The 60,120-nt window shown below is 39.3% G+C and overlaps 4 protein-coding genes, 2 long non-coding RNA genes and 1 other non-coding gene across 10 annotated transcripts; 3 read left to right on the top strand and 4 right to left on the bottom strand.

The window, feature by feature from the left end:
* Nucleotides 1-208: 208 nt before the first annotated feature.
* Nucleotides 209-4,183, bottom strand: LOC106081675 (ER membrane protein complex subunit 10). Its single transcript, XM_013243822.2, has 4 exons — nucleotides 4,029-4,183; nucleotides 1,699-1,869; nucleotides 1,243-1,629; nucleotides 209-408 (listed from the first exon to the last, which is right to left on the bottom strand). Exons 1-4 carry the CDS (start codon nucleotides 4,086-4,088, stop codon nucleotides 334-336), a joined length of 693 nt encoding a protein of 230 aa, XP_013099276.2. The 5' UTR covers nucleotides 4,089-4,183; the 3' UTR covers nucleotides 209-333.
* Nucleotides 4,184-5,904: 1,721 nt separating this feature from the next.
* Nucleotides 5,905-7,184, top strand: LOC106081681 (uncharacterized). The gene is made up of 4 exons (XM_013243828.2): nucleotides 5,905-6,268; nucleotides 6,332-6,528; nucleotides 6,588-6,981; nucleotides 7,047-7,184. The coding sequence occupies exons 1-4, from the start codon at nucleotides 5,963-5,965 to the stop codon at nucleotides 7,077-7,079; spliced, it is 930 nt and encodes a 309-aa protein (XP_013099282.2). The 5' UTR covers nucleotides 5,905-5,962; the 3' UTR covers nucleotides 7,080-7,184.
* On the bottom strand, nucleotides 7,179-8,653 carry LOC131996313 (uncharacterized). The gene is made up of 2 exons (XR_009397765.1): nucleotides 8,396-8,653; nucleotides 7,179-8,050 (listed from the first exon to the last, which is right to left on the bottom strand). It is a non-coding gene; the product is annotated as an uncharacterized LOC131996313 (long non-coding RNA).
* A 918-nt stretch (nucleotides 8,654-9,571) lies between these two features.
* Nucleotides 9,572-10,246, bottom strand: LOC131996317 (uncharacterized). The gene is made up of 3 exons (XR_009397771.1): nucleotides 10,181-10,246; nucleotides 9,856-10,122; nucleotides 9,572-9,799 (listed from the first exon to the last, which is right to left on the bottom strand). It is a non-coding gene; the product is annotated as an uncharacterized LOC131996317 (long non-coding RNA).
* Nucleotides 10,247-10,276: 30 nt separating this feature from the next.
* LOC106081690 (adenosylhomocysteinase-like 1) lies at nucleotides 10,277-42,774 on the top strand. 3 transcript variants are annotated; one of them, XR_009397748.1, is made up of 3 exons: nucleotides 10,277-11,168; nucleotides 38,179-39,436; nucleotides 40,510-42,774. XR_009397748.1 is itself a non-coding variant. In XM_013243841.2 (3 exons), the coding sequence occupies exons 2-3, from the start codon at nucleotides 10,701-10,703 to the stop codon at nucleotides 39,220-39,222; spliced, it is 1,512 nt and encodes a 503-aa protein (XP_013099295.1). In that variant the 5' UTR covers nucleotides 10,277-10,511; nucleotides 10,594-10,700; the 3' UTR covers nucleotides 39,223-42,774. The 3 variants fall into 3 exon arrangements, 1 of the variants encoding a protein (XP_013099295.1); XR_009397749.1 differs by having other exon boundaries at nucleotides 38,179-39,444; XM_013243841.2 differs by having other exon boundaries at nucleotides 10,277-10,511; nucleotides 10,594-11,168; nucleotides 38,179-42,774.
* LOC131994521 (U6 spliceosomal RNA) lies at nucleotides 36,167-36,273 on the top strand. Its single transcript, XR_009396811.1, has one exon. It is a non-coding gene; the product is annotated as a U6 spliceosomal RNA (small nuclear RNA).
* Nucleotides 42,775-54,820: 12,046 nt separating the features above from the next.
* Nucleotides 54,821-56,290, bottom strand: LOC106081677 (uncharacterized). 2 transcript variants are annotated; one of them, XM_013243823.2, is made up of 2 exons: nucleotides 56,116-56,290; nucleotides 54,821-56,058 (listed from the first exon to the last, which is right to left on the bottom strand). In XM_013243823.2, the coding sequence occupies exon 2, from the start codon at nucleotides 56,033-56,035 to the stop codon at nucleotides 55,319-55,321; it is 717 nt and encodes a 238-aa protein (XP_013099277.1). In that variant the 5' UTR covers nucleotides 56,036-56,058; nucleotides 56,116-56,290; the 3' UTR covers nucleotides 54,821-55,318. The 2 variants fall into 2 exon arrangements, with proteins under 2 accessions (XP_013099277.1, XP_013099278.1); XM_013243824.2 differs by having other exon boundaries at nucleotides 54,821-56,047.
* Nucleotides 56,291-60,120: the final 3,830 nt, after the last annotated feature.

The following is a 60,120-nucleotide window of genomic DNA, read 5'->3' as shown; positions in this document are numbered from 1 at the left end:
ACACTGTGAGGCCACAGCCCTTGCCGATGAACGACTCCATCGCATCAATCCGGCACCTACAACCGGCTGTCATAAGATTGGTACAAATTATAGCTTTCGCTTGTTAGTGTTTTGCAAACAAATCCAGGCATTAAGTTATTGTTTGCATTTCATATGTTTTCCCGATAACTCTATTGTCGGCTATTGAAATGAATAGACGTTATTTGAATTTGACTACCTTTGGCAAAAGTAAAACAACATGTTTTGTTTGCTTATATTTGGAAAAGTTACAACAGAATTTAAATTAATTTATTTTTTATTTCTCTGCTAGCTTCAGTTTTGCAGGAATATACTCTACTTTTGTTGTTGATCTGGATTCGTTGCTCCCGACACAAAGAGCAAAATAACAACTGGAACAATGTAAATCCACTGAAAATAGAATGGTAAAGAGATTATTTGAAGTTCTTCAGAACATGGCTTAACAAAAATTTAAAAATTCTTCAGATTTCCTAAAGCAAATTTAATATCCTTCAATGCTCGCCCACGGAATAGAATGTAAAACAAAAAAAAAATAAAGTAAAGTTATTTATAAAAGTAAGCTATGCAAATGCAAGTTTGCCCATGAACATTCCATTAAGGAACAGGGGCAAACTTCTTGCATATCAATGAGTGCAGTCCGATTCAAGTTTAAGCTCAATGATAAGGAACTTCCTTTTTCTAGCCGAGTCCGAACGGCGTGCCGCAGTGCGATCTCTTTGGGGAGAAGTTTTTACATGGCAAAGAACCCCATAAATGACGAAAGCATTAGGAGGGGATAACCAGGATTCGGACACAGGCGTTCAGCTTCATAGGTGGACATGCTAACCTCTGCGCTACGATGGCCTCCAAAAAAGTAAATTATAGGGTGTAGAATTTGCCAACGACATTCTAGAAATTATTAGGCAGCTAATAAAGTAAAATACGATTTACGGTAAAATGTTTGAAACGAACCGAAATTTACATCTCACGAAAATGTGAAGAAATATTTTTCAAAAGCTCTGATAATTCAGCGTAGCCTAAAAAACAAGGCAATGTGCATCACGATGTATGGCATTCTCTTGTTGCTAACAACTAGAGGAGCATGGTTTTGGTGAAGCAGATTGATTGACGTTTTGCATTTTAAGTTGTTGCAGTAGTTTGCCTGATATCTCCATTGTTAATTAAATTTTACTCAAATAAAATTTCCTGCTACTGCTACTTAATAAAAAATTGAGGTGTACTTACATATTTACCAAAGAAACCACGGTTGTCTTTAACTTCTCCTCTGTCTCTTGCTTCCCGTTCTCTCTCAATCTTTTGTATAAATGATGCCGTATCAGGCACTGGTGCCAATTCAGTATGTTTAATCAATATATCAGTGCTGAATTCACTAATTGTGAATGTTGAAAAGTCATAGGATGAACAATCATATATTTCATCCCCAGATGCTGATAAGGTGGAGGTGATGCCATTAACATAACCGTTGCCATCAATTGCTATCCAAAGTTCGTCATTTAGTAGAACACTTAATAGGCCACATGCCTTATTAGCAGTGGTGAATGTACGTCTTAAGCCATTGGGATATTCAACGTTAGCCTTAAGTCTATAAAATCCATTATTGGCTGCAAGATCCTATGTGGGAAACAAATGATTAAAATTAAAATGTATACACATATGTATCATATACTTAACATGACGTACCTTTAAGTTTTTCAAGTCTTCTGATGACATTGGATTTTGGACAATATTAGATAATCCAGTGTTTAAACTAGGTATGGAAATATTTGCCCTGTATGTAAAGGTTTCTGGCTTATCAGCATTCAGGGAATGCAGTAATTCAACATTAATCCAGCCATCATATTCTATATAAGACTTTAGGAAAATATTAATAAAAATAAATAATTTACTATGTTGTATTTATCAATTCCAGTTATTGGCATTTCATCGATTTTTAGGATCAAATACATTTTGCATACTATCTACGAAAGTTAAGTTCCATTTTTATGTAACGATATATCATCTTTTGACACCAACGTAAAGATTAAAACATTTCGGCCAAAATAAAAAACAATCGTATAATCACATCTAGGATCTCAGCAACTTGGGTAAGGTGCGTCGAAAGTGATCTGATTGTGAGTTGAGTAAAATACGCTTGGCAGATGAAAAGTTGTCATGAGTCATTCGGTCACTGGTAACTAATTCTAGTCCAGTAGAAATTGAGGCGGATGAATCTGCCACAAGTCGGTTGCGCTAGAATTACTCTGGTCTATAGAGAAGGTTAACTTCATCGCATCAGCATTCACTCGGTAACTGTATAAGGCTTCCACTACCATATCCTCTTGAATGGTGTTACTATTTTCCCTGTACATTTTTTTTTTGATAAAGGTGGAGGTCGCATTTGTTAGCCAATAATCACAAAATTTCGCGCACATAATTTTTTTAGCATAAAGAAAAAATTGCTTTGAGCTTAGGTAAAAATTCGTTCAGATTTAGATTTAGCTCTCATATATACATACACCGGATTTATCCGAAAGCATCTGCTAAACTTCTCCAAAATCAATTCGGATTTGAATGTAGGTAGCTCCCATATAAAGATACCGCTTGACTGACGAACTTTGACGTTAAAAACGTGAATCTCGATTACAAATTGAGACCCAATCCCATGGCAGCCGGTTGTATGTACCGGATTGACCTGATGAATTCCTTCATCGGCAAGGGCTGCCGTCTCAGTGTACCACACACTGCTACTACAACAACAACAACAACAACAAATTGAGACCTATGGTTTCTACTTCAGTTTCTACGTCTGTCACAGTTTTAGCACTATCCATGTATCTAGTAGATTTGTTGTTAAAGTAGGTGGATGAACCAATAATCGTACAATCGTCTGCATTTGATAAACAGTGCCGGAGATATCTACCCGACTCGGAGAAATCCCCAGCACACTCTAAGCTTCGGTCTTCAAATCTTGTCTCAAAGAACAACATAAGTAATTCACGATCCAAGTATTCAATTTGGGTTGAAGGTCCATTTGGGCGTAGCATAACTGTTTGAGACTTTGGCAAAATGTAGGTTGATGCTGTGCAAAGCAGTCGTCGTGCCGACTGACCGGTCCCTCTTCTCGATGGAATCTGCTTTACTGGAACCCTTCCCTGGTTCGGTAGCGGTATTACTCACTGGGAACAATAAAAGTGTCCTCAACCACGTTAAGTACCTAGATCAGGCACTCGGCTGCTGGTACCTCCAAATTTTGCCTTGGACGTTTATGCGCTTTGGATGACGTTTGTGATAGTTGGTCGTTGAGTCAGAGACTACACATGCAACGAATGACTCTTCTCACAGTGTCACTCTCAGTTTACTCTATAAATTGACGATTGTTGTTGTTGTTGTATCTGCAGATATGCGGAGGGGCAGCAGTTTTTGGCCAGAAACGATCCTGTATCGAAACTGATACTTAAACCCCATTGAAGTGGTGTTAAATTGACGGTTTAGCAACCTGGGACATCTCTTCGGATCAGTTACTGCTTCGTTGACAAGGGATGACTATAAGCACCACACGGATTGGAACTATGAGCACCACGCTTGTTGAATCTGTGAGCTCTGATTTGTGTGATGTTCGACGCCATCAAGAGGACCTCAGCTGAAAGCTACCGGGCGCGTACATATGCTCCGGATAGTGGAGTAACTAAAACTGCAGTCTCGAGTGGAGAGTATCAGTGAGTGGTCGGTTGGCACCTGTTATTGTTTAATGACTGAGTACCTGTGATGCTTGATATGACAAGACATGTAATTGGCGTCTCTAAATATTCAATGGCCATAACGAGTTCATATCCTTTCATCTGGGTTTCGAGATGTTAAATAGTAATTAAATAATATCTAAAAAGTCTTATCTTGATTTGACCATCTATTAATACAATAAATGAAGCTATACAACTCAAAATATCGCTTTAGATTTAACTTGCACGCGTAGATTTGTCAAATAAAATATAATTTCGACGAAATGCCAATACGCTGCATGCACACTTTATTACCTGACCAATGCCAAATAAAGACAATAAAACGAAAATTGATGACCAACTTCTAATACCCATTCTAATATGCCAAAAATGTTAATAGTACAAAAATTGGATGACCGAAATAAAATCAGAAAATCTATAGAAACCTGCGTGGAGTTACCATCGATAACTCAGATGATGGCATTATGCAGGGTGACACAAACGTAAAAAATTCAGAAGTACGAAAATTATCAACCGTTTTTAGCAATGACGCCAAAATATTAAGCTTTGAGTTAACCAATTCCTCCATTCTGGAGGCCGTAAATTCACTTCGTTCGCAAAAGTGCGTATACCAAATAAATGAGGAGATCAGTACCTTCAATTTGGTGTATCGCACATATCACAAAACTGTTTTTCGTAGAGCAACCCCTCCAGAATTCTGTTTAGAACTGGGGGCAGGACATAAAGTGCAATCCATATCCAATCCAGTGCATCCATGGAGTCCATAAATGGACTTTGTTCAAAAAGACAAATGCACCAAATTAGAGTGGATATTATACCTGTAATTTGGTGTATAGCACATACCACAGATTTTCTTGGACCATTCCTTTTAGATTACTATTTCGAAACTGGAGAACAAGACAAACGTAGCTGATGGTATCATTGAAGATTACTATGCAGGGTGACATAATATTTAAATCAAATTTCTTCTTAAGGGTTGGTATTCTATTCTGCTTTCTGAATAGCCGCTGAAATTTTAAATTATTTCGCGAGCGGAATTTGACATCAATCAAATGTGTTTGGTCCTATTCCTAAACACGTTTCTTTATCGGCACTTATTGTTTTCTCTATTTTATATATTTTTTCTCAAATATATTAAGAAAAAGGAACCATTGAAACCAATGAAACAAACTTAAATGAAACCGCCAATAGTTTCAAGCAAGATATATTCATTAACAGGTAGTGGCAGTTGCCCAACAACAAAAAATTGAGTGCACTATCTGTCAAAATCAGTGATTAGTGCAACTTTGATTTTGTGTATGTTACTAGCTCGTGCCATTTTTCCATGTTTGTGTGTGTTATGGTTCGTAACTATAATACACACACACAATCAAAATTCGTTGACAAATAGTGGACTTCGCTAGAAAAAATTGTACTCAGCTGTTTACGGTACACTACCTGGTAATTATATGATGCATTGTATGTACCTAAACCCAAGGGGCGCATCGGATTGCTTAAGCACAGTCCGAGTTACATACCACGTTTTATGCGTGCTTAAGCAATCAAATGCGCCCACATGCGTTCTTTGGTTTGAGTTACATACGACGCGTCTTTTGCTTCCCACGAATTTCTAAAAATCAGCTTATTTTAGTCATTTCCAAAGTTAATTTCAATTGAAATTGTCAATAATGCGGTTTAATATTAAAATCATAAAAAAATCTCTAATATTCGCACTGTAAAACAATTTTTGAACAGTAATCATATTCAAATCATATGTTTTACGGCCTGAAATGCGTTCAAAGTTCTCCATTCTTCCAAGAAAGACAGGAAGAATGGAGAACCCGAATGGTGAAGAAACGCCCGTCCCCACACAAGCACGGATGTACCTACGCCGGAGCTTATGGGACCCCCATTCACCATTGGCAATGGTGAATTTTTCTTGCAACAACGAATTAAACTACATTTTTTATTAACTCCATGCAATATGAAATAAAGATTTTTACAAATATTTATTTTATTTTTTTTTACCAATACTATTACGATGACCACGCATCTTGATGTGCCATGTCCATATTAAATGGTTTCGTATCTTTGGGTGTGACGGACCCTTTAGATATGAAAACGATTTACGATAACAAAAACACCTGTTTGACATCATTCATGCGAAGATTCCACATCTCTTATCGATTCATTGTTTTTGTTTGTTTATTCAATTCTTAAGTTTTTCTTTTAATTTTCTCTCTGATTGAATGATGATAAAATCTTCTATTTTCATTTTTATATTACACTTTGTTATACACAACGAATGTAAAGTGCATAAAAAAGGTTCACTTCGGGAAAATGAAATAAATACTAACTGGAAAGGTTTGTGGTTTCCCAAACCACCTAATTACTATGATGATAGCATAGAAACAGCCAATGTGGCATCAGCTGCCAACACCAACAAAGACTCATGGCAAGGCCCTTGGTTCCCACATCCCCCCGGAAAATCTTCTGACGTATTTACAGAAAAAAGTGACGACTTTGCATATGCAAACAAATGTGATAATGGCAAGGTGACGAAAGATGAAATGCTGAAATAAATATATTTATTTACTCTAGATTGATTTTAATTACAGCAAAATATTGCGATTGATTTTGATCCCGAGGACAAACGACATTCGTACAATTTTTTGTGCTTTGGGAATCGTACTGAATATGAGCCAAATTTTAACACTTCAAGTTTGTTAATAGAGCATTTTGTGCCTGCTGCATACCAGCCACCTGTTAAATGTATCAGCGAACGAATCGATTACAATGAGACATTACCAACATTGTAAGTTGCCATTTGAAATCGGTTAAGGCATAGTCTTAAGCAAAGTCTTATTATTTCAGTGGTCCTTACCGCCCTTTGGCTCCCAAGTTCGGCGCCTATAAATATTTGCCACCACAAAGATGGCTTCGAAGCTTGGCAGATGGCGCAATTGTATTTTTATATCATCCATGTGCCTTTTCCGGACAAATTAAACAGCTCCAGAATACCCTACAAGGATGTTTGTATCGGCATATTATTTCACCGTCGCTCCTGTTAACGGCTGAACGCCCTTTGGCACTTTTGGCCTGGGGCAAATGTCTTCAAATGTCAGTAGTTGATGACAGCAGAGCTGTACAATTTATTAAGGATAACGCGAAACTTGGTATAAAAGGCAAGCAGCAGAAACTGAATCTGTCAGCACATCTTTATGACGCCGGGTTATTGACAGAATCTCATTTAGTTACCGATGAACAGGTACTTTGTTTTTTATATTAACTATGTTTAGCTGAATAATTCTTTTGTGCAACATTTTTGAATAGGATTCAGAAGTTTGCGGCTATAAAGAGATGTGATATTGGGAATAAAGCAATTGGTTGTGTGTAGCGTTGATATTATTGTTATACCTATAGAAAATATTTGTAATAATTTTTTAAAATAAAAAGTACTGAAAATTTGCATATGATAACATAATTTATTTCAAGCATGTTCCAGCCAATAATTTCTACATATCGGTGTTTTCAATTTAACTAATAATATTTGGATTGTGCAAGCCAATGTATAAGAGTGTTCGCATTGTAGGTGATTTTTTAGGAGCTATAGGAAAGTTTTTCAAAAAAAAAAAAAATCATGAAATCTTTATTTGAATCGATAGTACGGTCCATATAAATTAATGTTTTAAGATTATTTCATGCAAATGTTGGGTATGACTGTGCATCAAATGTCCGCTTAGTCCAATTTTGGCATACTCTTTTCAACATTTCGGCTGGTATCTCACGAATAAATGCTTCAATGTTATCTTTCAATGCGTCAATTGAAGCGGGCTTATCTGTATAGACGTGTCATGCCATGCAAGTCAAGCTCTTGCATTGGGTGCAAAAAAAGTTGGATATCATTTTACGGTAGCGCTTACCATTCACAGTTACGTTACGATTTGCATCATCTTTTAAGGAGTACGGTCCAATGATGCCACCAGCTCAAAAACCGCACCAAACTTTGACTTTTTCTGGATGTATTGGTAGCTCTTGCAATGCTTCTGGCTGATCTTCGCTCCAAAATCGACAATTCTGCTTATTTACGTGCCCATTGATTCAAAAATGATCTTCGTTTCTGAACACAATTTTTCGATAAAAAAAGTGGATCTTCGGTCAACTTTCCAAGAGCCCATTTCCCAAAAATTCTGCGTTGCGGTAGGTCGTTCGGCTTCAATTCTTGTACCCGCTGTACTTTGAAAGACTTCACACCTGTCGATAATTGATGGTCATCATTAACACTGGCCGATACAGCTGCAACATTTTCTTCAGTTCGCACCCTACGTTAAGTCTTGCTATAAACGGTGCCAAAAGTTAAAGAAAATATTTATTTGTATATTTTACTTTTTTTCAACACAATTGAACGTAATTCGGCAATTCTTATTAAACTATTTATAATTTTTTACTGTTAAAGTAGGCAAACAGACCTTTTAGGTCTGTAGGTCTCCATTAAAACAGCTGTTCGATGCAGCAAATCTCTGCTGGAAAAAAACCTCCAGTAGAAATCTGCAAGCTCTCAATTGCCAAACTCAAAACTTAGCTTGCTCTCACGCATTCTCTCGCTCTCTTCTACTAGCAAATAAAGTACGGGTTGCCAACAAATACTTGTTTTCTACTATTATTTTTATTAATCACCATACCTTTGAAAAAATACTTGAATATATGTCTGTTATTTCTTTTACACGTCAGTTAGAAAAATATCTCATTGTGAGAACAATTTAAAGTTAATTTAATAAATCGTACTGAATTGAAAATTTACTCTCAAAAATAGTTTTTATTGCCAACAGAACGCGAAAGACTTCCAATACCAAATTGCACAAATTTTTGGGTACAGGAACACACGTAATAGGTCTGTTCTATTTTTATGAAGCAGCTGATTTTCATAAAACAACTGTTTGACGCTGTAAATCCCTGTTGGAAAAAGCTCTCAATTACTCATGGTACAATTAAAAGGTAAGGTAGTAGTAGTAGTACAATCTTTATTTATTTATTACATTTCTCATTATATAATTTAACAGTGATTATAAAAATTAATTGAGTGAGTGTAAGAAGAAAATCAAAAAATAATAAAGATTAATCGGCTATGACTTGTGTCGTCAGCCGGATATTTATGAGTTATCCATTTTAAAATTTGTAGTATAATGAACTTATTCAGTTAAAAAAGGTCTAGGCAAACTCCGTTGTTATCAATTTACGGTAGTGTAGAGCCGCTTTTATATATCCGATAAGATTTTTCCAGTCTTGGGTGTCTGTTCCATCTAATATTCGTATGATGGCGTCCTCATTTAATGCAGATCTACCGAAAAAACCATTCCTTAAATGTCGATATATTGGGCAAATACCTAAAAAGTGATGAAGCGTTTCTCTTTCTTGTAGGTTACATATCGTACACTGGTCGTTGGCATTTGTATGTGTGGCAAAGTGGTTAGCGTTCAAAAATATTAGGTCACATCTGGCCTTAAATATCCATGCAATTTCTTCATTGGTATAGTTTCCACTGAGGTACATATGACTTCTCGTGTAGTCCAAATATTTATATAGTCTAGTGCTACTTTGCTGTGCTCTTTGAATAGCAATACTGTTGTTGCGTAAACTCATTTCTTCAATTAAATTTGCTGCCATTGCATTCCAGGAAATCAGACTAAAGTTTTCATCAATGTGGGGTATGTTATACTGGCTTAAAAGATTGTTTAAGTGATGTGCCCAAAATAGTTTTTTTTGTATTATTTTTTGGGTTAACTGGTAAGGCAGCCTTTCCCTTTTGTATTGAAATTTTGTAAAAGGTAAGGTCATTAGCACAACAACAAAACATACCCCCAACGAAACTACCTTGAGTAGCAAATGCCGTAAATTGAAATGTCAGAGGGGTTTTAGAAAAAACTTTCTATTACAACTTATATTCTACAAATATGTTCCATTTTTGTATTGTTATCATTATAACACTATTTTGTTGCTTATTTGTGGAATATCGGATCAAATAGAACACATTTAATATATTGGAAAATATTACAGCTGTGATATCAAGCCTTTGATATTTCGATTTACTGCAAAATTAAAACAAAAATAAAAAAATTTTACTCAGCTGTTCACATGACTTCACCTTATTAGTGCATCCCGTCAATTACCAAACTCTCAAAATTTTGCTCTTTCTCTACTGCTGGCAAATTAAGTACGCGAACGACTTACAGTTACAATTTGTGCAAATTGACACAAATTTTTAAGTACACGAACACACTTATTGTTTTTGTTCCTCTATATTTATTTGCCAAACTAGCGTAACAGAATCAGCTGATATGTGATTTTTTTCCAAAGCCAAATGAGCTGTCATATTATTTTTTTAAGACTTTGTTTACCTTGGGTGCAGAAACTAAACATTTTTTTTAGTTTGTCTATCGAAAACAATTACCCAAGTCGCAAGAAGATACCTGTGCCGCTACTCGTTGAAAGCTTTTTTACATTTACTACTGAACGCTTGACAGCTCAACTTCAACGTTAGTGAGCATCTGGTTGCGGCGCTTGTCTTGTTGTTTAGTATTCTCTGTGCTCAGATCCATAAACAGACGCGTGCATTCACTTGTGTCGATTAGTGCGGGGGATATTTTGTTGTCGGACGAACGGGGCACTTAATGACAATTACAGAGCCAAGCAAAAACAAACACACACGCACACACAACCGCAAATTCCAAAGCCAAGACGAAGGGAAAGCCATAACAATAAAGCAACGAATAAAACGAAACAACATTCAATAGACATCACGTGAGCATTACGTGAGCAAAGCAAATAATACGGAGAATTGAATCTTCCTTTTTTTCTGTTCGTATTTAATAAAATTTTAAAGTAGCAGCAGCAGCTACTGCCGAGAACAGCTGTTTTGGTGGTGTGGCAGACAAACGTCAATTAGCTCGGCTCGAGAACAGACAAGGAAGGTAACAACACATCAACACCATGAACAACTTGTCGGATACACCAGTTCCTGATCCTGGCTCCAATGCGGATAAAAAAGAATCGAAACAATCAAGTGCTTTAAAGAAAACCAGTCGATATCGTAGTCGTTCATTGTCGGCTTCATCCACCGACTCATTTTCATCTGCCTCTTATACGGGCAGCAGCTCGGATGATGGTGATGATGTACCACCACGAGAGAAGGTGCAAAAGAATTCCAAAGGTGGTTCTGATTTCTGTGTACGTAACATAAATCAGAATGCGTTTGGTCGAAGGGAAATCGAGATAGCCGAACAAGAAATGCCCGGCATAATGGCTCTCAGGAAAAGAGCAGCCGATGACAAACCACTTAAGGATGCAAAAATAGTGGGTTGTACCCACATAAATGCCCAAACAGCGGTCTTAATAGAAACACTTATCGACTTGGGTGCATCTGTGCGTTGGGCAGCGTGTAACATATATTCCACACAGGTATGTATAAAGTATGCCATTGCTTAATCAAAAACAAGTAGAGTGTGACTTCAAATCAGACCGCGAGGTCACATGAGAATAAACTAGTTGTATAGAGTTCAGAGAAGATATTCAAATAAGAATGTTAAAGTAGTCCATCATCGAAGTGTTTTAAACAGAACGAACATATGGAAAAGAGTTTTAGTTCTACAAGCATTTGGAAGGGATAAAAAACTCAAATGCCACTGTCAGGTTGTTAGAAAGCTATCGATATTAGTCTGACTTTGAGTAACGCATCAATTTTATAACTATTTAATTATTTCTTTGAATGCTGCTGACTGGTAAATTTCTTAAGTAAACATCTGTGAATGTGTTGATCTGTCCCTTCAAACAATACGTGTTTATAGCTCGATTAACACGCAAACATCAAAACATATTTGTTTTTGGGAACATGTATGTAGGTAAATATGTAAATTATTTTTATGATTTGGAAAGCATATATTCATTGATTTTTGCATGACGTCTGCTCAACTAAAGTTATATCAGAAACCATTTCATAGGGGAAAAGAGCCTACTCGTGTCAAGTTTACGCCAATTATAAGGGACACCCTTCTTATATATAATTCCGTCCGACGCTTGGTTGGCACTTCTTTAAGTGAATTTTACCCCAAAGTAGGTTATACTTTACACATTTGCTGCCCGATTCAAATTAAAGCTCAATGATAAGGGACCAGTTGTTGTAGTTGTAGCAGAATCTTGTGTTTTCAACCGTGATTCATTTACTAGGTTTTGCTAAATTTTTAGATCCAGGAACTCTGCGTCCAGAGGGATTTAGTACTAGATCATAGGGTTGGCTGGGCAGGTGACGTGTGTCGTATGGAATCCATTCGCACGCGGGACACACATTCAGCACGTTGTCATGAGTCCTAGCCCAGTAGGATTTAAGGCGGTTGCATCTGCCGAAAAGTAGTTGAGCCAGAACTACTCTTTTGTCAATGGAGGTGTGAACAATGTGGTTGAAGATTTGGCGGCGGGTAGGATCTTTGTCTCTTGGTGGAGGTGGTCCATGTGAGAACTGAGAAGATAGCCGGTCCGCCCGAAGGGTGCATTCTGACAGATCTGAATATTATTCCACTGCGTGTCACAGCTGACGAGATCACACTGGTGCTGCATAACTTACCACAGACCAGCCAATTGTTTTGAACGTGGTCAACAAGGTTTCTTTGTCAGCACCCCAAGTGATGCCGCCAAGTGATTTAAGGTCCTTGTTTGTACTTTTGACTTTATCGCAAATTGCTGTGGCATGTGTGGAAAATCTGTAAGAGCTATCAAATGTGACACCAAGCATTTTGGGACTATTGATGGTCGGAATTGTCACTGCGTCGTCCATCACTTTCAGCTCCCTACGCACTTCATGCGTGTATGTAGTGAACAATGTGGCTGAAGATTAGGTGGCAGATATCTTTGGGTTCCTTGCAGCGAAATAAGAGGCAAGTTCTTTGAGGTAGACGTTTAACCTACCGCAGATGTGATGGTCGGGAGGCCTGATGCCATGATCGTACAATCGTCCGCATATGATAAAGTTTCTATGCCCCCTTGGGGGCGGATGGAATGGAGGATAGGTGGAGGTTAAACAGTGCCGGAGATATCACCCCGTCTTGGGGAACTCTCTGTTTCACTCTACGGTGTTTCGATTTCTTATCTCTAAATTCCACAAATGATGCGTTTCAGGCCTGGCTGGAGGGACGGAACTTATTGGCGATGTCCTGACCATGTCGAATGCCTTCGATAGGTCAAATACCACGAGAATCGTCCTATCACATGGCCTGGGTTGATTGAAGCCACGGCAAATGTGTGCGGTGATGGCATGCAGATCAGTTGTTGTGCAATGCAGTCTTCGAAATCCATGCTGATGGTCGGCAAATGAAAATTCTGCTACGAGACTCGGGAGGTGTAGTTCCTTAAGCGTCTTGGTTACTGGTGAGCGAAGGGAGATCGGTCCATACGACTCTGCCTTATTCGGTCCTTTTCAGGCTTCGGTAGCGGGACCATTTTGCCCATCTTCCAGACATTGGGTACTATAAGAGAGTTCAAAAACAGGCTGAGTACAGTCGTATGGTACTCGACCTCAGATTGATCCAGATTCTTCAGCATCAGTGTAGAGATTTCGTCGGGGCACAACGCCTTAGATGACTTGGTGCCACGGATGACATTCGTAACTTCGTCTACGGTAATGATGGCTGTTTTTCTGCTCGGAGACCACGGATACGACAAAAGGCTCTCCCCCTAGCTCTGTCACTCTCGGGATGCACAACAAAGTGACGGTTGAACAACCTGGCGTACCTCTTCGAATCAGTCACAGTTACGTCGCCAAAAGTGACTGAGGTCCTGTCGTCCCGTCTACCGGGGTTCGAGAGTGTCTTAACAACAGACCACCGTTTGGCTAAACCGGTATCTAAGTTACATTGCTCCAAGTGTGTCTTGGCTGAAAGAAGGAAATGCGGTCTGTAGGATTCTCCCTTGCTCGAGTTCTCTCCAGGCCTAAATATTGGGATTACTCTGTCCATTTTCCAGACATCGGGTTGAGGTTCTCAGTCAGGTGCTAAAGAGATGAAAAAGAGAGAGTGAAGCGAAAATAGAGATACAGTACTTTGACACATGGATACGAAACGCCGGCCCACACGTCACAGAAAAAAATTCTTCGACTTAAGTTCCGCCTCACTATATACCCCAGGCCCTTACAGATGTCAAAAGTGACAGGAGGGTCAAATGTCTGAAGAGAGCTTAGATAAATAAAGAGATGTTCACCTGCATTGGTGTAGCAGCAAAGATCAAGTGAGATTCAGGATGGCGAAGTTGACCACTTTCCACTTTTCCAACGTTCAAGGGGCTATAACTTTTACGAAAGTTTTAAATGCTTATTTGACTCATTTCGATATCAAACCACCCCGTTATCTTAAGACCAATATGACAATTTTTGTATACTTTATTTTAGTGGAGGCGAATGTATACAAATACAAATATATATTATTTTCATATTTGGGCCGCAAACTCTTCAGGGTGTAGCGAAGCACACCGGTTTAACTTATTCTCAAAGAAAAAAAAAGAATTTAAACAATTACTGAAGTACTTTTGTTTTATTGACCTTGCAAATAAGTAAGTTTCTCTGGCGCACCCTGTATAACGTTTTTGTATTTTCAAGGACATTTATACGTGCTTTTTTATGGCCGTGCGATGGGCATTTCAGCAATTGTTTTTTTGAAGTTATTACGCTAATGTTGAGGCAGTGAAAGACATTAGACTAAAAAATCTTAGTGCTAGAATGGGATAGACAAGCTAATGAACACCCTTGTCAGCTATAAAGTGCAAAAAAATTACACTTGTTGACGTTATTCGGCATTAATCTTTATATCGAGGGGTTTTTAAGTAACTTAAAGTGGCAGTTAAGGTTTATATGGAGTAACAGAAAAAAAAAATTACTAGACAGTGGTTATAAGACTTCTAAAAGTTATGGCTAATCCTTAGACGAGATTAAAAAAAACTGCAAATAAATCTTTTTAATTTTTTTCCAAAGACATGTTTCTTGTTCTTCCTCTTTGTTGAAAATCCCCTAAAATCGTTGTAGTGAAAATAATAAGGTAAAGACACGTGAGTCTAATTGATTCCTTGATTGGCCAAAACTGAACGTTTAGGTTTAAGCATATAAAACACAACTTTGTACTACTTTGGACGTCAAACTTTTTTCTTTTTGCTAAAAATCCTTTTGATTCTGCTGTAAAATCGATAAAATACAAACAAAACCAGTGTCATAGTTTGAAAATGGCATTGTCTGCAGAATTTTTTTTAGTTTTCCAGCTTTATGTGGTCGAATTTTATTCAGGAAGCTTATAACCGACCTTGCCTACAGTTATAGAAATAGTTGATTCACCGTCTCCAGTTGATTCACCAAAAACTTTATTTAAGCTCCAAATCCAAAGGTACTAATATGATTTCCGACACAATTTTCAAACGTTTTTAAATGTAATTATCAATTGCGTCACTTCCCTCATATCCGTGAAACGCTTTATCTAATCTCACATGCAAACAGATAGCTATAAATTTGTGTGCTGCTAGGGAAATAATTAGTCACTTTGACGTTTCAGCGTAACAAAGATAAAAAATTAAAAAAAAAATCTAATACACAAACTACGATTGTTATCTCAGACACTGATTCAAATATGCTTTTATGTAACATTAACAAAAAGATGGAAATGCCTTTCGTACCTACCCCAACCAACCGCATATAAACCATGACACAATTATGGCGCTTGGGGCGTTGGCTAGATATTCCAACCACCGGTTTAATTTTATTAACTTACTCTTTTCTACCTTCCACAATTTGCTGAAACATACCCTTATCATAGGATGGAACATATACTAACTCTGTCATTCTGTTTGTAACATCTCAAAATATTGGTTCACGCCATATTATTCATCGTCATGGCATCCACTTTGATGTGACGAAAGTACGCTATATTCGTAACTAATTTTGCTAGCCTTGTAAATTTTCACATTTCCACATTTTCAAGTGGAGGTGACGATCGCGGTTAAGCTCTTATAGATGAGCAAGCTGGTTCTGGTCCATACGACCGATCGCCACGGGAACATGATGACCTTTGGGTTTTAAAATGGGCCAATAACCCGGATAGTCATATCGAGCATCATAGGCACTTAGTGTTAAGGCAAGAGCCGGTGGCGCCCAGCCTCTCACGACGACTCTGCATTCGATACCGCGACTGCAGTTGCAGCTATCCGCCACCTGTGGACGCGGTCGGTAGCTAAGCTTTTCGCGATAATGAACAATACCACACAGATTGGAGCTTGAGTTCCAGGCTGTGTAGTGATCATAGTTATTCCGTGCTGAGCACAAAAACTTCCTTCCTATTGGTTTAGGTCATTGGGGATTTCAAATGGGTCGGATGTTGGTGGCCTGGTCTGCCAACATCCGTGTTATCTTGGTTTACAAACTGCCTATGTCGTCCAAAGTAGCATCTATTCGCCAATACTTGTGTCGTTCGTTTCGTTTATGGTGCCGAGGTTGATAAAATGTATGACTTTCTTTGACCTTTTCAAATGCTGTTTTCGATGGCCCGACCCATAATATCGATGTCGTCGCGTGTGATCTTTTGAGAATATTTTGCCACCTGCTTCTTGTATAATGTCTCTAACAGAAAATTAAAGAGAGTACACGATAGACTGCCTCCTTTCTGAAACATCGTTTGGCTATGAACCTTCGTAGAGTTTCTTTCCTATTTAAACAGGGGTACAAAACTCAGACATTGCTTTTGCTTTGCTTTGAACGTATAGAGCTGTCAAAGGCGGCTTTGTAGTAGACGAAAATTTTGTAAGGGTTGATCTAATTCTCTCGGAACTTTTTCGGGATTTGATGGAGTGCGAATATTAAATCTTTAATGGATATATGAGGGCTAAATAAAGCCTTTTTGAGAGGGCCCAACTAAATCGTAGACTACAGCTTTTAATCTCTTCCCCAGTGCGCTCTTAAGTATCTTGTATGCGATGAGAAGACTTTTTCCTCTAGAGTTGGCACTAACTGTCTTGTCTCCTGACTTGTGTACGGGACATGCTGATGTTCCAAACATTGGGTATGCGTTCTTCTTGCCAGATCTCGAAAGCGAGTTGATGCATAAGCCTCATCACCATATCACCTCCAATCTTATATAATTCAGCTGAACACTTATCGGCTCTTTCTGCATTGTTGCTCTTCAGCCAGCTTAGACCTCATTCTGACTAGACGGCAGTCTCATCGTCGTCACTAATGGCAACGGAAAATCCGTTGCCAGATTTCTTTCGTTTGATGCTTAATTCTTTGGTAGAATTTTCGGACTTCATTTTGACTCCTGAACATCTCGATTCATATTCACGTTTTTCCATTTCTCTCTGCTGTTGCGAATAGAAGTTTCTGCTTACTCCTTTTCTTCCGATACCTATCCATCGCCTGGGGCGTTGCTACTGACTGCAGGGCTGCTCTATATACCGCAAACTTGGCTTCAATAGTATTTAGACACTCTTGGTCGTACTTTGGATTTATTAGTGCAGGCTTTTGATATCTACGGATGTGGCGGCATTTTCCATGATGTGGCAATGGCTAACAATTGCGAAAAAGGAGTGCTTTCATCAAGCAATTGGTCATACGGGTGGAATATATCGCTTCCATCTTTGTGTTGACAGCTTTTCGACGTCTAGCTTCCGTGAGCTAATGCAAGAAGACGAAGAATGTTTCGAATTGTTTTCAATTCAAAGGTTTTATTAGAAGTAACAAGAAGATATTTCACAAATGAAAAATATGTATACTATGTGAGAAATTACTTCAAAGACTACCTTGGTAAAACATAAAAAATAATAAATGAAAGTAACAAAGTGTTATTGTTAAAGTAAATCCAACACCCCTTCTCAATAACACTATATAAATATTATTTAATTAATCCGACAAGTTCTTTGAGTGTTCTCAATTTTATGTTGCCTAATGGCTTAGTTAACATATCGGCAATCATAGTAGCCGTAGGACAGTACTTATATTCTATTTCATTGGAATTCTTAACATCTTTAATATAAAAGTATTTAATATCAATATGTTTGCAGCGTGGGTTAATTCTTTCCGAGTCTAGTATTTTTAGACAGCTTTAATTATCTTCAAATATAAGTGGCTTTTCGATAAGATCAATTTTGAAATCCTTCAGCAATTGCTGCAACCATATACACTCTTGTGTTGCTTCCGCAAGTGAAACCAACTCTGCTTCAGTTGATGAAAGTGATACGATGTTTTGTTTTCGGCTTGCATAGCTGATAGTGGCTTGACCAAGTTTGAATAAATATCCACTAGATGACTTGCGATCTTTGTTGTCACCTGCCCAATCGGCATCTGCATAACCCGTCAACTTTACGTCTTTTGTGCCTACACAAAGCTTTTCACATCGAGTCCCTTTCAGATATTTGAACACACGTTTCACTTCATTCCAATCCCTTTTGGACGGCTTGCTTACTTTGCGCGATAAAATAGAAACGGCAGCAGAAATATCTGGCCTGGAATTACCAGCCAAGTAAAGTAGTGAACCAATAGCCATGCTATATTTGTTGTCGGTTTCCAATAAATCTTCATCTTTTATTTCTTTGAAGTAGCCTGTATCTAGCGGAATAAGTGATGGTTTTGCTTTATCAAGGGCGGAAAGGGCTTTATCAATTATCCGCTTTTCCCCTTCTGAATCCGAAATTTGTGAGCACATCATTAATTCTTTGATTCCAACATCTAGCGGATTGTTTGAGCCCGTAAATACTTTGGTTTAACTTACAAACCAGATTCTCTTTTCCTTCCTCGATGAAACCTTTTGGCTGTTTTATAAAAATTTCTCTGTCAATATTCCCGTTCAAAAACGCCGTTTTTATATCAATGTGATGAACTTTCAAATTGTTATGTGAAGCAACAGCAAGTAATGTTCGAAAGCTTGTGTGTTTCACAACTGGAGCAAAAATATGGTCGTAGTCTTCACCATATTTCTGTGAAAAACCTCTTGCAACAAGTCGTGCCTTATATCGACTTCCTCCGTCAACCAAAGTTTTTATTTTAAAAATCCATTTGCAACTTATAGCTTTTCTGCCTTTTTGCAATTCTACCAAATCCCAGGTGTTATTGTTGTACATGGACTGGATTTCATCTTTTATCGCAAGAATCCACTTTTCTTTCTCTGGATGGTTCATAACTTCCTCGTACGTTTGAGGTTCTGATTTCATTGCTGTCATATTCGCTTCATATCGCTTGGGCTTCTTACCTTTTGTTGACCTTAGTGAAACCCTTTTTGGGATAACTGCATTTTCTTCTTCATCTTCTTCGGAAGTAAATGAATCACTTGCGGTTTCGAATGGTTCATCTCCTGATGCAATTTCGATGGCATCTGGTATCTCATTTATAACTTCTTCGTTGTCATTTGATGTTTGCCCGATTTCGCAATTTTCTTCGAATGTAGTTTCAGCAAATTCAACTTTCGACTTGTCTTCTTCCAAAAAAACTAACGTCTCTACTTATGATAATGGTGTTATCATTGGGATCCAGCAGACGATAACCTTTTGTTTCATCAGAATATCCCACGAAGATGTATTTTCTTGCAACAGCATCCAGCTTTTGGCGCTTCTTCTTTGTGACGTGAGCATATGCAACAGAACCAAAAATCTTAATATGTTTCATGCTTGGCTTTTTCGAATGCCATTCCTCATAGGGTGTTACTTCGGTTGCAAACGTTGGTAGACGATTTTGTAGATAATTTGCAGTGTTAACTGCCTCTGCCCAATATTTCACATCCATATCCGCATCAAAGAGCATGCATCTTGCCATTTCCATTAGGCTTCTGTTTTTCCTTTCAGCTACACCATTCTGTTCGGGTGTATATGGAGCAGTTAACTCGTGATGAATCCCTTTGCTATTTAGAAATGATTTCATCTCCTTGCTGCAAAATTCTCCGCCTCTGTCTGTCCGCAAGGTTTTCATACGCTTACCAAATTTTGTTTCAGTGTATGCCACAAAATCTTTGATTTTATGAATTGCTTCCCCTTTATTTTTCAAAAAATAAACAGTGCAATATCTGCTCTTGTCATCAATTAGGGTCAGAACATAGCGATTACCAGTTGGTGTGCAATTTCGCATGGGACCACACAAGTCACTGTGTATTAAGTCGAGTGTGCTTTTTGCGCGATTTTCTGCAATCTTCGGAAAGGGTTTCCGGGTCATCTTCCCTTTTAAACACACTTCACACTTACTTTCACAATTGCATCTCTCCAATTGTATCCCAGCCACTAATGACTTATTCACACCAGATTTTATTGCATTCATATCACGGTGACCAAATCGACGGTGCCAAGTGTGAATACACGACGTCATCATAGCCGTATGTTTTTCATCCATTACAAATAGATTTCCGCTTAATGTAGCAATATCATACAACTCACCTTTCAGAGTTATCAAACACTTCTGTCCTACGAATTTTATTGTGAAGCCTTGCATTGTCAACTTTGGGACTGATAACAAGCTTCCCTCTAATTTCGGCATAAAAAGAACGTTTTTCATTTTAATTTCCTTATGTAAACCATAAAATATTCCTTCGCCAACACCATTGGACTTCAAAATTGTACCATCAGCTAGATAAACATCATTGGCACAATTTTAATCAAGCTCCGTGAAAAAACTCTCGTTACACGTCATATGGCAAGTTGCAGCCGAATCTATGAACCACATGTTCTCATTTCGAGATGAAGCGGCAACAAAACACGCATTTGAGTCCACTTTTGACGTATATTTAGCATTTTCTCTCTGCTTATTTTGACGTTGATTGCAATTTCTTTTAATGTGTCCGTTCTTACCACACTGATAGCATTTCGGGTTATAACTTGGTTTCTTGCTTCTGGTTTTCAGCACAGCTTCTTGTCCGATAAATGCACCATTTCTCCGTTTTGCCTCTTGCGTTAATTTTTCTTTTACCATCTCCAATGTTAAATCCTTTTCCGGGCGAACTTCCAAGGCTGACACCAAGATATTATAATCTTCCGGCAAGCTTCCAAGAAGGAAAGACACGACCTTATGCTCGGGAAATTCTTCTCCGAGATCCTCCAATTTACCCACAATTTCCAAGAATTCTGAGATGTGACTCTCCATCGACTGGCTTTCGTTCATACGCTTCGATGATAGCTGTCGGAGGAGACTGACACGGTTGCTCAAATTTGACTTTTCATGTTGTGTCTTGAGGGATTCCAATATGCTTTTGCCGTTGTTAGCTTTCATATATGAATTTTTTGTGAATCTTCTATGGACAATCCAATCACAGCACGAGCTTTACCATCTTTTAGAGTCCATGCTGCATTCGGGGATTCAGGTATGGCGTCCGTAATATGATTCCACAATTCCCTTTCCAAGAGAACCATTTTAACATTAAATTTCCAGGAATGGTAATTATTGGTACTTAACTTGGGAAATGTTAGCTTTAAATCCATTTTCAGCTTCCTTTTATATTTTTCCTTTGATGATTATTGTTCCCGAAAGATTTTAGCGTAGGCCCATAACCTATTAAGAGGTCAGCTAATGCAAGAAGACGAAGAATGTTTCGAATTGTTTTCAATTCAAAGGTTTTATTAGAAGTAACAAGAAGAAATTTCACAAATGAAAAATATGTATACTATGTGAGAAATTACTTCAAAGACTACCTTGGTAAAACATAAAAAATAATAAATGAAAGTAACAAAGTGTTATTGTTAAAGTAAATCCAACAGTTTCTAGGATGAAAAGCCTCTACATCATCAACATGTGACTGTTTGGTGTGTTTTATGGACCGGCAGGTTCATTGGAACTTGCTTTTTCGAAAATGAGATGGAATCAACAGTCACGGTGAATGAATTGCGCTATAGAGAGATGATTAATGCTTTTTTATGGTCGGAGTTGTATGTTATTGATCTGGACAACTTTTACTTGCAACAAGACGGCGCTACGTGTCGCACAAGCAACGAAACCTTTGCTCTTTTACGGAAAATGTTTCCGGGATGTGTTATCTCTAGAAGAGATGATCACAATTTATTTATTAATATTTTGCAAATTCTTTCTTGGTGCCACGTGAAAAAGTACGCTAGCGGCCCAGCGTTGAATCAAGACTTTAAAGATAAAATTTGTGAGGCTCTCGAGGAGTGGGCAGCCACTTTGCGATGAAAAATATATGGTCCCTGTAAGTGTGGTCTTGTTGGCCATATCATCTCAAAAAGTTACTTTTTTCTTTGAATACCAAAATCACATCTAAAGGTAGATCAAAACTCGTCTTACCATGGTTGGTGTCGTGGTTCCTTCTGGCTTTACTTTGGCCATTGCAGAAAATTTTTCGGTCATTAAGTTCTTCTCGGGAAGAGATTTTACCAAAGATATTCTCCCTTTCTATCTTGGCATTTAAGTCTGCTATAACGAGTTTAATGTTATGTGCGGGCAGCGTTCATATGTACTCCCTAGACCCTCCTAATATGCTTGGTCTATTCGTCTTTGTCGTTGTCTTCTCTCGCGGCATGGGTATTATTTACAATAATTGATATGTCAAAACAGATAAATGACACAAAATATTGAGTAATGAAAATGCACAGCTGTCTAATCGTCTAATTAATACATTTTTGTTGTCACCCACAGAATATCAACCCGCAGTAAACTTTTGGACAGCATTTTGTTATTAAAGTTGAAAACTTTATACCAAGCACAAACATCTTAGCTGGAATTTCAATTTCGTTTGTCTTCATTATCGGTTGACACCATCTTAGGAGTGCCAAGTGGTGTTAGACATACTATATTTAAATGCATGTACTAGCACTTATTTGCGATATACAAAGTGTCAAAATAATTATATTTGTAATATAAAACAAATAGTTTATCTAATCATTATATTTTGAAAGTGCCTTTCATAAGTTTGCGTGTCTGATAGGCTTTTAAACATATGACTGATGGTGGTGATCGTCGTCTTGCCCTAATACACATAATAAATTTGTTTTATTTTATTTATTGCATTTCAACATACTTGCAGCATATTTCTGATTAACGGAGTACAAATATTTATGCGTGTGTGGAAATTCCCCCTTGTCCCATTTCTTATTTCCTTGGAAATTTTTAATTATATTAGCACTTAAAGAAGTTTAATTGTAAAATAATTAGAGCCCTTATGCAAAATGATCTCTATTTGGAAATGTATTCACATCGAAGCGTTTAATTAACACTGGATTTTATTACTTTATCGTTGCTCTTCTCTCAATTTGTTAAATTGTTTATAAACAAACATTTGGATGTGGGATTGATGGTGGTTGTTAATTGACCGAGTTAATATTCAATCAATCAAACATTAGAAGTCAAACGAATTGTTGAACGCCATCACAAACGCGTTGTTGGGGAAGAAAGTAATAACGGCAGAGAAGCTTTTTTTTTCTTTATTTTAATGCCTCACTTATGCTTAAAACATATTTATTGGGTTGCCCAAAAAGTAATTGCGGATTTTTTAAAAGAAAGTAATTGCATTTTTAAAAAATCTTAGAATGAACTTTAATCAAATATCCTTTTTTCACACTTTTTTTCTAAAGCAAGCTAAAAGTAACAGCTGATAACTGACAGAAGAAAGAATGCAATTACAGAGTCACAAGCTGTGAAAAAATTTGTCAACGCCGACTATATGAAAAATCCGCAAATACTTTTTGGATAATCGAGTTGACAAGGAAGATCGATTTACGGTCAATCACAGCTTATTTGATGCAGCCAATTATTTTCTTTTCTTTTAAGAATTATTAAATCAACATATACAGAAGCTCCTTATTCGTATATAATATTACAAAATATGCGGCAAAAACTTGCATCAGAACAAATTGCCACTAGAATACTATGAGCGTTTAAAAAATGTTGCTCACACCTAAAATGATGCACCCAATCACAAAAGAAATAACGGTTTATTCAACACGGGTTTTGCCAAGGCGTATTTATCAGGTGGCCGCATCAACCCAGCTGAGAGAATTTGATATGTCAATTCATTTTTGAATTCTCCGTACAAAAATATCAACTTCAAAATAAATATTTTATAAATTGTGTTTGCTGCTGTTATGATTTTAAAACTACGCGTCTAACAACCTCATTCACTATCATCTTCACTCAGGAAACTTAGGTCCATTGTGTCGCCCCGAAAGATTCAAAAAGCGCAGAGGAACACTGATCAAATTTACGTCAGTACAATGCCAGACATTAAAAAGAGGAAGATTACGAGACAACATACATTACAAAACAAAAGTTCGCTGCAAAAGCTATAGTAGTCAGGAATGGCGATAGAACTATTGCACGAAAATAATTTAGACGGGAAAATAGGTGTTTGTGCAGCCATAATCCTGCATCTACCGTCGGAATTTCAGGGCAATCCCATAATAGGTGCTCAACCGTCTATGACCCCTCCATATCCCCACAAATCAAGCTTAAGTCCTCCAATGTGTCCAGCTCAAGGTCCTGACATTGCAATGGCTTTTCAGGGCTCTCAGTAGTGAGAGCGGCATCTCCATCACATCTAGGAGAGGTCCCCAGAACATACCAAGTTACCTAGGATTGGTGAATAGTATCAACTTGATCTTTCGGGGTTTTACGTCAGGCAGCATACTAAATGCACTCTAAACGGCCGCACACCATGATGACAACTTCATCCTCGTAGCCAACAAACTTTAACCGTCCTTTTAAAATGACCTGAAAATCCCACAGATATCCAAGAGCCGAAAAGGGGTACACAACCCCACATTGTGGTGATTGAGCTCTTACCACAATCTTCTTATTTGAGCCATACGTTAATTTTCCCGCCTATCAATATCGGTATTCGCTTGGTAGCTATCTACGGCTACAACAATCTAATGAAAACTATTTAAACTTGCCATCTTGGTGGTTTTGTGGGTTCAACCCCTGGATCTAATTGCTTGCTTGACACTCAAAAATTAATAAATTTCTTTCTTCTTGCTCTGATTGGTCGAAGCAAATTCGCCGAAAATTTTTAATGTCAAGCCGAATCGAATTTTATTCGCCCTGTTTACAAATTTTGACATATCAAGTTTCCAAAAAAAAATCCTTTGTTGTAGCAATTGAGCCGATGCGGCCATCTTATTAAATTATCAAAGTAGCGTAAAGATTATTACAGATAATTCTCCTTTTAAAAACATGGGAAAAATAACAATTGAGGATGTCATTAGACTCTTCAAAGAAGCCAAAATTCGAAGTAAAATTGCTGGAATTGTCGCGTTAAGTCCTTCTACAGCCCAACACATAATCGGAAGGTTTCTTCATGAAAATAGAATCGAAATCGAGTTTACCGGATTAAATATTCAATGAATCAAAAACAGGTGGATAGTAAGACAAACTAAAATAAAGCCGGATATTTGGGCTCCAAAATTATTTATTGAGACAGAAAATAAGTGGGGAAGCCATGTAGTGCCGAACAATTAGAAGAGTTTTGAGAGAATCCTATTTTCATGGACGGACGGCACAAAATAAACCAATAATTTATGTTATAAACAGAAATCGCAGAGTAGAGTTCTCGCTAAAGATATTTCTTTTGAGAAATCAATTATATTTTCAGATGAGAGCAAATTTAATTTGTTTAGATCAGATGGAACATCATATGTCTGAGGAAAACCTTAAACAGCACCGAATCCACGAAATTTGCGTAGTACAGATATAGACGGAGGCGGCAGCGTAATGGATTTCGACCCCTGCGTACGATGTATGTCGTGGGTCGAAAATTTGGTCCTTAGTAAAGGAAATATCGATAAGCACATATATTTGGATCAGCTGAAAACAAAAAATGTAGTGTAAAGCGCTACAAAACATAATATTAAGGACTCATTTCGGTCATCATTACGATCTCAAACATATCTGGTATTGTGCAGAATTGGCTTATTTGGAACTGCCCACACATCGTCCTGCCCAGCGTTCCGATCACAATGTTTTCGAAAATTTGTGGTCAGTGCTGACAAAAATATACGAAATCACCAAATTTCTAATGGGATTGATCTAAAACGTGCTCTGTTAGTGGAATAGGGATAATTAAGTTCAGATTTTACTAAAGCACTGTTAGAATCGATGAAATCCCGACTCAAAGCTGTTAGTGATCAAAAAGGATACCTAACTAAATACTTACTGTAGCATTTTAGTTCAAAAACACAAGTATTTTAGGTTCATATTTAAATTTAAACTGTAAGCTCAAGAATGTGAATATTTTCTTATTATTCGTGTTTGCGCTTCTTTAGTTTGGTCACAACAATTTTTTAACTTTGTTGTTGGATTAATCAGCTTAGAGCAATATGTTTTTTATTTCTTGGTTCTATTTCAAACAGAAACACACTAAAATTGCTGAGACTCTTTAAAGGATTCTTGTTGTTTTGCGTTTCTATTTAAAATATGCAAATTTTGCTCATGAACATTCCACTAAGGAACAGGGGCAAACTTCTCACATATCAATGAGTGCAGTCCGATTCAAGATTTTTAAGCTCAATGATAAGGGGCCTCCTTTTTATAGCCGAGTCCGAACGGCGTGCCGCAGTGCTACACCTCTTCGGAGAGAAGTTTTACATGGCATAGTACCTTACAAATGTTGCCAGCATTAGGAGGGGAAAACCACTTCAGAAAAAAATTTCTGATGGTCTTGCCAGGATTCGAACCCAGGCGTTCAGCGTCATAGGCGGACGTGCTAACCTCTGCGCTACGGTGGCAAACAAGAAATAAAAACACATTGGTCTATGCTGGTTAATCCAACAATACGAATGAATCCACGAACAGCACGTCGTGAAATATGTAGCCGCAATATGCTCATATTGAAAGGTTTTTCTATGGCAAGCAAAATTTGCCTCTTTTTTTCTTATTTTCATTGATGATCTACTGGGTCTAACTTCGAATCCGATCTACTCGCTCGCGGATGACAACAAACCTCTGTCATTTATTTTCATTCGACCATTGGCCGATTCTTCGAGAGAATGAAGACAGGAGACGGATTATGGACGTAACACTCTGCCAGGATTTGCTGGCCATTTCTGAGTGGGGCCGAATGAGCAGAATAGATTTTAATGCACGCAAGACGCAGTGCTGTTTGTTGTCCCACAAAAGATTCACTAACACTTTACAATCGTCAATATCTATCGACGGGGTAGATATCAAGCAGTCAGAGGCTCTTGATGTTTTGGGCATGAAGATTCAATGTAATGTCCGTTGGTCAAAACATGTATTCGAAGTGTCGAAGGAAGCATTCAAGTGCTTGGGCTTTCTTCAGCGGTGTAGGAAATAATTCACTACCTCTGATCTTAATATCTACATTACGTGCATCAGGCCGAAGATGGAATTTAACTCGCATATATGGGGTGGAGCTCTAAAATCAACCTAGGAGCTGCTTGACCGTGTCCAGAGGCGGGCGTTGGTGTTTATCGGAGATGGTAGGGTATCTTACTCTATTGTTTCCCCTGAACATTGTCGAAATGTGGGTTGTGTGGCATTGTTCTCTCGATTCTTTCACGGTGTGTGTTCTTCGGAAATCAGTCTTCTGATTACTGACTTGAGGGGGTTTGTCAGAAATACAATATTTTCTAGAAGCGCGCACCGGTTTGTAATCGATTGGGCAGCTGATCGGACCATGGACTAACGAGAGAATTCTTTTTTCGCAAAGACGGTTCGAATGTGGCAAATGTTAATAAACACTACTCCTTCTTTTCCCCCTTTAATCCTTAACTATCCTCCAACGCAATGCACAACTTATATTGGGGACATTCCCTGTGTGTTGGTTGATTGAAAAACAAGTCATTGACTTTGTGTTGTTGACGTAAGATGACTTTTTGAAGAGATGTTTAAATTTTGTCTTACTGCGCTATAACAAAATGTTGAATAACAAGAGCCAACGTTTCATCCGGAGGGCATTTTTCTACCATTACCCTGCTCACTAATAGTGAGTAGGTGGAAGCATGTAAGCTTTTGGTGGCATCGTAAGCTGATGAGGCTCATGGCAAAGGCTGAAATCGCGATCCTTGCAGTCCTTGCTGAGACTCTTCAAGGGGTTTTTGTAGTGTTGCTTTTCTATTTGAATTAGAAGCAAGAAATAAAAACACATTGGTCTAAGCTTCTTCAAAAGGTAATGTTTTAAGTTCTTTCGTCACAACAAATGATCATTCGGAATGTACTTTGGGCCTGTCTTTTTATTTGCTATATACACATAGTAATCTCGAAAAATTTTGAATATTCGTTTTTTTAAATCACAGTGCACCAAATAAGCTGCGAGTGGCTGCATAGGTTTACTATATTTCATCTGTTTTCGGCCATACTTTGCACTATTGTTGAGTCTAATGCCCAAAACGGCAGTAATTGATTCAGGAATTTAGGGTCTAGGTTGTTATACCGAATATCTTATTTAGGCTGTTATACCGAGTTCTTTATGCTATAAAATTAAGTGCTCAACAAATTCACCTAGGAATAAAGCGTAACAGTTTTTAATATTTGCTCAAATGCTAAGTTTGTTATGTCAACTTCAAATAAATACATATTTGATACGATATCATATGATACATTCGTATGATGACGCAAAACGTTCAGATGATGATGATGTTACCTTTTTTTTTAGAAAAAACTATATAATAAAACTGTCTGTGCTCATGAGGTGCAGTCGATATTCTATTGAGATGGGGGTTGTTTACTGATGAAGGCTGTCTATGTATATGCTTAAATGACATCTAATGGAATTCAATAATGCATTTATTATAAGCGACCTATAAATTACCCATTGGAAATCTTAAACTCATGTACATATGTATGCATACTTGGCAAGCTGTGTGCCGCACACATACTCTCACGTGGTTGGGTCGAGTAGTCAAGTCAATTTGTATATTGCTTTGAGCATGGCAAAGCGGCTGTCACACGATATGTGCGTTACGTATGTACTGTCACTTTCTGTATTTAGGTTTTCATAATGTACGTCATAAACGGATACTCTCTAATCGGCATGTATTCTCATATGTGTTGTATTTTTTTTTTATAGAGCTCTATATTCGAAGGAACAAGAACTCGCTTTAATCGAAAGAGATGCAGGCTATAACCAACACTGTCAAATTTTAACGGCCTTATTCTCAAAAAATGTTATTATAGGCTTAAAATCTCTTTTAACTGTTACTCACATTTTGCTTAGTAAAATAAACTGATTTTAAAATTTCGTATTCACAAACACAAAATAAGAGTCAAATAACTATTGAGCGATTTTCCAATTTTTTGATGTTTTATCTGGCAATTCCGATTATTTGACAATGACAAATTGGTAATCAAAGTAGACAAGAAACTACTTTTGTTCAAACTATTGGGAGCTGGTTTATAGGTTTTTGTATAGGCTACTGATTTTTACCCGTCTTATGTCGCTATGGACATATATCTAAGTCAGTCATCGGCTTTACGTGCGTTCCAAATCATGAACAGTCAATCCATGCAAGGAATTCCTAAATCGTATTACTCTTTATGGCCTAAGAGGGTTGTACAATATGTCGCCCCCGCCCGTTAACTTGGACTGCCTCGGAAGGCTTCACATTCACCAAGTTTATTGAGAGCAGCCCTCTAGCTTTTACAGTCAAGATGTGTACCTTTCATTTTCCCTTATTCCACTATGGTCCAACACCAAATTGATGCGGATTTTGTCATAACCACTAAAAAAGTTAATCCTCGGCGTTCTTGCGTTGACACTGCACCATCTCCGGTTATAACCCGGCACGGGATAGCTGTGAGCACCACACAAGCTTGAACATTGACGTCCGCTCTGTGTGGTATTAACTGCTGTCACGAGAAGTTTAGCTGCGAGCTATCGGGCGTGTCCACAGGTTGCGAATAGTGGAATGCTCCATAGGGCGTAGCTGCAGCGGCAGTCACGGACAATAAGCGGTATCGAGCGAAGAGTCTCAATGAGAGTTCGGGTGGCACCGGCACTTGCACAAATACTGAGTATCATAGGCACTCATAGGCTCGATATGACAAGGCGAGTTATTGGCGTCTTTAAATACCCAATGGCTCTAAAGTACCCGTGGTGCTTTATTAGCTTAAAAAAGGCGTTTAGATTATAGATACGTTTGTTTTCTATGGAGTTTGATAGTTGTTCACGTGAAAAGCCGAATAGAGTACCAACACTGCTCTTTAAATCCCGTTTTAATGGCTCGGTCATCTGTTTTCACTTTATTAACTCAGATGTCAAGAGCCTTAAATCTGAATTTAATGAGCAGTGTAAACGGGGTTTATGGTTTTCGTACAAGATGTTTTATGTAGCTCGATCTAAACTACCCAGTGGGAAAAGGCGTCGTCTTTGAGGCCTGATATTCCTTTTGCTTCCGCGGCGGCTGGTCTCCGCATTCAATGTTTGTATCTTGAGATTGAGTGACAATGCCTAGTTAGTACTTGCCCTTCACGATAAATACATGATCTTATAAAGGACAGAATTACTGCTTAGGTTCGATTATTTTTAAGTGGCAGACTCATTTAGACTTTGCTGTTGTCGTCGTAGCCACATTTTTATGTGGAGGTGGTGACTCTAGTCAAGCTCCTATAAGTGAGCAAGCTCGTTTCGGTCCACAGGACCGATCGCCACGGGAAAAGGGTGGCCATTGGTTATTTAAAGGCGCCAATAACTCGCCTTGTCATATCAAGCCGGTGTCGATACCGTCGATTGCAGCTGCTCCGTATGGAGAATTCCACCATCCGCAACCTGTGGACGCGCCCGGTAGCTTGCAGCTAAGCTTCTCGTGACAGCAATGAACACCACAAAAATTGGACCGCAATGTTCCGTCCTGTGTTGTGCTCACAGCTATCCCGTGCCTGGCTCAACGTGTGAGATAGCAGTGCTATTTAATTTAATTTTATTAAATTAATTTTAATTTATTGATTCAATAGCTTAGCCAAACAAGACCTTATATAGTTCAAAAATTAGTTTAGGAGGGAACTCAGAAAGGAGTTCCCTTTTTTCTACCCTCGTCTAAACTGCAAGTTTCCAGCGGCCTGAGGAAGAGTTGTACAAGATCAAACGAGTCTTGTGACCACAAACTCCTATCGGACACAGACGCGAGGCAAAAATAACAGTGATTGACATTTTAATCGAGACCATTGTGCGGTTTCTGGGTATAAATCTCCACCATTCTAAAGCCGCTTCGGGGTCTCTAAATATGTAGTGGTAGCCGTCCTTGATTTTGTTATTATATCTTACATGCGGGGTAGCACTCTTCAGGGGGCAAGGTAACTCCGGTGCATCGCTGGGGGAATGCTTGAAATTCGTAAATCAAACTACTGGCTGGTTTCCCTTTATATAACACAAGTTACATAGGATGGTGCATTTAAATTTAAATGTGCTGGTGGAAGTCGCTCCTACGACGAAAAAGACCTCATTATGAGTAGTGATGCTAATGCAAAGCACCCGATATGGGAATGTTATAAAGGAAATCGGCCGAACCTGGTGTTGTTGTAGCAGTGAGTTGTACACTGAGGCGGCAGCCCATGCCAAAGAAGGAATACATCGTGTTAAAGCGGTACGTACAAGCAGCTGCCATGGGATGGCTCTCTGATCATCGTTACATTAGCTTCAACCTTGATATAAATACTGGAGTAGTGTTCCTTCCGCTAAAGTGGATTGGGATAAGTTACGGCACACATTCTACAGTTAATGGCACCTGATGATTGGGGTATTAGGGTTTATGGGGTCTGTTCGCCACATACATGTGTGGGTTATCCTGAGTTGTTGTTGTCGTAGCCACATTTTCATATGGAGGTGGCTATCCTCGTCAAGCTCCTGTAGGTGAGCAAGCTCGTTCCGATCCAAGAACCGATCGCAGCGGGAACAGGGAAGCCCGTGGTAATTTAAAGGTGCCAATAATCCGCCTTCTCATATCGAGCATCATAGGCACTCAGTATTTGTGGAAAAGCCGGTGCCGCCATGCCTCTCACTGAGACACTCCGCTCGATACCGCTGATGTTGTTGTTGTTGTAGCAGTTTATTGTGTTCTATCTTTCGTCTGCTTGATTCTGTTTAGTGTCAAGACCCAGGAACTCCGCGACTAAGATGGGGTGCGTCCACAGGGATCTGGGTCTGAGTCGAGTGGGTATGGCCGGGCAGTTAAACAGGTGATATCGTGCGGTCCCTGGTTACAATCGAGACATACATCTTGCACGTCGGCATCAATCCTAGCTCTGTGGGAATTGAGGCGGCTGCATCTGCCGGAACGTAACTGAGCCAGAACTACTCTGGTTTGCCGGGGGAGGTAGATTTCTTCGGGTGCAATGGGTGGCGGTCGTTCTCCAAGGACTACATTCACCCGGTAGCCAATTAACGCGTCTGCTACCGTGTCTGCATGAATGTTGTTCAGACCCGCTTGATATGCCGCTTGATCTAGAGGTTTTCTCTTGTAGCGCTGAACCTCACGCTCTAGATCGTGTAGATCTACCTTAAGGCTTCTGGGCGGTGGGTATCTATCCACAAGATGATGCTTTGGATGATTTCTGCGATAACAGCCCAAAAGGTATTGCTTAGACAGCATGTAGTTATGTCTTCGCACTGGTAGGATCTTTGTCTCCTGATGGAGGTGGTCCACATGAGAACTGAGGAGACAGCCCGTCGCAGCTCGGAGGGCGGCATTCTGACAGATCTGAATATTATTCCACTGCGTGTCACAAAGTTGACGTGACCACACTGGCGCTGCATAACTTACCACAGACCGGCCAATTGCTTTGTACGTGGTCAACAAGGTTTCTTTGTCTGCACCCCAAGTGCTGCCAGCGAGTGACTTGAGGACTTTGTTTCTACTTTTGACTTTATTGCAGATTGCTGTGGGATGTGGGGAGAAAGTGTTTGAGCTGTCAAATGTGACGCCAAGTATTTTGGGTCGGAATCATTTCTCCATCGACCATCGCAGTCAGCTCAGTATTCACCTCACGCGTATTTGTAGTGAACAGTGTGGCTAAAGATTTGGTGGCGGATATCTTCAGATTTCTTGCAGCGAAATATGAGGCAAGCTCGTTGAGGTAGACGTTCAACCTATCGCAGATGTCATCAATGGGTGGGGGGCCTGATGCCATGATCGTACAATCGTCCGCATATGATACGATCTCTATGCCGTCTGGAGGGGGTGGGATGGAGGATAGGTAGAGGTTAAACAGAGCCGGAGATATCACCCCACCTTGGGGAACTCCCTGTTTCACTCTACGGTGTTTCGACTTCTTATCCCTGAATTCCACAAATGACTTGCGGCCACACAGATAATTCGCGACCCAACGTTTCAGGCCTGGCTGGAGGGAGGTGTTGGCGATGTCCTCAAAAAATTTGGCATGGCTGACCGTATCGAATGCCTTCGATAGGTCCAGTGCCACGAGGACCGTCCTATCACATGGCCTGGGTTGATTGAAGCCACGGCAAATGTGTGTGGTGATGGCATGCAAAGCTGTTGTTGTGCTGTGCAGTCTCCGAAATCCACGTTGATTCTCGGCGAATGGAAATTCTCCTACGAGGCTCGGGAGGAGTAATGCCTCAAGCGTCTTTGCCACTGGTGAGAGAAGGGAGATCGGTCTGTACGACTCTCCCAAACTCGGGTCTTTTCCAGGCTTCAGTAGCGGGATCACTCTGCCCATTTTCCAGACATCGGGAACTTTAAGAGTGTTCAATGACAGGTTAAGGACAGTGGTAAGGTACTCAACTCCAGGTGAATCCAGATTCTTCAGCATCAATGTAGAGATTCCGTCGGGGCCCAACGCCTTGGAAGATTTGGCGCCACGGATGACATTCGTAACTTCGCCCACGGTAAATTGTGATGGCTGTTCATCGTCTCGGAGACCACGAATACGGCGAATGGCTCTCCTCCTTGCCCTGTCTCTCTCGGGATGCACAATAAATTGACGGTTGAACAACCTAGCGCATCTCTTCGGATCAGTCACGGTTATCTCGCCAAAAGTGACTGAGGTCCTGTCGTCCCGTCTACCGGGGTTCGAGAGAGACTTAACAGTGGCTCACAGTTTGCCTGCACCGGTGCCTAAGTTATATTGCTCCAAGTGTTCCAGCCACAAATTCCGCTTATGTTCGTTGACTACCCTGTTTATTTCCAGATTCAGCTCGCTGATTCTGGAGTTAGCGGGGTCCATAGCACGAATCCCATCACGCTCGTCTGCGAGTACCACTGCTTGCGCCTGGAAATTGGGTCGCACTTGTGGTATTCGACCGGCTGGTATAAAGCGAGCGGCTGCTGTGTTAATGATGTATCGGAATTTCCTCTCGGCCACAAGCACATCAGAGGGGGGTGGCAGTTCATTGAAGCGGCGATTGGTATACTCTCTGAAGCCAGTCCAATCGGCCTTCTTATAATTGATGAACGTCCGGCGCTCAGAGGTTATGAAGTCGGGTGGTCGGTCGATGGTGAGAATTATGGGGAGGTGGTCTGACCCCAAAGAGATGAAGGCTTGCCAGGATACGTCACTCAGGAGATCAGGGGATGCAATTGAGATGTCTGGCGAGCTGCTGCACCTCCTCGTAATCCTTACGGGGGCATCCTCATTCACCGTGCAAAACGTGGAGCTATCTATCTGCTCTGCCAAAGCTATGCCACGCTGGTCGTTACCTAGGGGAGAATGCCATGACGTGCGATGTGCATTAAAATCCCCCAGAACCAGACGACTATGGCCAGATAGCAACCCACTTATGTCGGGGTTGTAAGCCTGGCCATTAATCGGGACACAGCTACCAACCGGCAGTATATACACGATGTATATCTCTATCTCGGCAGTACCAGACCTGACTGCTACTCCCATACATTCCATGTATGGGTCACTAGCGTCAAGCGCAGGCGAGATAGGTCTATACTTCACGGAATGGTGTATAACGAAGGCCAATCCCCCACCTCCGTTCCTTGAGCGATCCTTACGTAGCACATTGTAACCGTGACAACTGTGCAAGCTGCAGGTGTTGGTCAGCTTTGTCTCCTGGATCGCTGCGACCGATATGCTCTTCCGACTCATAAAATCTACGATCTCATCAATCTTGCCACGCAGTCCGTTGCAGTTTAACTGCAAGAACGATACACTTCCCGGCACTGGCCTGGCAATAGTAGGGCTAGGGTGCTGTCGTTGCATAAATTGCCGTACGGGAGAGGTCGGGGGGGTCACATAGTCCGACGACAAGGACGCCGAAGGCGACGCTTGTGACCTACTGCTGGCTATGTTCGCACAGCACATAGGGACATAGCCTGCGCCTCTTCCATGACGAAAAAAGACGAACACGTACACTGAGGCGGCAGCCCTTGCCGATGAGGATTCCATCGGGTCAATCCGGTGCGTACAACCGGCTGCCATGGGATTGGATACCGCTGATTGTCCGCGACTGCAGTTGCAGCTACTCCGTATACGAAGCATTCCACTATCCGCAAGCGGGCGCTCCCGGTAGCTCACAGCTAAGCTTCTCGTGACAGTAATGAACACCACATAAATCGGACCTCAATGTACCATGCTGTGTGGTGCTCACTGCTTAATGATTGGCATTGGCCGGGACCTGAGTATTTGGCTTTTGATATATATTTTTGATAAATAAATCCAAACAACTGCACAAAACATGCAACTGTGGGTCATATAATATATAAAGGGGTTTTAAACAGGGACGCTACAAAAGTAGACCGATAGGGACAGCAAACGACGCCATATTTTTTGCCGCTCTTTTGACATTTCTCTTCAGTAAGGTTTGCCATTTCATGATGGAAGATACACGAGGCGAAATTATTAAAATTTGCTACCGAAATTCGGTTAAGAACGCTACGATGAGGTTCATTTCTGGCTGAATGGCTTCGTCAATAAGCAAAATATGTGTTATTGGTCAGACTGCAATTGACACTATTCCATGAGTCAACATTGCATTCCGAAAACATTACGGTTTAGGGCGGTTTATGGGACGGCGGCGTCATTGGACCGTACTTCTTCCGTGGCCACAATTGGATGATATGGACTTGGAGGACATGTGGTTCCAACAGGAAGGCGCCACAAGCCACTTAGCGAATGTCACATTTAATTTATTGGAAACCAAATTTGGAGAACGTGTTATTTCACGAAATGGTCCAGTCGATTGGCCACCTCGGTCATGCGATTTTATGCCATTAGACTATTTCCTGTGGGACTACGTCAAGTGTATGGTCTATGCCAACAAGCCAACGACGATTGATGAACTTCGTACGAATATCGAACATGAAATTGCAGCAGTATCGGCCGATTTATGCTTGAATACCGTCGAAATGTGGGTTCAGTGTCTGGACCTCTGCAAGCTTGGTGGTGGCCATGCAAAAGAAATAGAGTTCCATACATAATGGCATCGGCCTTTCATAGGAATAAAGAATTTCATTGATATCCAAAACCGTTTTTTTTTTTTTTTAACTTTTGTAGCGCTCTTATTGAAAAACCCTATAAGAAAGACAATAATGCAATAACTGTTCTTGCTCCGACAGAACATATACTAAAATTGGAACGACACAAAAAAGATTACCATGACCCCTGTGCAAAGATGACACGAAAAATAGTGGGGCGTTCCACATTTTTTTCTACTATCCAAAAAACAAGTAAAAGCGTGCTAAGTTCGGCCGGGCCGAATCTTATATACCCTCCACCATGGATCGCATTTGTCGAGTTCTTTTCCCGGCATCTCTTTTTAGGCAAAAAAAAAGGATATAAGAAAAGATTTGCTCTGCTATTAGAGCGATATCAAGATATGGTCCGGTTTGGACCACAATTAAATTATATGTTGGAGACCTGTGTAAAATGTCAGCCAATTCGAATAAGAATTGCGCCCTTTGGGGGCTCAAGAAGTAAAATAGAGAGATCGATTTATTTATATGGGAGCTGTATCGGGCTATAGACCGATTCAGACCATAATAAACACGTATGTTAATGGTCATGAGAGGATCCGTCGTACAAAATTTCAGGCAAATCGGATAATAATTGCGACCTCTAGAGGCTCAAGAAGTCAAGATCCCAGATCGGTTTATATGGCAGCTATACCAGGTTATGAACCGACTTGTACTTTATTTGACATAGTTGTTGAAAGTAACAATAAAAAACGTCTTGTGAAATTTCAGCCAAATCGGATAGAAATTGAGCCCTCTAGAAGCTCAAGAAGTCAAGTCCCCAGATCTTTCTTTATATATCAGCTATATCAGGTTATGAACCGATTTGAACCATATTTGGCACAGTTGTTGGGTATCATAACAAAATACTACGTGCCAAAATTCATTCAAATTGAATAAGAATTGCGCCCTCTAGAGGCTCAAGAAGTCAAGACCCAAGATCGGTTTATATGACAGCTATATAAGGATATGAACCGATTTGAACCATACTTGGCACAGTTGTGGGATATAATAACGAAACACGTCGTGCAAAATTTCATTCCAATCGGATAAGAATTGCGCACTCTAGAGGCCCAAGAAGTCAAGACCCCAGATCGGTTTATATGGCAGCTATATCAGGTTATAAACCGATTTGAACCATACTTGGCACAGTTGTTGGATATCATAACAAAACGCGTCGTTCAAAATTTCATCCCAATCGGATAAGAATTGCGCACTCTAGAGGCTCAAGAAGTCAAGACCCAAGACCGGTTTATATGGCAGCTATATCAGGTTATAAACCGATTTGAACCATACTTGGCACAGTTGTTGGATATCATAACAAAACGCGTCGTTCAAAATTTCATCCCAATCGGATAAGAATTGCGCACTCTAGAGGCTCAAGAAGTCAAGACCCAAGATCGGTTTATATGGCAGCTATATCAAAACATGGACTGATATGGCCCATTTTCAATACCAACCTCTCAGACGAATATTTCGAGTAGTTACAATCAGAATGACGAAATTAGTATACCCCCCATCTTATGGTGGAGGGTATAAAAATAAATAAAATTAAAATAGAAAATAAATAAAATTAAAAATATTATGAATTGATTTAATTTTTGTCAATAAATGTACGAAAGGTATATAGAATGTATCAAAAATTGCATGTATATATTGGGTTGCCCAAAAAGTAATTGCGGATTTTTTAAAAGAAAGTAAATGCATTTTTAATAAAACTTAGAATGAACTTTAATCAAATATACTTTTTTTACACGTTTTTTTTTCTAAAGCAAGCTAAAAGTAACAGCTGATAACTGACAGAAGAAAGAATGCAATTACAGAGTCACAAGCTGTGAAAAAATTTGTCAACGCCGACTATATGAAAAATCCGAAATTACTTTTTGGGCAACCCAATATAACCCCTACAGGCGCATATGATGCATCTATCCGACGCTTTTTCCCATATGTTTATAAAATTATTTTATAAAATATATTGATAATAAATAAATAAAATTAACAATGCAATGATTGAAACAAAATACAAATTTCAAAAGATGTTTATTACCTAAATTGTCTTTTCTAAAAATACTAATTAGCTTCATTGTTTTTCCTTCTACAGAATGAAGTTGCTGCTGCTTTGGCAGAGGCGAACATTCCCATATTTGCCTGGCGTGGCGAAACCGAAGAAGATTTTTGGTGGTGCATTGACCGTTGCGTCAATGCCGAAAATTGGCAGCCGAATATGATTCTGGATGATGGAGGCGATGCCACCCATTTAATGCTTAAGAAATATCCGACAATGTTTAAATTGGTAAAGGGTATTGTGGAGGAGAGTGTAACTGGTGTTCACCGTCTATACCAATTATCGAAGGCGGGTAAATTAACTGTGCCCGCAATGAATGTCAACGACTCCGTGACGAAAACAAAATTCGATAATTTGTACAGTTGCAAAGAGTCCATATTGGACAGTTTGAAGCGTTCAACTGATGTCATGTTTGGTGGCAAGCAAGTCGTCGTCTGTGGCTATGGAGATGTGGGCAAAGGTTGTGCCCAAGCCTTGAAGGGTCAAGGTTGTATTGTTTACATAACGGAAATCGATCCTATCTGTGCCCTTCAAGCCAGCATGGATGGTTTTCGTGTGGTCAAATTAAATGAGGTAATACGCAATGTAGACATTGTGGTCACGGCCACCGGCAATAAGAATGTGGTGGTGCGCGAGCACATGGATAAAATGAAGAACGGATGTATTGTGTGCAATATGGGCCATTCCAATACCGAAATCGATGTAAATAGCTTACGTACGCCCGATTTGACTTGGGAAAAGGTGCGCTCTCAAGTCGATCACATTATTTGGCCCGAAAGTAAATACATAATTCTACTAGCCGAAGGTCGTCTGGTCAATCTGTCATGTTCGAGCATACCTTCATTTGCTGTGTCAATTACATCTGCCACTCAAGCCTTAGCACTTATTGAACTATTCAACGCCCCACCCGGTCGATACAAGTCCGACGTCTATTTGTTGCCCAAGAAGATGGACGAATATGTAGCAAGTTTACACTTGCCCACCTTTGATGCCCACTTAACGGAGCTTTCTGACGAGCAGGCCAAATACATGGGCCTCAACAAGGCCGGCCCATTCAAACCCAATTACTATCGCTATTAATGACAACTACAACAATTGTCGTGTGGTGTGATATGCATGCGGAAAGACATGCAAACGGCACGTTACAAATGTAAAACAAAACAAATAAAAACAAAAGGAGAAAAATAGTTTATTACCACTATTGAAGAAAAAAAAAAACAAAAACACTATAAGACAATGAAGTTAAACAAGCAGCAAACCTACTGATGATGATGATGATGAAATCAACAACATTGTAAGAATGTAATTATAATTTTTAAACCTATCGCAAGCAGCACAATTGTTGCCGATAAACACAAGTACTTTATACATAGATAAAATGGGGGTTTGTGCTGATGAAGTACACTTCATTATTTTCTAGAATCCATTTGGAAAAGAATAGTCATCGAATTTTATAAGAAAAAAAAAGCCATAAGGTTCAGTGTGTACTTAACAAGGAAGTATCAGCAAAACAGTGTATTAATATTCGTTTCTCCTGACTCACTACTCACTACATTGGGGTCGAACACATTTCAGATATCACACCTTTTCGTTTCTCAGTAATGTTTAGTACTTACTATCCATTCACATGTTGGTATTTCTGCACTCGTTTACATTTGCCTCAAAATATTTAAAGGAAACCACCAGAGCAATGTTGTATATGGGGATTTTATTTTCGGTCAACTGATTTTCCCTTGTTCAGTGTACCCTGATTAGGCCTTAACAAGCGTTGACGAATATTTCAAGTGATACCCAGTATACCACCTCCAAATGATTTCAATTTTATGCAAAAATACAACGTGTTTTTAATTTCATAGCCTTTGCTTTGAGACTTAACAGAATTTGCAAGAGATGAAAACAGTTGGACAATACAGGAATATAATTTATTTATATTAAAAAAACGAAATAGGTACATTGGCAGGCACTATACACCACACACACACCACACTCATTAACCACTTGTGATGAAGTCCAACACGGTGCCTGTGTTTGGCTTTATATATTTTTTTTACAATAGTATTGAATATATTTTCCTTAGGTATAAGTATAAAAAAACAGCTTTTTCCAAGCTCTTATACTACTCGCTATTGGTTTCGTACTTAAATATGTATTTCATCTTCCACACCAACCTATCGGCCTGTTATTATGAGTCGCTTTACACAAAGCAAGAGTCTAAATTCACATTCAACTTTATAAAAGACAGTTTTAGGAGAGGATGCTAACAGAACATACATTTTAAATCATTTAATGTTACTTCTTATTAGCCAAATTAGTTGTATGCATGTTTCGTTTTTTTTTGCTTTACTGTACTGGATTTTTTGCTTGCAGTCTATACTACAGTTGGATCGATGACGTAAAATGAAGGAAAAGAGCCCATTGGGCCTGCTTGCCGCTGCTTTCAATTTTTTTTTTCGAAGAAAACCACTGAATTAAGCTTAAGCTTAAGCTGCTATCAAACGACAGGTAGTTTACACATGAACTTTCCACATGTACCGAATGAAGAACAGCAGTTAACAGCCGATGCATAAAAATATGCAAGCAACACATTCTGGGCGGTATTAATTTAACGAAAAGTAACAGCACCGGAGGCCATCGTAGCGCAGAGGTTATCATGTCCGCCAATGACGCTGACGTTCGAATTGTGGTGAGAACATCAGAAAAAATCTTCATCGGAGGTTATCCCCTGGTGGTTATAGTGGTCTCCCCAAAAAACTTTCGCACTGCAGTACGGTACGTTCGGACTCGGCAAAAACAAGAAGGTCCTTATGACTTAGCCAAACCCTGAATCGGAGAGAACTCATTGATATGTGAGATGTTTGCCCCTGTTCCTTTATAGAACGTTCATGGGTAAATTTGCAACTACAACAATGCACTCTGCAGAAGTTTAGGAACCGTATATGTCTTTGTCTGTTGTAGCCACATCTCCATGTGGAGGTAGCGATCCTCATCAAGCCTCTAAAGGTGGGCAAGCTCGTTCAGTCCATAGCTGCGGGAACACCTTGTCATATTGAGCAACACAGGCATTCAATATTTAAGCAAGACCCGTTGCCGCCCGGCCACCTGAAACACTCCGCTTGATACCACAGAATGTTCGTAACTCGAATTTCAGATACTCCGTACAGAGCATTCCACTATTCACAACTAGTGGAGGCGCTTCCAACCAAGCTTTGCAATGATAGCAATGAACACCACACAAAGTACCAGCCTCTGTTGTTGTAGCCGTTTCCGTATGTGGATGTAGCGAATGTCGTCAAGCTCCAAGGTGAATAAGCTGTTTCTGGTCCATGGTAACGATCAGCTCGGGTACGTCATGGTCATTGGTTAATTAAAGGCGCCAATAACTTTCCTCATCATATCGAGTATCATGGACACTCAGTATTTAGGCAAGAGCTGGTGCCCCTGACTTCTCACTGAGACTCTCCACTCAATATCGCTGATTATCTGCGATTGAAATTGCAGCTACTCCGTATACGAATCATCCAACTATCCGCAACCTGTGGACGACCACGGTGTGTGGTGGTCATATATTTACCTTGCCGGCGATAACTACGACGCGGATATTCTCCACCAACGCATTTTAGTACATAAATGTCTTTCGATCTTTCTCACAGACACTGCAAGCACTATCTGGTCTGTATCCTTTCTTTGGAACCATTTAACAAAACACGAGTAGTTTCAGTGTCTTGTATATAGTGTAATTCCATGGCTAACTGTTTCCATATCCAAACTTCGTTTAGTATTGAACGGTTTGGTCCTTTTCTATCCTAACTGAGGAACATCATCTATCTTTGGTCTTTTCCAGGATTTGGCCCAGTGCTAATATCTGCTCTACGTACGTACTGGATTGACCCGATGGATTCCCTAATCGGCAAGGGCTGCTGCCTCAGTGCACAACACACTGCTACAAAAACAACAACAACGTCGACAGCTGTGAAAAATTAGTTTCACATCTCATGTTGTTGTAGCCATATTTTCACATGGAGGTGGCGATCCTCGCCAAACTCCTTTAGGTGAGCAAGCTCGTTCCGGTCCAAAGGACCGATTGCTGCAGAAACAGGATGGCCACTGGTTATTTAAAGGCGCCATTAACTCGCCTTGTCATATCGAGCATCATAGACACTCAGTATTTGTGCAAGAGCCGGTGCCGCACACTATTTGTTTTTGTTTCTTTAATTTACTTTAATTGGCTATGACAGAACATTTGTCCCATTAGCCGAACGTAGAATATCGTTCCAAGGGCCTCGATTCTTAAATCTCTGACACCAAGTTTCGAGGTGTCTCACACCACTTAATCTTTCCAGCGGGCTTTTGGTCGTCCCGGTTTGCGTGTACCCCGCGATTGCGTTCAAAAGACTTCTTTGATTGAGCTTCTTCATCCATTTTGACAATATGATGTCTTTTAATGTCTGCAGGAAGATGTGGCCGTATCAAAGCCATCGGTTTAAGGTTGGAATAATTTCCGGACTAGGAGGTGGTGGTGATTTCAAACCGGCCTATCCCACTATGGACATACACCTAAGTCAAGGATCGCCATGTTGCGCGCACGAATTACTTTAAAGTCACCTCGAAAATCAGGAATTCCGTGCTGCTCATCCCGAATTGTTCTCCATTCCGCGCCCCTTTAGTCTGACATTGTGATCCCGTCCAAGTGCCGGTGTCTATTGACGCGAAAACCGGCCAATGACATTGGAAATGCTCCAACTTCTCACGACGTACACGCTTTTACTTGACGCACCTATTCTGCATATGTGAGCTCGAAGTCCTATGTGTATTGCTTTCTGTATAGCCTCATCTTTTCACGATCCGGATCGTCGCTCACGCTCTTAACCCGAGAGAGGCTTCGGGTTAACCAAGTTTATTGACGGCAATCCCCTGACGTTAACGGGCTCGTCTCGTCTGCTCTTTTATTCCCCCTCACTCAAACTATGGGGATCGTGCTTTCCTCGGAGAAGGTGTTAATTCCCAGATACTACCTTCTCTATATAGAGTTCCGACATTCTAGGTGTAGATTTGCTGTTTATGCTCCTTAATTCGTTTGCGGCGGTCTTCAACATAAGAGCAGTCTGTTTTTTTTTCACATTTATTGGTATTTTCTGAAAGGGGGTTACTAGCAGCTCAGCGCCTCAATCATGTCCTTATAATTTGTGAACTATTAAAACATGTGGGTTTCCGGTGTTGTTTAAAACCGGAAGCTCGATTTAGATACAAGACCCAGAGGTTGTTGGGCAAAAAGTCTTAGAATTCATCGTAGATTGCGATTGTGATAAACGCGTTGTCGACAAAAGTAAAATTGACTCAACCAATTGTACATATAGAACATATATACAAATGTTCATCCCTGTTTAGGCTCTCAAGTTTTTATTGAGCAATAAACAGCTAATTTTATATCGTTTGCTGCAACAATAAACTCAATAACTAAGAATTCAATATTTTGGCTATAAAGATGCAGAATTAAAAAAAATACACTGGGAAAAAATGATCAATATGAAGAAGTATTCTTTTAATTTCCAAAAACATAGATTTGTGATATGAGAATGTTAAACGTTTGCTATCTGTAGGAAGCTTGATCCTACCGAATCACATGTTGGCACTGGTCAGACTACATATCCCATCCAACACTCACGATATCTATATATATGATCAAGTTTTTCGGGCTTGTGTCGTTAACAATTTTCTCATTGTTACCTTTATTCTTAAATAAATTTATTTGGTAAATTTCTATCTTGGTGGCTGTCATTTAAGCGGTGATATGCAGACTTGTCATTGTCACGGTGTATACCTCCAAATTATTACAAAAAAAAAATTCCCATTTATTGAAATTGGTTGGCACTCTCCCTCACTCTCTATAAACCCTAAAATATATATGCTTTTGAACCACTGAGGTATTTTTCGCATTAATTTTTAAGATTAGTTTTTTTTTTTTGATCTATTGTACAATATTACCTTGCACCTTTTACTTATTACTATTATTTTTATTGATATTTTATTCTATGCGATTTGCTACTAACATATGCTTACATTTCTTTTTTGAGTTTGAGTTTTTGTTAAAACCTATGTTTGCATTTAGACAAATTCGATTAATAATGTTACGCATATACAATGCATGTTTTTAATTTGCTTTTAACACTAGCATATGCATTTTTGTTCTTCCAATGCTATACGCATAGACACAGAATACCTAAGCACATCGAACTTGTGTAAGTGTATTTTATTTCCCCATAGAATTTTTAAAAATTAATTCTTTTCCTTCTATAGTCCATAAACGAGCTATCTTCACACTAACTATAGAGAAGATGAAAAAAAAATTATGAAATAATAATAATAATAATAAATAAAACAAATGGTGATTTTATCATTGTCCATACAGAGAAAATAATGTGTACTTAAAATGCTTAGTAATTGTATTTTTTATGTATTTATTGCATATGTCAATGTTTGTTTATATGATTGTACATTAAGAAACCCAAACTGAACCAGAAACTGAAAATAAAACAATACAATATTGAAAAACACACACAAATAGAGATCCAGAAATGAAACAGTATATGATTGCATACCTACGCAAGTACTTTATGTATAAAAATTATGTAAAACAGATTTAATAAATAAAAAAAAAATTGAAAAAATAACAAAAAATGTTTATAAAAATCATTGACCGCAACTGTTTTATTTCCAAGTTTTAAAAAGGCAAGTCTCGAAAAAATATAGCCTTAAACATGTTCAATTTCTCATTTCAGATGTTCCCTTAATGTTGTAACATTCTAGTGATTTGGTTGTTGTTGTTGTAGCCACATTTTCATGTGGAGGTGGCGATCCTCATCAAGCTCCTGTAGGTGAGCAAGCTCGCTGCGGTCCAAAGGACCGATCGCCGCGGAAAGAGAAAGGCGCCTTTTGAGAAGCACAAAAATTTGTACATTTTGTCGAAAACAACGTAGTTTTTCAAATTCTGGGGGTGCTTATTCTAGGCTTATGGCTGTCAGGTAAAGTAAGGTTGCAACAATGAGTAGGTTAAGTTGAAAAGAGAGTGCAGATATTAATCCGCCCCATGCCACTATGGACATACAGCTAAGCCAGTAATCGGCTTGCAGTGCGCTCTAAAAACTATGAAGTAACCTCCAAAAAGAAAATTTCAAGTTGAGAATTCCGTGCTACTTACAAAATCCTTAATTGTTTTCAATACCACTCCCCTAAGTTGGTTCAGGTCTGGTATTGTGTCTCCACCTAAGTGCCGGAAATGCTCCAACGTCTCATCATCTTCCCCACATGCCCAACACACGCTGTCACTTGCCGCACCGATTTTACATAAGTGAGCTCGTAGTCCTATTCCCGTTATGATACCAATATCTATACTGACCTCATTCTTACTTCCTTTCAGTAATAGCCACATCTTCTCGTGATCTGGATCCCCCCATAGGATTTTCGCCGTCCTACCGACCGTTTCGCTGTTCCACGTTGTGATAGATGGAAGGCATTCATCCAGCGTGTTAGATGTACGATCGATCCGTGGAGCGAATATATTGGGTTGCCCAAAAAGTAATTGCGGATTTTTTAAAAGTAAATGCATTTTTTATAAAACTTAGTATGAACTTTAATCAAATATACTTTTTTACACTTTTTTTCTAAAGCAAGCTAAAAGTAACAGCTGATAACCGACAGAAGAAAGAATGCAATTACAGAGTCACAAGCCGTCGAAAAAACTATATATGAAAACGACTATATGAAAAATCCGCAATTACTTTTTGGGCAACCCAATAGATTTGGATCATTACCTTGTTGCAACAAAGGTTCGCACCCGTTTGAACATGGCGAGGAAAGTACGATCTGACACTGCACGAAAGCTGGACATTGAAAAGCTGCAAACACAACAGATGGCAGCGGCATACTCCACTCGACTGACCCAACTGCGAGATGAAAGCATTCCTTGTTCCGATGATATTGGGTTGCCCAAAAAGTAATTGTCGGTAATATAGTAGTAATATAATCGGCGTTGACAAATTTTTTCAGCGGCTTGTGGCTCTGTAATTGCATTCTTTCTTCTGTCAGTTATCAGCTGTTACTTTTAGCTTGCTTTAGAAAAAAAGTGCGCGAAATTTTTTTGGTGCAATTTTAATATGGGTACCACATATATTGAAAGAAATTCATTTAACAAACCGAATCAACGCTTCTGATATGCACCTTAAACGCAATGAATTCGATCCGTTTTTAAAACGAATCATAACTGGAGATGAAAAAAGAATTGTTTACAACAACGTTAGTCGAAAACGATCATGGTCCAAGCATGGTGAACCAGCTCAAACCACTTCAAAGGCTGATATCCACCAAAAGAAGGTTATGCTGTCTGTTTGGTGGGATTGGAAGGGTGTGGTATATTTTGTGCTGCTTCCAAGGAACCAAACGATTAATTCGGATGTTTACTGTCAACAATTGGACAAATTGAATACAGCCATTAAGGAGAAGCGACCAGAATTGGTCAATCGTAAAGGTGTCATATTCCACCAGGACAACGCTAGACCGCACACATCTTTGGTCACTCGCCAAAAACTGAGTGAGCTTGGCTGGGAACTTTTGATGCATCCACCATATAGCCCTGACCTTGCACCATCAGACTACCATTTATTTCGATCTTTGCAGAACTCCTTAAATGGTAAAACTTTCGGCAATGATGAGACTATAAAATCGCACTTGGTTCAGTTTTTTGCAGATAAAGGCCAGAAGTTCTATGAGCGTGGAATACTAAATTTGCCAGGAAGATGGCAAAAGGTTATCGAACAAAATGGCAATTATATATTTGATTAAAGTTCATTCTAAGTTTTATTAAAAATGCATTTACTTTCTTTTAAAAATCCACAATTAGTTTTTAGGCAACCCAATATAATGGCGCAGTGGCAAACTATTGCCCACTCTATGGAAAATGCCGCGAAATCCGTACTTGGGTACCGGAAGCCTCCTCCAAGAAACCCATGGTAAGACCAATAGTGTCGAGATGCTACTGAAGCCAAGAATGCGGCATATAACCAGCAACCCTGCAATCAGTAGCAACGCGCCAGATGAAGGAGAGGTATCGGGAGAAAAGGAGAGAGGAGAAACGTCTATTCCGCAGATAGAAAAAGAAAATGGAAAGACGTGAGTGTGAGCGAATTGAGATGTACAGAAGTCAGAATTAAGTCCGGAAATTATACCAAAGAATTAAACATCAAACCGATGGCTTTGATGCAGGCACATCCTCCTGCAGAGACAAAGAAGGAAATCTGGTAACTGACACAGATAACATGCTGAGTATATAGAAAGAACATTTTACCCAACTGCTAGTGTCCGACGTTGGCGGCGAAGAGGATATCGCAGGACCAATCAATGATTATGTAGAATGTTTACCTCTTAGTCAGAATTAGGTCCAAGTAGCAGGGACCCGACTAAAGATTAACAAGGCAGCAGGAGCCGATGTGTTACCCGCTAAACTATTTAAGACCGGAGGGACACGCTGATAAGGCGTATCCATCAGCTTGTCTGCGTAATATGGCGAGAAGCACGCATACCCGATGATTTGGAACCTAAGCATACTATGTCCCGTACACAAGACGAAATGTGCCATCTACAGAGGAATAAGTCTCCTCCCCATCGCATACAAAATACTCTCGAGCGTACTGTGTGAAAGATTAAAACCAAAAGTCAATGAGATAATTGGGCCCTATCAATGCGGCTTTAGACCTGGTAAATCCACCCTGGACCAGATATTCATACTGCACCAAATACTGGAAAACTACCGAGAAGGACAAATCAACACCTACCATCTCTTTGTTGACTACAAAGCCGCCTTCGATACTCCTTTACGTTCAATGGTATTTCAAGCCATGTCTGAGTTTGGTATCCCTGCAAACACATTCCTCAGTAAGAATAGGAAAGAATCTCTCGGAACCATTTAATACCAAACGAGGTTTTAGACAAGGAAACAGCCTATCGTGTGATCTCTTTAATACCTGTTGGAGAAGATTATACGAGGTGTAGATGTGGATAGATATGGTACAATAGTCACAAGAGAACACAAGCTACTCGCCTATGCCGACGACATCGATATCATAGGTCGGTCACCGGAAGTAGAAACTGCAGCCTTTGAAAGAATCGAAAGAGAGTCAGTGAAAATGGGTCTGGCAGAAAATGAAGATAAGACGAAATGGATGGTTCCAACTTTCAAAAAACCTTGCACAACTGAGCAGATAAAGAAAATGGAGAAAGTTGGGAACCACAACTTTGAGGCGGTTAGTAACTCTATCTACCTCGGCACGGCCGTAACCGAAACGAATGACACCCGTTTTGAGATTAAGCGAAGAATAATACTGGCAAACAGATGCTACTTTGGACTAAGTAAGCAGTTTAGAAACAAGGCCACCTCTCGACAGACGAAGATTACACTATACGAGACACTGATACTACCCGTGTTGTTATATGGTTCTGAAGCATGGGTACTTGTGAAAGCAGATGAGGCAGTGCTTGGAGTCTTGAGAGAAAGATTATTCGTAAAATATAGGGACCAGTTTGCGATAATGGAAAATCTAGGCATCGTATGAACCACGAGCTGTATGACGACGATAGCATACTTGACGACGCATCAAAATACAACGGCTGCATTGGATAGGTCATGTTGTCAGAATGGATGAAGAGGCTTCAGCAAAGAAGTATTTTAAAGGCAAACACGGAGGTACACGCAAACCAAGAACACCAAAACCCCAATGGAAAGATCAAATGGTGGGAGAAACCTCGAAAATTGGCCTCAGAGATTTTAGAATGAGCGCAGAAGATCGTGGCGCTTGGAACGCTATTCTACGTTCGGCTAGTGGAACAAATATTCTGTCACAGCCAAGTAAAGTGTACATAATGGATTGCATTGTCGCGCATGTAGTCTATGTAACCTACGCCTTTCTCTTGTATTTCATAAATTGTACTAGCTGGAACGGGCCCGCTCCACTGCACCTTCTTTTACTTTATATGGAAAAAAATTTTCCTTGGAATATTTATTTTCTACCATTAAAGAGCTTTTAGTGAAATACCATGCTACGAAAATAGTATATCGCTTGACAAACAGTTTAACAATATAAGTGCCGTTATCTGAATCCCATATGATCTTTTTTAGTCTATGAATTTAAGTTTGGATGCAAGGTGTACTCCATTCTTAAAATACTTTATTTCAGCCCGCTACTCTCATGATATCTGATTTAGGGGTGTTTTCGGGGGTGAGGTGGTCCCCCAGACACTTGCCCCGAAAAATGTCAGGGGGGCGCCCTAGGTACCCAATCTGAAATTTGAGTACCAATTTTTTGTTTGTAGGTTACTATAAGAGAGCACACAAAATTTCGCTTTTATCGAACGACCCATCTCCGATATCTGGCGTTTCTGAAAATTAGGGTAAGGGGGAGGCTCCGCTCCCTTCAGATATTAAAAAATGTAGTACCTTATTTTCACCACGGGATCATTATGCACCATGAGTGAAAATTCAAGAAAATTGGTTCAGCCATTTTTGAGTCTATAAGGAACACACAAATTGATTTTTATATATAAGACTTATAAAATATGTATAAACTAGCTGGATAGGGCCTGCTCCGCTGCGCCCTCTTTCACTCTCTTATTTTATCTGAGCCCTATATTGACACGGGCAGGAAATAAGTCCTACTTTGGGGTGCTGGTACGGCCTTTCTGATATTCGCCCCAATGTGGATATAATTTTCGTGCTCTTCTCACAAATACCTTTTATTGAGCCTTATATTGCTGTGGTCGGTAAATATATCCGGTATAGGGGAAATTTTGGGGGTGAGGTGGACGCCCATATATCAAATTCGTGATCTAGTCTATAATACCTTTCATTTGAACCCCATATTTTCATTATTGGTTTATATTTCCATTTGGCGAGTTTTGAAGTTGGCGCGGCCCCTAAATATCCTACCATAAATAAGGATACTACATTTCGGTTTTTGAGTTATATCCTATATCCTACCATAAATAAGGATACTAAATTTCGGTTTTTGAGCTATAATAAACAAACTAAATTTCGCTTAAATCGCCTCACCCATCTCCGAGATCTAACATGGTGGTGGATTAGAGTTGCCAAACCCTTTGTCCCGAAAGTGGATATCAGATTCATACTCTACTCCCAAAAACCACATTTATGCTACATATTGTTATTTTCGGTATATATGTATGGTTTAGGGGGAGTTTATGAGGTGATACGTCCCGAAACACTTGGCTATAAAACAGATACCAGATTTGAGCCCCTGTTTGCCATAATCCACAAATATGTCCAGTTTGAGGGGTATGTAGGGTGGGCGGCCAACCACGCCGCCTTTACATCATGCTTTACTCTCAAATTTCTTTTATTTGAGCCCCATTTGCCACCCCAAACACATGGCCTCAAAATTGGATATAAAGTTCGTTTTCTACTCCACAAAATACCTATTACAATATTTATTGCCATAGTAGGCAAACATGGCCGGTTTGAAGCGAGTTTAAGGGCGGACCCTGAAATAATATCAGCTTCGTGTTAGAGCACGGTTTTTTGGCCCTATAATTTCGAGCATTTTGAAGGTGGCTATCAAGATATTCAGGGCAACGGGTCTCGTTCAGATTAACACAAATTGATTTTTTTTGTTTTGGTTATCTACATTCAAAATCTACCACTTGGGATACCACATTTTTAAAGATTCGCAAGTCCTCCTATATCTACCCCAATTTGGGGGTAAAAAGTGTACTCACTACCAAAAACCTTTTATTGCTGTCCTATTCTATCCTGATCGGCCTTCATATATTATTTTTTATTCCTTTTTTTTGGGTAGGATAAGGGGAGGGGGATTGCCCTCTGACACATCCTTTCATTTGAATACAATATATTCTCGGTCGTCTTATTTGACACCCATTTGATTTAATACCTTTCATTTGGTACCCATATTGCCCAAAGCGGTGAAGGAGTCCTTTTAGGTGGCTTTATGGGGGTGGGCGGAAATGGGCGTATGGGGGAAGTCCCCTATCTGTGAACATTTCATGAAAATCAGTTCAGCCGTTTTGAGTCTATACGGAACAGAAAAACAATACGGAACAAACTAATAAACAAACAAAGCGCAATTATTTCATTTTTATATAATAGATAAATAAATAACTTAGTGCTTTTGTTTGTAACAACCAGAAGGAAGAGAGATATAACCATTTTCAAGTATGTGGATCGAATCAGAATCACTTTCCTGTTTTTGTTCGAAGATTAATTCTATTCCGTAAATACTAATTGGATTATGGCTTACGATCAAAATTTATCAAATAGCAATCGATTTCGGAGAAGAAAAAATAGACCGATCTGCCGAGCCTATTTTGCCATCTCAAAGGTAAGCCAGGTGGTTGTTTAAAAAAGTTATTACAGTAGACAACGGATATTAGAAAGCCTACGACCCCAATGTAGCCGGTTGTATGTACCGGATTGACCCAATGGAGTCCTTCATCGGCAAGGGCTGCCGCCTCCGTGGACAACACACCGCTACAACACATCAAATATGGCTACTACAACACAACTATATCTTCATATTGTATATAAAAATCAATGGTTTGTTTGTTTGTTTGTATGTTTGTGTGTTCCTTATAGACTCAGAAACGGCTGAACCGATTTTCTTGACATTTTCACAGAGGGTGCATAATGATCCCGTGGTGAAAATAGGGTACTACATTTTTTGATATCTGAAGGGGGGCGGACCGTCCCCCTTACCCTAATTTTCAGAAACGCCAAATCTCGTAGATGGGTGGTGCGATTTAAGCGAAATTTTGTGTGCCCTCATATTTCGGATGGGTACCTAGGGGGGCCGCCCCACCCTAAAACCTACCAAACATATATTTAGACCAATCACGACAATATGGGACTCAAATAAAAGGTATTTAGGATAAGAAAACGTATCTGATATCCATTTGTCGAACCAAGTGCCAACCCCCAAAACACCCCTAGATCGGACATATTTACCGACCATGGCAATATGGGACTCAAATGAAAGGTATTTGTGAGAAGAATACGAATGTGATATACAAATGTGGTACCACGTTTTTGGGGGTCCACCCCTTCCCCACAACACCCCCCAAACAGGACTAATTTACTGACCACGGGAATATGGAGCTTAAATAAAGGTATTTGAATGTAGAATTAGAATCTGATATCCAAATATGAGACCAAGTGTTTGGGGGGCCGCCTCTCCCCAAAAACCTCCCGCAAAGAGGACACATTTACGACCATAGCCACATGGGGCTCAAATAAAAGGTCTTTGGGAGTAAAGCACAAATCTGATATCATGGGGCTCAAATAAAAGGTCTTTGGGAGTAAAGCACAAATCTGATATCAATATTCGGGAAAAGTGTTTATGGGGCCACCCCTCCCCCATAACACCAACCAAATAGTAAGTATTTGCTGACTTTTGCAATATGAGGCTCAAATAAGAGGGTTTTTAGAGTGGAACACGAATCCGATACATATTTTCAACGCCAACTCACTGAGTGGCCGCCCATCCCCCAAAACAACCCCATGCCGGTCACGTCTGCCGACTATGGAAATATGGGACTCAAATTAAAGGTATTTGGGAGTAGACCACGTATCTGATATCAACATTAGGGACCAACTATCTAGGGGGCGTCCCACCACCATAACAATCCCCAAATAGGACGTATTTGCTCACCAAGACAATTTGGTTCGTAAAGAGATTGGAACTAAATATTTATAGTTTTTAGGGCCAATAACCCAAACCGGACATATTTGCTGACTGTTGCAATAAGGAGTTTAAATGAGATTAGAAAACGAACTTCATATCCAATTTTGAGGGCAATGGCAATATGGGGCTCAAATAAATGATATATAGATATATGAGAATAGAGCACGTTGATGATACTGTATATTTTCCGGGCTTAGTGTTTGGGCGACCACCCTAATCCTCAAAACATCCCTAAATCGGCCATATATACCGACCATGTCAATGTGCAGCTTAAATAAAAGGTATTGGGGGGTAGAGCAAGAATTGATACCCACTCTCGGGACCAATTTAATTTTCTGGCGGTCAACCCCTTTCCCACAATATGGGGTTCAAATAAATGATATATAGATATATGAGAATAGAGCACGTTGCTGATATATTTTCCGGGCTTAGTGTTTGGGGGACCACCCCAATCCCCGAAAGACCCCTAAATCGGGCATATTTACCGACCATGTCAATGTGGAGCTTAAATGAAAAGTATTGGGGGGTAGAGCAAAAATTGATACCCGCTTTCGGGACCAATTTTCTGCGGGTCAACCCCTTTTCCAAAATACCCCACAAGCAGCAATTTTTTTGTGACCATTCCAAAATGGGACTCAAATAAAGGTATTTGGGAGTAGAATACGAATTTGATATCCAAATGTAGGACCATGTATTTAGAGCATCCCCTTTCCCCAAAACACCGCGCAAAGGGAAAAATTTTTTTGACCATGCCAATATGTGGTATTTAAGATTAGAAAACGAATTTGATAACCTATTTTGGGCCATGTGTTTGGGGGTCACCTCATCGTGTAAACTCCACTAAACCAATGACAATATGGGGTTTAAATAAATGGGTTTTGAAAGAAGAGCACGATGCTGATATTTTTTCACGGCCAAGTGCCTGGGGGACCACCTCACCCCCGAAAACACCCCTAAATCAGATATCATGAGAGTAGCGGGCTGAAATAAATTATTTTATGAATGAAGTACACCTTACATCCAAACTTAAATTCGTAGACCAATAAAGTTCATATGGGATTCGGACAAAGGCACTTATATTGTTAAATTGTTAGTCAAGCGATATACTATTTTCGTAGCATGTTATTTCACTTAAAGCTCTTTAATTGTCGAAAACAATGTTCCAAGGAAAATTTTGTTCCATATAAAGTAAAAGAAGGCGCAGCGGAGCGGGCCCGGGTCAGCTAGTAGAGTAATAAATTCGAATTGTATAAAAAGAAGTGGTTTATATTTGGACAGAATTCAAGCTTTATCATGTATACTCCTATTCCCTTTTAATCGCTTCTTTGAATAGTTCATTACGCTGAAGAAGGCGATCACTTAAGTTATGGCAAAGCACAAAGCAAATATCAATAGCAAGATATCATATCTCGCGAGATGATGTCTTGCTTCGTCTAACCACCCAATAAAATTCTGATACATGTTGTTGTTAATGAATTTTCATATACATATATGACTAACTACCAAGAATTTTTAGAATTTCATGCCCGACAATAGAAATGGAAAACCACATTTTTCATTCTACGTGTATATGAACACAAAGCATACAATGTTGCGAATATAAATATTTACTGTCATCGCGATACTAGTTGGATAATGACGAGCAACAAGTGCCAACTCTACTAGAAAATCAAAGAAAGACAGAGGCGTGCCATTAGAATGCTAATTTGTAAACAACAAAATTGAACGTTAGAGCTTTTTTCATTGAGATTCAAATAAGCTTTCTATGTTTTCACTTTCACTGGCTCTACGTTGAGTTTATTTATAGCAGGTTAGCTCATTGATGGCTGCTAAACAGCAAAACAAAATAACATTCAGCAATCCAGACGTCAACTCATCATCATCATACATGAAGGAGAAAAACAACACAATAGCCAGTCGCGTAAATTTAAGCAATTTTTTGAATTTATTTTAATTATTCGTTTTTGTATTCATTTCTTACAAAGAGTTCTTTTTTTCATTTTTGATACACACTTAATTGTGCCGACGGCTTTTTAAACTTAGAAAAATTATTGAAAATATAAAATTAATACGCGCAGGCGTACACGTACCTTCAAAAATGCGGTTCCATTATTATTATTTGAAGTCAACGGCGTAATCAAAATTACGGTGAATATCTTAACAAACTGGATTTGCGTTACATGTTAACCTAACACAATTAAAACTGGATCTATTTAAGACAAAATAGTTAAATGTCAGAAAAATATATGACGAAAACTTAAAACAAATGCTAAAATTATATGATCATATAAAAAAAAGGAAAAAGGAAGGACCATATCTGCGCTAGTTTGCCCAATGCAATATATCATTCTTTTCTTGCAGCCAATTACTGATACTTCTCTTTCAGTCAACAGTAGCACAGCAGCAGCTACTTGGGAGATTTAGTCCAAGAAATGTGGCTTCAAATGCTTTAGCATACCAAAAGTACGAAAACGTTTGACTTTCATCACCTTGAGAAGTTCATCATCACATATGGCATATTGTTTGTTATTAGGATCATACAGGTTGCGCTCTTTGATAAGTGCCCAGACTTTCTTTACGACTTCGTGACGTGGCAAGGATTCGGCACCCATCAGGGAGGACAGTTCGGGCGATAGGTTATAGGCGCGTGTGAAACCTGTAGATTTGCGACCTGCACCACCGGCAGCAGCTTTCTTCTTTTTGGGACCTGCAGAAGAGCCTTTCTTCTTCTTGCTTACCTCGAAATCAGAGTCGTCGCCACCATCAGATTCAGTTCCAGAATCGGAGGCATTCAATGACTTGCGTTTCTTCTTCGGAGGTGCTGCCTTGCGCTGTGTTGGCTGTGGCCGCTTTTTAGCCGGCTTTTTCTTTTCTTCTTCACTGCTTGCTTCTTCTTCTGAAGCGGCACTTTCCTCCTTTTCATCTTCTTCTTCTTCCTCCGATTCTTCATCATCCTGCTGTGAATTTATAAAGTCCATAACAATTTTATCGAACTCCTTCTTACGATTCAGCAAGGAACAGTCCAATTTCTTTTCAACTTGTTCCCGGACTTTCTTGGCGGACACAACAGACAGATCAGCTTTCTTTAATACGGCATGAATTTCAGTCGTTAGTTGCTCTGTGCTAATGTCGGCCATTTTGTCAAATTTCTGAAATAAACCTTTAATAAATCACATTTAATGTACCATTCATGATTGCTGGCACACATTTGTCTTACCCACGAGTATTCCAATCAAATAATGGTCGACAAAACTTGTAAAATAAGCACAGCTACAAACTAAATCTGTCTATATTACACCGCTCAGAGTATGGTAGGCAAAACGTTGGTGTGTAGATTTTTTTTTTTGAGAAATTTGGCGTCTTTTTCCTAGCGATCTAAATGTGGACGAATCGATTTTTGTGCATAAAAATCGAAAAGTCGAGGTATACTTTTAGTGAATTTTACAATAGTTATATCGATTAACCGAAAGTAAACTTTTACAAATTGATAAAATTTAATCCAGAACGGTATCGGTGCAAATCACAGATAATCATTTCTTATTTACTGTCGCATGATATCGACTACTTACCAGTATAACATTGCACTAATATTAGCTGCGTTTTATATTAGTACTTTATAGTGCAGTGCAATATAGTGCAGTGAATAAATTACCAGTGCAGTCTTACTGAAATTAAAAACAAATGCTCATAAAATTGCGGCTGCAAATCTTAATACATTTTAGTCGAATTCTATGGCCACGGATGTTCCGCAAATTTTATTTAAAAATTTTACAAATATTTTCAATTTGTTTCTGGTATTGTCGAGTTACCACACCAATGCAAACAAAAAGACTTGCACTGGAAACTCCAGTACTAAAATAAAACAGCATTGATTGCACTGCACTATATAGTGCTAAAATAAAACACAGCTAATTGTAAGAAAACTCGTTACAATTTGAAATTTAAAGTAATGGAATTTAAACTAAAGGGTCTTCGAATAGATAAAACCAAGATATATTCATTTACAGGTAGGACAGTTGACCAACAACAAATTATTGTGTGCACTATCTGTCAAAATTAGTGATTAATGTAACTCTGATTTTGTGTATGTTACTAGTTCGGGTCATTTTTCGTTGTTTGTGCGTGGCTTGGTTTTTAACTATAATACACACACACACAACAAAAACTCCTTGACAGATACTGCACTCCGCGAGAAAAAAATTGTATTCAGCTGATTACGGTACACTACCTGTTAATTATGTCATGGATAAAACCCAATATTTGCACTTCGCAATCACCACTGCAAGGCAGATTCAAAAATGTGGTCTATTTATGTGTGTTGGTAAAACGACTATCAGCTTGATGGCAAGATGGCAGATTGCATCTTATGATTTGTGGTTGTTCGCTTTGCTACCGGCCTAATAACACTAAAGGTGTTATCACACTATATGTGCTTGTCTTATGACGTGTCCAATAAGCATTTGTTAAAGTTGCTTACATAATGTGAAACGAATGATGTGGTTCGAATGAAACTAACTTATGAAAATCACTTTCCAAAACTGACAAAAATATAAAGAAATCAACTGGTGTCAGTCGAATGAAAGCAACTACAAATTAAATTGTTTTCACAACTTTATGATTTAACTAGCTTTCTCACAACTTTAACAACTTTTACGCAAAAAAAAAATCATCGTTTGCTCACATTTTTAGTTTCTCATATGGAAATAACATACAAGTGTGATAGCAAAAATTATGAGAGGTATGAAAATTGACAATTTTGACTTACATGATAAATTGCAAAAGTGACATGCCATATATCGGTAACACCACTATCTTTGTTAATAGGATTATGGAGCAGGTTCTAGACGTGATAAAATGTTCGGATTATCTAATCGATTCAGGTTCAGGATGGGAGGCCTCCATGGAGTACTCCTACTCGGATCATTGCCATATAAGGTATAGAACACCACAGCTATTACGGAATACGATATACTTCCGCAATAAGATGAAAACCAACTGAAGAAAACTAGGGAGACTACTCAGAGGAAGACGTGGGCACGAAGACAAAATTGTCAACAGGATTATGACTCTTTTAGTGGGGTCTGAATGACCGGCGAGATTCTCAACATTGGGAAAGAGGAAAAATTTTTCTCTTAAAAATCCATGTTCAAACCGAAACGTTAGTAGAAGACATAGAAGTGAGAGCAGAAACAACGGAGAACATGTTGAGGCGTTTGGTGAAAACACAGGATACGATGGGACTCACGGAGACACGGGAATCTTAAAACAATGAGATTGATAGAAGACTTGTCATAACGGACTTTATTGTGAAGAAGGCATTGAGGATCTCCAACCATTTATGTCACCAAGGCCTGATGGAATATTTCTGGGCTTACTACAGAAGGGGGCGGACCCATATGGTCGCTATATTTACAGTGTGTCTAGGACTTGCATATACTCTGAAAGCCTGACAGGAGCCAATTGTGGTATTTATTCCCAAGCCCGGGAGGCCAAGTTATGCCAAACCAAAGGCCTATTACTTTCTATTCAAGTCCAGGGTACGTTTTGTAGATACAATGTCAAAAAGTAGGACATCAAGCGAATACTATTAACAATGTGAAAACTTAAAAAATGTCCCAATCCTTTTATCAGTCCCGGCTGGACTAGGATAACCCATATGGCAAGGAACAGGTGGATAAATTGTGGGTCCCATGACATAGATATAAGGGAGAAAGTGGCACAGGGCACGCCGCAGGGGGACATTTTATCGCCACTAGTATTGCCATCTGGAAGATCATGTTACACGGAAGGATAAAAGCTAGAGGACAGAGTGGGTTTGGGGTCTACACTGAGAACCCAGGGTCTGAGATCTGTTTTAGACTGCCTGATCCTAATACTATACTGCAGGCAGAGATCCGCGGTGGAGTCGAGTGTGAAGATCTTTACGGACAGTGAAACCAGGACGGTAAGGTCACGGACAGTCTTGGAGTGTGAGAAGGAGATTAATGCTTTATTTGGCATGATGATGGTATGATCCTCATCATTTGTGAGCCAGGCAATTCCGCTCGTAAAGCTTAACAATGTACTCAGCTTTAAGAAGAGAATTCTGTTCAGCTTCCTGAATTGTTGCGAAAAACTTGTAACGAAATATCATATTATGAATTATTTTTCACTCTGGAAAGTTTTCACAAAACTTTGATTTCTTATTGTAGAAATCCTCAAAAAGTAGTTTTTTCCATTAAAAAGACATATAGGCAACACTCCCATCATATGTTTTACCACCAGCCAGGATTCACTAATAGAAGGTGAATCCTGACCACCAGCATTATTTTGGTAAATTGTGTTGTTTGCGTAGTGTTATCAAGGACCAAGTACAGTGTCCCTCCGTTTCTGACCATTCTCTTATATTTGCATCTCTTCATTATAATTTTCAGCAGCCACCTGAGTTTTTTGAGTTTCGTGACTACAAAAATATTGATTGGGTTGGTTTGTTTGCCTCTTTAGAAGATTTCGACCGTTATGCAGTGTTCAACGCCAGGGATGTTGATACTAAATGCGCACTGGTTTCCTCTCTCCTAAATAGTTTGTTCTCTTTTGTTCCTACAGTCAAGAGAAAGATACGTGATTGTAATGACAAGTGGATGGAGTCTAGAGAGATTGTTCTTGCTAGATCTTTAAGGGATTTGTCTTATTCTGCATTTCTATCTTGTAGATCAGATGAGAAGTGGAAAACGTATTGCAAGTATAGGAACAAGGCGAAGTCTGTTATTCGTCGGATAAGACGCAACCATTTTTCTAAACTTTTTTGGGGTCTTGATGCAACTGGTATGTGGAAAGTTCTCAAACATTCTGAATATGTTGGTGATGATAACTTCAATGATGATTTTGATGCGAACGAAGTTAATGAGTTTTTTGTTGAAGGTGGTGGAACGCACGATGATGGGTCTCAATTCTCATGTGAAGGAGAGACTGACTCTTCCTTTTCGTTTTGTTGTGTGAATGAGTTTGAAATTATTGAAGCTATAAGTAGGGTGAAGTCTGGGTCAGTTGGTGTGGATGGTATTCCAATGCGTTTTATCAAGACCGTCTTTCCTTATGTTTCCGATGTTATTTTGGATCTTTTTAATTTTATTCTGATGTCTTCTTCTTTTCCCTTGGCTTGGAAGATTGCCAGGGTTATACCGATTCCCAAAGCGAAGCATGTTAGAAGGGTTGATGATTTACGGCCTATCTCCATACTTCC

The sequence above is a fragment of the Stomoxys calcitrans genome, chromosome 1 (genome assembly GCF_963082655.1).
Source record: "Stomoxys calcitrans chromosome 1, idStoCalc2.1, whole genome shotgun sequence".
Taxonomy (NCBI): domain Eukaryota; kingdom Metazoa; phylum Arthropoda; class Insecta; order Diptera; family Muscidae; genus Stomoxys; species Stomoxys calcitrans.
Note: the sequence above shows the minus strand (reverse complement) of the source record. Positions and strands in the feature narration are given on the sequence as shown.

Bases quoted from the DNA above. Each gene is read 5' to 3' on its own strand.
- LOC106081690 (XM_013243841.2), top strand. From the start codon at position 10,701: ATGAACAACTTGTCGGATACACCAGTTCCTGATCCTGGCTCCAATGCG. The intron at 11,169-38,178 runs GTATGTATAAAG...TTCCTTCTACAG, and splicing joins GTAACATATATTCCACACAG to AATGAAGTTGCTGCTGCTTT.
- LOC106081681 (XM_013243828.2), top strand. From the start codon at position 5,963: ATGATGATAAAATCTTCTATTTTCATTTTTATATTACACTTTGTTATA. The intron at 6,529-6,587 runs GTAAGTTGCCAT...TTATTATTTCAG, and splicing joins AATGAGACATTACCAACATT to TGGTCCTTACCGCCCTTTGG. The intron at 6,982-7,046 runs GTACTTTGTTTT...ATTTTTGAATAG, and splicing joins ATTTAGTTACCGATGAACAG to GATTCAGAAGTTTGCGGCTA.
- LOC106081675 (XM_013243822.2), bottom strand. From the start codon at position 4,088: ATGGGTATTAGAAGTTGGTCATCAATTTTCGTTTTATTGTCTTTATTT. The intron at 1,870-4,028 runs GTAATAAAGTGT...ATTTTCCTAAAG, and splicing joins CTTTATTTGGCATTGGTCAG to TCTTATATAGAATATGATGG. The intron at 1,630-1,698 runs GTACGTCATGTT...TTTCCCACATAG, and splicing joins AAGACTTGAAAAACTTAAAG to GATCTTGCAGCCAATAATGG.
- LOC106081677 (XM_013243823.2), bottom strand. From the start codon at position 56,035: ATGGCCGACATTAGCACAGAGCAACTAACGACTGAAATTCATGCCGTA.